The 67183-nt window shown below is 47.0% G+C and overlaps 1 protein-coding gene across 3 annotated transcripts; it reads right to left on the bottom strand.

Moving 5' to 3' along the window:
- Window positions 1-33869: 33869 nt before the first annotated feature.
- Window positions 33870-55393, bottom strand: PRPS1 (phosphoribosyl pyrophosphate synthetase 1). Of its 3 annotated transcripts, XM_002922593.4 has the most exons (7): window positions 55119-55393; window positions 43750-43933; window positions 42526-42624; window positions 41338-41462; window positions 38262-38435; window positions 35944-36103; window positions 33870-34981 (listed from the first exon to the last, which is right to left on the bottom strand). In XM_002922593.4, exons 1-7 carry the CDS (start codon window positions 55238-55240, stop codon window positions 34889-34891), a joined length of 957 nt encoding a protein of 318 aa, XP_002922639.1. In that variant the 5' UTR covers window positions 55241-55393; the 3' UTR covers window positions 33870-34888. The 3 variants fall into 3 exon arrangements, with proteins under 3 accessions (XP_002922639.1, XP_019658676.1, XP_034505130.1); XM_019803117.2 differs by lacking the exon at window positions 43750-43933 and having other exon boundaries at window positions 55119-55303; XM_034649239.1 differs by lacking the exons at window positions 41338-41462; window positions 42526-42624; window positions 43750-43933 and having other exon boundaries at window positions 55119-55303.
- Window positions 55394-67183: the final 11790 nt, after the last annotated feature.

Genomic DNA, 67183 nt, shown 5'->3' with positions numbered 1-67183 from the left:
TGCTTGCTTACCGGAGGCCCTGGGAGGATCGGAGTTCTTTAGATTTTCCAAAAGCCCCTGACAAATGCCCTCACCCCCAGCTCGCCCTGGGAAACAGAACCACAGCCTCCGGCCAGGGACCTGGGGAGGGGCGGGGGAGGAAAGGCTGGGCTTCAGAAACCCAGAACTCAGGTTGGGGTGGGGGGCAGGGCCAGGCAGGCCGGGCAGGGCCAGGTAAGCCAAGATTCCAGGGGGTGGGGGGTTGGAGCCGAGCCGGGGTCAGATGCCTCAGGCGAACCCAGGCTGGTAACAGGAAAGGGGAAAGTGGCCGGGGTGTGAGACTGTTGGTTCTCAGGTTTGGCTGCAAAGTAGAATCCCCTGGGGAGCCTCAAAAACCCTGCTACCCAGGGCCTCATCCCAGATTCCTGTTATCAGAATCCGGGGGGGGGGGGGATCCAGGCATGGGTAGTTTTTAAAACTCCCCAGGTGGTTCCAGGGTGCAGAAGAGGTTGCGAACCAGCGGTTGCATGGGTGGCAAAAAACGGGTCCCGGGGCCAGCAAGAGTGGTGCGAACCCGGGTGCTTGTTAGAAATGCAGAATCTCCAGCCCCACCTCAGCCCTAGGGAATCGGCATCTGCATTTTTAAAGGAACCGCCTTCTGAAGATAGAATTCCCAGACCACAGAATTCCCCGTTGTGAAGCGTGCAATTCAGTGGTTTTTACGATCTTGCGCAGCTACCACTCTGTCTACCCGGTTTCATTTCCATCACCCCCAAAAGAAACCCCATGCCCATTAGCAGTATGAGTCTGCATTCCCCCCTCCCTCCAGCCCTGGGCAGCCGCTACTTTCTGTCTCCCTGGATTTGCCCATTCTGGATATTAGCATCTGCGTTTGAACAGATTGCTTCAGCACGTAACAGTTTGAGAAGCGCCAGTGTGAGAGACCTTCCTAGAGAAGCAGCCCTCGCGCCCCTCCCACACTTGTTGTCATGCAGACATGTGGGTCCCGAGTTGCTAGACTTTTCTGCTTTTTCAAGAAACGCCAGAACTCTGGATTTTTTATGTGAAACCTTCCACTTTTAAAAAGGTTGGCAGCTAATTCAGAATTTTGGGAAACGCTGTTGGGGCCAAGCAAATCCTGCCTGAGGGCTGGATTCAGCCTGTCAGCTGCCACTTTTGCCACTTCTGATGGTCACCAGGTTCTTACCCACCCCCACCCAAATCCTTCCTACTCCAGCCACAGTCCATTTCTCCTCGTTTCTCTTTCCATGGAACAACCTTTTAGCAGCCGCCTTATAAAATCTTCTCACATATTATTCTTGCCTTTCTCCAAACTGACAACTACACATTTATTGAGGACCTACTATGTTGTTTGGTGCTTTACACTTTTTGGAATTATTTAAATCTTCATAAGTCTTTTTCCCCCTTTTTAAAGTAGGCTTCATGCCCAGCACAGAGCCCAATGCGGGGCTTGAACTCACGACCCTGAGAGCAAAACCCGCGCTAAGATCAAGAGTTGGCCACCTAGCTGACGAAGCCACCAAGGTGCCCCCTTCCTGACAGTCTTTATGGCAGATATTATTATCCCAGTATTAAAGACCAGGAAACTGGAGCTCAGAGCGGTTACGTCGCTTTCCTGATGCTGCTTGGTCACTCGGGGTCCAGCTGCTGGACTTTTGTGCCTGAGCCCTGCCCACCTCCTCATGCTGCTTCTACTTTCCCGATATTGGCCCCAGTTTTTCATCTCTTTCTTCCTCTTCTGAACCTTCTCCCTTCACCACCGATTCTGGGTACAGCTCTCTGAGGACGACTAGATTAAAGAGAGCACAGTCTCAGCGAGCCTGGGCCCACGGTCTGCTGGGGAGTGTCTCCCTTGCAAACACTCAGGCTTGTTTCCCCCTAAGTACACTCATTCTTGTCAAATTTGTGCCCTGATCTTTGGTTTGGAAAGTGTGGCCAACATAAGTGAGCCGTGCTCTATTTTGAGGCTGATTCATATTCAACTTGTGGTCAACTCCCTTCTTCGCTTGGTGTTTTCCTTGTTTATTTGTGTTGAGCTAAATTATGTTGTTAGGTTTTGTCACTAACAACCCCCTTGCACTTGTCGCCGCTGAAGTTCATCCTGGTTTCACAGGACCTTCTTCCTCCAACCTGTCGGACTGGAAGTCCTTCCCCGCCTGCTGTGGGTTTGGCCCCCTCCCAGTCTTTCACTTTCAAGTCACTTCAGGCTTCAGGGAACTGTCCCTACCTTCCCCAAATGTCCCATCTGCCTCACTCACTTCACTGTCCTGGAAATCCTAGGTAGGCCTCCTGAGGTATGGTGCAGGTAGGTGGGGGGAGGCAGAAACCATCCCCCAAAATTGGTTGTGGTTGGGGGAGGAGGGTTAGCTGTGGCCCAGGCATCCCCTCACGGTGGCCTTAGGCCAGAAGCTCTATCCTGTGCAAGCTCCAGACCTAATCTGGCACCAGGACTGGGGGGTGGTGGTGGTCAGGGGTCCAGGGACCTCCCTTCAGATCAGAGAGATCCTCATCCTGGGAGCCCCTCTGGCAAGAGTCATTCCTGACCCCTTGGGACATCCCATTGTCTTGAGTGCAATGGAACCCCAGGCCGGTTGCTAGGCACAGGGCGCACTCAAACAATGTAGTGTGACAGTTCCCCAGTCCGCCCCAGGGGCCTCCCCAGGCCACAAGGGTGTGGTTTGCAGTCTGGGTACATTCTGTACCCTCAATCTGGGGGCGGGTTTGTGGTTCGTGGTGTTGCAAAGCACGGCCCCGCCCAGGCCTTTCCTCTCCAGCTACAAAAACAAAGCTTAGACACCAAGAGGGGAGGAATTGAAACAGAGGCTGGTACTGTATAGCTGGTCCCCCGAACACTCCTGCCGACCTGTCCCCTTCCCCTTCCCTGAAGGCGTCCCACTCGTGGAAGGCCAACCACTGGTTCCTTGCTTCTCTCCCCATATGCCTCACTGCATGGCTGCCTGAGCCACTGAACACCCTCATGGGGGGCGGCGGGGTGCATGACAGAGCTCTCTGGGGCCTGGCTGCCACCGTCTTCCCCAGAGACCCCAAAGCGTGGCTTTCCTTTCTCTGGCAGGGCTCCGTGGCTCCACATTCCTCTGACCGCTGAGGGTCCTGGGTCTTTGGTATGAACATTATTATTATTGTTGTTATTATTATTATTACTATAATTATTAGCTAGCACCACTCACAGGCCCATGGGGTCCTGGGTGCTTTCACCTTGCTCTGTGTAATGACTCCTCACAGCCCCTCTGTGAGAGAATAGAAGCTGCTAGCTCTTTTCCACTCACTGCGGGCGGGCACCGTTGCAAACGCACACACATCGCATTTAATCCCCACGACCCTGGTAAGCTAAGTCCCCGTGCTATTGACAATCACATTTTAAAGGCAAGGGAACCGAGGCCCAGAGAGGTCCAATACTGTGCCAAAGGGTAGAATCGGGATTTGAACCCATCCCGTGGCACTCGGAGCCCAAGATCCTTCAGCGGGCCTGGGCTGCCTCCTTTCCCCCCAGGACAATTCTGAGGACTGGCCAGGCAGCGCTTTTTACAAGACTCTTCACTGGAGAATCAACTAGCTCGGGCCTCAGAGGGGAGGGAGCGTTCCCTGGAGAAGCTGGGAGAGGCAGGTGTGACCTTTGCTTGGTTGCAGGGATTCCCCAGGACTCCCTGGGAGTCAGGCCACACCCAGCTGCTGTTTCTGTGGGCGGTGTCAGCTCCGGAGTGGGGGGGTGGGTGAGAGAGAGAGAGAGGGAGAGAGAGAGAGAGAGAGAGAGAGTGTGTGTGTGTGTGTGTGTGTGTGTGTGCAGGCGCTCACCCGCAGATGGGAGTGGGGGTGGGGCGGGGCTGGGGGGGATGGAGGTGACTCTAGAAACTCGCCCTCCCAGAGCTCTCTGGCACCCTCTTCAGGCGATGCGCGCTCACTGCCGCTCCTCTCCGAGGGAGCAGTTTCTGCCCCCCAGGCTCTCTGTTCAGGGATCTCAAAACCCACCAGTCTTCCCTGTGGGCTGCAAGCTCTGTGGACCCGGCCGCTGCTGAGTCTGTTTTCACTTCATTTTATTTATTTATTTATTTATTTATTTATTTATTTATTTATTTATCTATTTACCATTTTAACCGTTTTGAAGCGTACAGTTCACTGGCGGGAAGTACATCCACATCGTTGTACAACCATTGGCACTGTCCAGCTCTAGAACTTTTCCTTCATCCCAAACTGAGACTCTGTTCCCAGTAAACAGGGACTCCCTATTCCTTCCTCCCCGCAGCCCCTGGTAAGCACTATGCTACTTTCTGTCTCTAGGAATTTGACTCTTCTCGGTGCCTCGCGTGAATGGAATCTTACAGAATCTGTCCTTTTGTCTCTGGCTTCTTTCACTCAGCGTGATGTCGTCAGAGTTCATCCATGTTGTGGCATGTGTCAGAGTTCCATTCTATTTTTAAAATCTTTTAATTTTTTAATTTAAATTCAAGTAGCCAACACGGAACACATCATTAGTTTTTGGTGTAGTGTTCCATGATTCATTAGCTGCGTGTGACACCCAGTGCTCCTCACACCCCGTGTGCAGTTACCCCATCCCCCCACCCCTCAGTTTGCTTCCCGGAGTGAAGAGTCTCTCGTGGTTTGTCTCCCTCTCTAATTTCTTCTCAGGTTTCCATTCGTTTTAAGGCTGAATGAAACGCCACTATATGTGTACACCGCATTTTGTTTATCCATTCATCCTTTGAGAGACATTCGGATTTCCACCTTTCGGCCATTGTGAATAATGCGGCCAACGTGGGTGCTCGAGAATCTGTCTCAGCGCAGGGGTCAGCACCTCATGGAAAAGTTGCTCACTTGCCCCCACTCTGTTGCCAACGGCCCACAGCACCAACTCTGGCTCGGGACCACAGCTGCAGTTGCCTTGGTACAACCATTGGGGGACAGTGTCCTGCAGTGGTTAAAGGCGTGGGCTCTGAAACAAGACTGAATCCTGGCTCGCTCCTGTGTAACCTCAGGCAAGCTACTTGGCCTCACCATGCCTCAGTTTCTCCACCTGCAAAACGGGAGCAGGGATGGTAGTATCCATCTCAGGAGATTATGGGGAACTAAATGACACCATGTACAGAGATGCCTGGGTGGCTCAGTCGGTTAACCATCTGACTCTTGATTTTGGCTCAGGTCATGATCTCAGAGTCATGGCATCGAGCCCCGCGTCGGGTTCCGCACTCAGCGCAGAGTCTGCTTGTCCCTCTCCCTCTGCTCCTCCCCCTGCCCATGTTCTTTCTTTCTCTCTCAGATAAATAAATAAAATCCTTTAAAAAAAATAAATGATACCATATACAGAAAATCATCAGTACAATCCCTGGACACAGTAAATGCTAAATAAATAGGAGCTGTTATTTTTAAGTCCCCTTTCTCCCGCTCATGACCTTTTTGTAAACAACACAAAACAGAACAAAACATCCAGGAGCTTGGTGGGAGCCACCTCGGTCTGTGCTCCAGGGAGGGTTGCTGTTGAATTTATAGACCCCTCTCCACCCATCCCCCAGCCCTTTCCTTGTGTTGATAGTCCGCTCTGGCTGGCGCCCCTCCGCTGGTGTGAAATGCTTTTGTGAAGTTAGTGTAAACAATATAGAGACTATAGAAATTGTTCTCCTCCCTCCCGCAGCCCAGCACATTGGAGCCATTGTGCGCTGGATAACCTGGAGGTCTTGTGGGGCTCCCACTCAGGCCAGATACGGCTCAGGAAAGCTGCCAACTGCAGCTGGCTTTCAGAGACCTCTTTCCCCCCTCCGGAACCTGTGACAGAGGGGACACGTTGTTTACGGCTTCCAGGCTAGGAGAGAAGAAACTAAACTGCTGGGCTCCGTTTATTTCGTGCTTATCAGTAAAGATAGCCCTATCTAGTTAGTCCTGTTGGTTAAAGCGACATATTAATAGGGTCTATTAATAGAGTCCGAACCATCACTTCAGGCTCCCCGGCCATTCTCCAAACATTGATTGGGCACCTGTGACAAACCAGGCGCTGTGGCATCCAGAGATAAGCAGAGTAAGATCCCTGCCCTTGGGGCACCCAGGTCAGGAGCACGCAGCTGCAACTCTCGGACTGCTCTGCTCGGAGAGAGTTTGAAGAAAGGCCCCCTAAGGCCTCCTGGAGGAGTCAGGCCAGACTTCACAGAGCCACTGCTGACATTCCCGTTGCCTGTTGAAAAAGAAGTTTGTCAGACTGAGAGGCATGGCAGGGAAGCTAGCACATTCCCCCGGGGGACATGACACCCTTGCGTTAGGGCCGAAACTGTTGTGGGTGCCGAAGGCCATGCCGCTGGTGGGCTGTGGCCACAGCACAGCCGCTGGTGGGCTGTGGCCACAGCACAGAGAGCAAGGTCAGGCGGTCAGACCTGAGATGGGGTGGGGGGGGGAGCAGGGCCCAGAGCTTGGAGAGGTACTTAATGTTGGTGTTTGCTCCGTGTTGTAAGAGTGTGGACTTTATCCTGCAGGTTTTCCAACTGCGTTTCCTGGAGTACTCAAGTTCCACAGAGCGGCCTCCATGGGGCTAACCTGGTGGCTGCTACGGGGTGAGAAGGGGGGAGGGTGGGAGGAAGGTGGGAGGGGGACGCCGGTCGGTCAGAGTGGTAGGAGCTGCAGCCTCTCCAGCTAGAGTCGCTCCACATTGACTCGTGGTAAAAAGGTTGGTTTGTTGGTTTCGAAAGTGATTTTTAAAGCGCCACTTATTTATTTATTTAAAAAAAACTTTTTTAGAGGGACGCCTTGGTGTCTCAGTCGGTTAAGCCTCTGCCTTCAGCTCAGGTCATGATCTCAGGGTCCTGAGATCAAGTCCCACGCTGGGCTCCTTGCTCAGCGGGGAGCCTGCTTCTCCCTCTGTCTGCCGCTCCCCCTGCTTGTGCTCTCTCTCTCTGACAAATAGATAAAATAAAAATAGGTTTTTAAGAGATTGAGGGAGGAGGGAGGGGCAAAGGGAGAGAGAGTATCTTAAGCAGACTCCACACCCCACGCAGAGCCTGATGCGTGGCTTGATCGCACACCCCTGAGATCATGACCTGAGCCGAAACGAAGAGTCAGACACTTAGCCAACTGAGCCACCCAGGTGCCCCAAAGTGCCACTGTTTTTTTAAAAAAATACCACCTACACACAAGTTTGAAAACTACTGTTGTGGACAATGGGCAGATGTCAAAAGATTTGGAGTAGGGGAGTTGATATATTTGATTTAGCATATATATATATTTGATATACTATATATATTTATCACATATATAATCCCCGAGCCCTCCAATATTGTGAGATCACAAAGATGAGAAGGACCATGCAAAGCAGACCTAGAAGGAGAAGCCAGTGCGGTAGGAAAAACCAAGAAAGTGTGCAGGGGTCCCAAAAAAGATGTGAGAAAACTTACTTCAAGGAGTGAGTGATCAAGGAAACAACCGGTGTTGAGAGGCCTAGTAGGTGGAGGACGGACAATTGACCACTGGAGTTGGCAACTCGGAGGGAGCCAGGGACCTAGACAAGAACAATTTTGGTGAGTCGCTGGTGGGCCTCACAGCCAGCTGGGCCAGGGGCCACCCTCTCCCAACAGCACGCCAGCAGCAGCTGTAGCTGGGCCTTGCAGCCAGCCAGGCCAAGGGCCGTTGCTGCCCACTGGTACACTTAAAGCAATTACAGCCCCGCCACCAAACAATAGTCGATACAACCCACAGAGGGGACACCCCTGCAGCAGCTGCCTCTGGCGGCCAGGGGAATATTGTGCTTCTGGATCTCAAAAGGACATCTCCTACCTCTAAGGCTACCCCCTTCAAGACTAGGAGACCCCGCTGAACTACCTAATACATAGAAACAAACACAGAGAGTCAGGCAAAATGAGAAGACAGCTGAATATGTTCCAAATGAAATAACAAGACAAAATTTCGGGAAACGAACTAAACGAAAGAGAGGTAAGCAATCTACCTGATTGAGAGTTCAAAGTAATGGTCGTAAAGATGATTAGTGAACTCAGGAGAAGAATGGGTGAACACAGTGAGAACTCCAACCAAGAAAGTAGCAATCAGAGCTAAAGAATGCAATGACAGAAATGGAAAACAAAAACCACACTAGAGGAAATAAATAGCAGATTAGATGATACAGATGAGCGGATCAGCAATCTGGAAGACAGGGTGATGGAGATCACCCAAACTGAACAACAAACAGAAAAAAGAATGTTTACATGAGGATAGTTTAAGGGACCTCTGGGACAACATCAAGCATATTAGCATTTGCATTATAAGGGTCCCAGAAGGAGAAGAGACAGAGAAAGGGTGCAGAAAACTGATTTGAAGAAATAACTTCTGAAAACTTCCCTAACCAGGAGAAGAAAACACACATCCAGGTCCAGGAATCACAAAGTCCCAAACAAGACAAACCCAAAGAGATCCACAGAAAAACATAATTAAAATGTCAAAAATTAAAGATAAAGAGAGAATCTTAAAAGCCATGAGAGAAGAGTAATTGGTTACACATGCGGGAACCCCATAAGACTTTCAGCAGATTTCTCAGCAGAAATTTTGCAGGCCAGAAGAAAGTAGCATGATGTACACAAAATGTCGAAAGGAAAAACTTACTGCCAAGGATACTCTTATCTGGCAAGGTAATCATTCACAATTGAAGGGGCGATAAAGAGTTTCCCAGACAGGCAAAAGCTAAAGGACTTCATCACCACTAAATCAGCTTTGTAAGAAATATTAAAGGGACTTCTTTAACTAGAAAAGAAAAGGCCAAAACCAGAAATAGGAAAATATATCAAAGAGAAAAAATCCCATTGGTAAAGGCAAATATATAGTAAAGGCAGTAGATCAGCCACTTATAAAGCTAATCTGAAGGCTAGAAGACAAAAGTTGTAAAATCAATGATCTCCACAATAATTTGTTAAGGGATACAGACACACACACACACACACACACACACACAGATGTAAAAATATGACATCAAAAACATAAAATGTAGGGAAGGGGAGGAAAAGTGGTAGTGCTTTTAGAATATGTTCAAACCTAGGGGTGCCTGGGTGGCTCAGGCAGCTAAGTGTCTGCCTTTGGCTCAGGTCACAATCTCAGGGTCTCGGAAAGGAGATCCTAGGCAGGCTCCCTGCTTGGCAGGCTCCCTGCTCAGCAGGGAGTCTGCTTCTCCCTCTGCCCCTCCCCCTACTCAAGCTCTCTCTTGTGCTCACTCTGTCTCTCTCAAATAAAAATAAATAAAATCTTTTTTTTTTTAAAAAGTGTTCAAATTTAAGTGACCACCAACTTTAAATAGACTGCTATACATATAGGTTGTTACACATGAACTTCATGATAACCACACGGCAACGACCTATAATAGAGACACAAAAAATAAGGGGAAAGGGATCCACGCATAATACTAAAGAAAGTCATCAACTTGCAAGGGAAGAGAGCAGGAAAAGAACTACAAGAACCACCAGAAAACGATTAACAAAAAGGCAATAATTATTTAAAATGTAAATGGACTAACTGCTCCAATCAAAAGACATAGGGTAGCTGACCGGATTAAAACAAACAAACAAACACAAACGAACAAACAAACAAGATCCATTTATATGCTGCTTGCAAGAGGTTCACTTCAAATCTAAGACTCGCACAAACTGAAAGTGGAGGGTTGGAAAAAGATACTCATGCAAATGGCCTCAGATAGCTGGAGTAGCGATACTTATATCCTACCAAAATGACTTTAAATCACCAGTGGTAACAAGAGACGAAGAAGGGCATTACATAGTGATAAAGGGATCAATCCAACAAGAAGATAGAACACTTGCAGATACGTATGCACCCCACATAAGAGCACGTAAATATATAAGGCAAATATTAACAGACACAAAGGGAGAAATGGACAGTAATATGATAACAGTAGGGGACTTGAATACCAGCACTTACAACAATAGATAGATCATCCAGACAGGAAATGAATAAGGAAACATTCCCTTAAACAATACATTAGACCAGGTGGAATTCATAGGTATATACAGAATATTTCATTTAAAAACAGCAGAGTATGTATTATTTCACTCATATGTGGACTTTAAGAAACAAAACTGACGAACAAAGAAAAAAGGAGACAAACTAAGAAACAGACAACTCTAGAGAACAAACTGATGGTCACCAGAGGGGAGGTAGGTGGGGGCATGGGTGAAATAGGTAATGGGGATTACAGAGTATGCATTTTTTTAAAGATTGTATTTATTTGACACAGAGACAGAGCACAAGCAGATTGAGCGACAGAGGGAAAGGGAGAAGCAGGCACCCTGCTGAGCAAGGAGCTTGACGTGGGGCTTGATCCCGGGACCCTAGGATTGTGACCTGAGCTGAAGGCAGATGCTTCACCGGCTGAGCCAGCCAGGCACCCCAGAGAGTACACTTATGATGAGCACTGAGTAAAGGATAGAACTTTTTTTTTTTTTTTTTTTTTTTTTTTTTTTTTTTTTTTTTTATTTTTTTTATTTTTACTTATGTGACAGAGAGACAGCCAGCGAGAGAGGGAACACAGCAGGGGAGAGGGAGAGGAAGAAGCAGGCTCCTAGCCGAGGAGCCCGACGTGGGACTCGATCCCGGAACGCCGGGATCACGCCCTGAGCCGAAGGCGGTCGCTTTAACGACTGCGCCACCCAGGCGCCCCAAGGATAGAACTTTTGAATTGTATATGGTACACCTGAAACTAATATAACACTGTATGTTAATTACAAGATTTTTTTTTAAAAAACTTATTTAATTTTAAAGCAGCAGAGTACACATTCTTCTCAAGAGTACATGGAACATTCTCCAGGATAAAGCACATGTTAGGCAACCAAACAAGTCTCAATAAATTTAGGAAGACTGAAATCATATCAAGCATCTTTTCTTACCACAACACTATGAAACTAGAAATTAATTACAAGAAAAAAAACGGAAAAAACACAAAATGTGGAGACTAAACAACATGCTTCTTTTATTTTTTAAGATTTTATTTATTTATTTGACAGAGAGACAGCCAGCGAGAGAGGGAACACAAGCAGTGGGAGTGGGAGAGGAAGAAGCAGGCTCCCAGCAGAGCAGGGAGCCCAATGCGGGCTCGATCCCAGTCACGCCCTGGGCCGAAGGCAGACGCCTAACGACTGAGCCACCCAGGAGCCCCTAAACAACATGCTTCTAAATAACCAATAGGTCAATGAAGAAACTAAAGAGGAAATAAAGGGCACCTGGATGGCTCAGTCGGTGAAGTGTCTGCCTTTGGCTCAGGTCATGATCTCAGCGTCCTGGGATCAAGCCCCACATCGGGCTCCCTGCTCAGTGGGGAGCCTTCTTCTCCCTCTCCAGTTCCCCCTGCTTGTGCTCTCTCCTGTCAAATAAATAAATAAAACCTTTAAAAAATAAAGAGAAAATAAAGAAATTAGCTTGAGACAAATGAAAATGAAAACACAACATTCCAAAATCTTTATAAGACACAGCAAAAGCAGTTCTAAAAGCGTAGTTTACAGCAATACACACTCACCTCAGGAAATAAGAAAAATCTCAAATAAACAATCTAACCTTACATCTAAAGGAACTAGAAAAAGAAAAAATAAAACCCAAAGTTAGTAGGAGAAAGGAAATAATAAAAATCAGATAGGAAATAAATGAAAGAGAGGAAAAAATAGAAAAGTCCAATAAAACTAAGAGCTGGTTCTTTGAAAAGATAAATGAAATTGATAAACAGACTCATCATGAGAAAAAAAGAGAGAGGGCCCAAATAAATTAATCAGAAATGAAAGAGAAGTTACAACCAATTGCACAGAAAGGCAAAGGAACAGAACAAAATTCCATGATCAATGGCTTCACAGGCAAATTCTACCAAAAATTTAAAGAAGAGTTAATACCTGTCCTTCTCAAACTATGGCAAAAAATTTAATGGGAAGGAATGCTTGTAAACTAATTCTATAAGGCCAGCATTACCCTGATACTTAAACCAGACATAAGAAAGAAAGAAAGAAAGAAAGAAAGAAAGAAAGAAAGAAAGAAAGAAAGAAAGGGAGGGAGGGAAGAAAGAAGGAAGGAAGGAAGGAAGGAAGGAAGGAAGGAAGGAAGGAAGGAAGGAAAATTATAGGTCAGTATACATGATGAACATAGATGTAAAAATCTTCAACAAGGTGTTAGCAAACTGTGTTTAACAATACAATAAAAGGATCATTCACAACACTCAAGGGGGATTTATTCCAGGGATGCAAAGTTGGTTTAATACTCACACATCAATCAACATGATACACCATATTAGCAAAACAACAGATAAAAATCATGATCCTCTCCATAGATGCAGAAAAAGCATTTGGGTGGCACAGTTGGTGAAGCGTCTGACTCTTGGTTTGGGTTCAGGTCATGATCTTGGGGTGTGGAATGGAGTCCTGCATCAGGCTCCCTGCTCAGAGGGGAGTCTGCTGAGAATCTCTCTTTCCTTCTCCCTCTACCCCTCTCCCCATTCACTCTCTCCCTCTCTCAAATAAATAAATAAACCTTAAAAAAAAGCATTTGACAAACTCCAACATCGATTCATTATAACAACTCTCAACAAAGCGGGTATACAGGGAACATAGCGCAATATAATAAAGATCTGGTATGACAAGCCCACAGCTAGCATCACATTGATGACAAAAAGCCCAAAGCTTTTTTTCTACAATTAGGAACAAGACAAAGATGCCCACCCTTGCCATTTTTATTCAACACAGTATTGGAAGTCCTAGCCATAGCAAGTAGGCAAGGAAAAGAAATAAAAGGCATCCAGATTGGTAAAGAACAAGTCCAACTTTCACTATTTGCAGGTGATATGACACTATATATAGCAAACCTAAAGATTCCACCAAAAAACTATTAGACCTGATAAATGAATTCAGTAAGTTTGCAGGATACAAAATCAACATACAGAAATCTCTTGCATTCCTATACTCTAATAATGAAGCAGCAGAAAGAGAAATTAAGAAAACAATCCCATTTACAATTGCTCAAAAAGAATAAAATACCTAGGAATAAATTTAACCAAGAAGGTAAAAGACCTGTCTTCTGAAAACTGTGACATGTTGATGAAAAAATTGAAGGTGACAAAATAAATGGGACGATAGAACATGCTCGTGGATTGGAAGAATGAATACGTTAAAATGCCCATACTGCTCAAAGTAATCTACAGATTCAGTGCAACCCCTATCAAAATACCAATGACATTCTTTCCAGGACTAGAACAAATCATCCTAAAACTTGTATGAAACCACAAAAACCCTGAATAGGCAAAACAAGTTTGAGGAAAAAAAAAAAAGCTGGAGGTATCATGCTTTCAGATTTCAAACTATACTACAAAGCTATAGTGATCAAAACAGTATGGTACTGGCATAAAAATAGATACATAGCTCAATGGAACAGAGTAGAAAGCCCAGAAATAAACCCACACGTAGTCGATTAATCTATGACAAAAGGGGCAAGAATATACAATGGGGAAAATAGTGAATAAATAAATACTGTTGGGAAAACTGGACAGCTACACACAAAAGAATGAAACTGGACCACTTTCTTACACCATACATAAAAATAAACTCAAAATAGATTAAAGACCTAAATGTGAGACCTGAAACCATAAAAATCATAGAAGAAAACAAAGGCCATAAGCTCTTTGATGTTGGTTTATTTTTTGAATCTGTCTCCTCATGCAAGGACAAGACAAGCAAAAATAAATAAATGAGACTAAATTGAACTAAAAGCTTTTGCAGGGCACCTGGGCAGCTCAGTCAGCGCAGCCTCTGACTTCGGCTCAGGTCATGATCTCAGGGTCCTGGGATTGAGCTCTGTATCTGTCTCCAAGCTTAGTGGGGAGCCTGCTTCTGCCTCTCCCTCTGCCCCCCCATGTTCTCTGCCTCTCTCTCAAATAAGTAAATAAAATCTTTTAAAAAATAAAACATAAAAAGGTTTGCATTGTGAAGAAAACCATCAATAGAACGAAAAGCAACATACTGAATGGGAGAATATATTTGCAAATAATATACTTGATAAGGGGTTAACATCCAAAATATATAAAGAGCTCCTACAACTCAATATAAAAAAAACCAAAAAACAAAGTCCTATTAAAAAATGGACAGAGTGGGGTGCCTGGGTGGCTCAGTGGGTTAAGCATCTGCCTTTGGCTCAGGTCATGATCTTGGGGTCCTGAAATTGAGTCCTGCATCGGGCTCCTTGCTCGGCAGGGAGCCTATTTCTCCTTCAGCTTGCTGTTCCCCGTACTTGTGCTCTCTCTCTCTCTCTCTCTGACAATAAATCAATAAAATTCTTTAAAAAAAGATTTAAAAAACTTAAAAAAGATGGACAGGACTTGAATAGATGCTTTTCCAAAGAAGACATTGGACGGCCAACAGACACATGAAAAGATGCTCAGCATCACTCATCATCAGGGAAATGCCAAACAAGATATCGGGATATCACCTCACACATCAAAATGTATATTATGAAAAAGACAAGAAATCACAAGCGTTAGCAAGGATGTGGAGACAAGACAACCCTTATCCAGTGTTGGCGGGAATGTAAATTGGTGCAGCTATTACAGAAAATAATATGAAGCTTCCTCCAAAAATTAAAAGTAGAACTACCATAAGATTCAACAATTCCACTTTAGGTATTTATCTCAAGAAAACAAAAACACGAATTTGGAAAGATAGGTGCATTCCTATGTTGAACACAGCAATATTTACAATAGCCAAGATGTGGAAGCAACCTAAATGTCCTTTGACAGATAAAAAGATAAAGAGGATGCAGTAAATAAATACAATGGAATATTACTCGGCCATAAAAAATGAAATCTTGCTGTCTGCAACAACATGAATAGACCTAGAGGGTATTCTGCTAAGTGAAATAAACCAGGCAGAGAAAGGCAAATACGATATGATATCACTTATATGTGGATCTAAAAAACAAAAGAAATTGAACAAACAAAACATATATAGATACAGAGAACAAACTGGAGGTTGCCAGAGAAGAGGAGGGTAGCGGGAAAGACGAAATCATCTCAGAGGTGAAGGGGATTAAGAGATACAGTCTTCCAGTTACAAAATAAGTAAGACCAGGGAATGTAATGTACAGCATGGGGAATGTAGTCAATAACGTTTTAACAACTTTGTATAATGACAGATGGTAACTAGACTTATTGTGTGGTGGCCATTTTATAATGTGTATAAATAGTGAATCACTGTATCCTATACCTGGAACTAAAATTGTATGTCAGTTTTTCTTCAATTTTGAAAAAAGTTAAAAAAAAAAAAAGAACGGTTTTGGTGAAGAGGTGAGAATGGAAGCTAGATGGGAATGAGTTCAGGAATGAATGGATTCAAAAAACTCGAGTGGATGGAAAGTGAGACATCAAAACCGTGTGCGCAGACATTGCTTTCGAGAGTTGTGTTTTGTTTTAGAGAGGAAGGTGGAAATGAGTTCAGTCTGATGCAGGTTGAATCTGAGGTCCCTTTAAAACATCCAGACTAGAGTGTCCAGTTAGGACAGGGATGTACGGGCCTGGAGAGCAGGAGAAAAGTCTGGCTGTATATATAGATTTGTTTGTCAACTACTCCACAGGTAATTACGGAAGCTCTAGGGACTGATGAAATCTATGGGAAGACCTCTCGAAGCCCAAGGCGGTGAGGGAATTAGGAGCCCTACTACAGTGAAGGAAAGACTAGGTGGGCCCTAACTGTTGACACTGTAGCATCTGGAGACTGCATGAACAAAGCAAGGTACAAAATTAACCACTCAAATTTCAAAAGGAAATGTACAGGAGCGCCTGGGTGGCTCAGTTGGTACAAAATTAACCACTCAAATTTCAAAAGGAAATGTACAGGAGCGCCTGGGGTGGCTCAGTTGGTTAGGTGTCTGCCTTCAGTGCAGGGCATGATCTCCAGATCCTGGGATGGAGCCCAGCATCAGGCTTCTTGCTCGGGGCGGGGGCCTGCTTCTCCCTCTCCCTTTGCTGCTCCCCCTGCTTGTGTTCTCCCTCTTTCTCTCTCTCAAATAAATAAATAAAATCTTAAAAAAGAGCAATTAAAAAAAAGGAAATGTACATGATCACACCATTCATGCAAAATTAAAAAACAGACATCCATACTACATACTGTGTATGGATATGCACCATATAGTAAAAGCACAGAGACATAAATCGAACACACTGTAACCAACCACCAACTTTAGAAGGATGGCGGCCAATGGGGAGTGTTTGCTGTTTCTGCGATGTTTAAATTTTTTCAAAGGATCTAAGGTAAAAATGACAGAAAGTGAACATTTGTTAACTCTGAGTCGTGGCTACATTCATTATAATGGTGTTCATTATAATGGTCCCAACTTCACTGGGTTTTTACGAAGAATGAGCTCATTCATTGAACGTGTTTTGAATAGGACTGGCTCCAGCCTGCACTCAAGAATGAAGTTTTAGAATCAGTTATTGTCTCTGTATGTTTTAATGGTCTCTGACTTTTAAAAAAACATATTTAAGAAAAATAACCACTCCGTGGGAAAGAGCACCTATGAACTTCTGAGCACTGTCCGCTCTGATGGGAATATCATTGTGCGGATCGGGAGCACAGTGGGCAGCTTCCATTACGGACCAGACCACCCACCAGCCGCAGTGCTGCCCTGTGAAAGGGACAGTCCCGCAGATGCCGCCAATGGAAAATCAACCAGCTAAGCAGCGGACCTATCAGAGCTTCCAGCCGGCTTTCCCTTGAACATCTTACTGTGTTAAATTTACATTCAGGCTACCAGAGTCTACAGGGGCATCTCTGCCAGCTTAGAAGATTGGTAGTTGCAGGACCCTCCCTTCTATGGCGGAGGACTAGAAACGTCTTATTACAGAGCCCAGTCCCGGCAGATCTGCAGCAGCAAGGGATGAACACATCCCCCAGCAGGAGCAGAACCGGCCGTCTGCTAGGATCACTGGGAAATGCCCGGGGCGGGAGAAAGTGGCTTAGAGGCCATGAAGAGAGGTCAGGGGCATGTAACCAAGAACTGGCAAAGCTGGAAGGGCCCTTAAATATCCTCTAATCTTTCTTCTTTTTTAAAAATAAATTTTATTTATTTGAGAGAGAGCACCTGCGAGAGCATGAGCAGGGGGAGAGGCAGAGGGAGAGTGAAAAGCAGGCTCCCTGCTGAGCAGGGAGCCTGATTGGGGACTCGATCCCAGGACCCTGGGATCATGACTTTAGCCGAAGGAGGATGCTTCACTGACTGAGCCACTCAGGCGCCCCTAAGATCCTCTAATCTTTCTATCTTTAGGGATTAGAAAACAGGGTCCAGAGAGGGGACAGGACTGGTCCAACATGGACCAGCCACTCGAGTAGCAGGTCTGGGAACAGAACTTGGAGCTCCTAAGTTTCCTGTAGGGTCTTCATGCTGTTTGCCAGAAATCACTCTGCCTTCTTGGCCCTTCAAACACTTCACCTGGGAATCAGGGTTAGCTGGGGTGCAGCTCCCTTCGAAAAGAATTCAGCTCTTTTATGGAACCCTCTCTTGGTGCCGAGAGGGAACGTGAGCCTGGGATGGCCCTGTTCTTACAGCACATAATACCGACACTACCAAACGGCAGGCCCCGGGCGGGAACCTTGGATAGGCGGAGAATGGTTCTAATGTGTGGCCAGGCACCAGAGTCTTCAGTTCTAGAATGATTAAATCAAGCATCGAAAGGCTGCCCACAATGCATACAAAGGTGAGGACGGTGGCAAGGGGTGTGGATGGGGGCAATGACAAGCAAGGAAGCCCCCCCCCACCAAGGCCCAAGAACAATGGATGCCCGTTGGGATAGAAGGTTGGGGGGTGGGGAGAGCCACTGCTAAGCATACCCGAGGGGAGCTCTGCGAAGCTGCTGGAAGGATATGATGGGGGATAAGGGAGGGGTAGATGGTGACCACTGGAAAGAGTGAGTAAAGCCAGGTGGTTATTTAATTATTCCAACTTCACCTTTTCTCTGAAAAGATATTCAGTCCGCTTACAAGGACACACAAGGTAAGTCAGGGCAGCATAAATTAAAGCTAGCAAAACAAGGGCGGGCAGAAAGAGGAGCCAAGAATAAGGGTAGAAATGCATACCATAAAAGCCTCTGCTCCCGCGAAGGGTGGGCCCCAAAGTTGGCTCTAAGCTTTCTAGCAGCCAACAGGAAAGGGGAAACCTTGTCGTTACACAATTCACAATGTCCAGGAGATAAAAACAAACTCATTGCTCAGAAGGGCAACTGTTCTTAGTACTAAGATCAGACAGGAATTCCTCCCCGGGGGTCCTCAGAGAGGATGCTGTGGGATACAATGAACGACATCCTTGACGACATCCTTACAATAGCGGTAGCAACGAGTTTCAAAGGGCTGTTTTTCATAAGGACCCTCAGGATCAACCGCCTGGATCCCACTGCAGCCAGGCAATTAGGAGCTAAAAATAGCGTTGGAAGGTGCAAAACAGTACATCTAGTATTTTCACGCTGGTGGGAAAAAAGAGGGTTATATATAGGCATGCATATGCATAGAACTCTTCTGGAAGGATACATTGGTAACAGCGGTTTCCTCTAGGGAGAGGAAGTGGAGGACTGTGGCCTGGGATAGGAGAGAGATTTCCTTTTCATCGGAATACCATTTTGTACCGCCCGGATTTGTGTTAACCATGTCTTATCTTTTCAATAAAATTCGAGTTACTGAATTTTAGGTCCCATTTTAGTTGCTGAAGTAATAATGACATTCAGCGTCCAGGGGGCCAGCTGGGTTTTATCTCGGAGCTACAGCCAGGCTGAGGATGTCTGAAAGTTCTCGTTGTTTCAGGAAAGGAGGAAAGTAACATTTTTGGAGCAACTCCTGGGTGCGAAGGGCTTTTGTTTCCATGAGTTTATTTAATCCACACAATAATCCTGGGAGAGAAATCTACCTCATGGACAGTCAACTCCGTTTTCTCGGAGGGGATGCATGAGTTAAACTGTTTATTTTTCTTCCTGCTATTGATTTGTAGGAGAAATAAAAAACTTGGAAGAAAACGGTGGCTAAGGGGAATTTCAGATAGCTGTTGCATGGGACATACCCTTTCAAATTAGTCCTTGTTTATCTGAAATTCAAAGTGAGCTGCGCATCCAGAATGTTTTTTAACTTTTAAAAAATTGAGATATAATTGGCATCTCACATTCTAGTAGTTTCGAGGGGACAACATAATGATTCAATACGCGTGTTTATACTGCAAAACGATCACCACAATAAGTCTAGTTAATATCAATCTGGTATATGTCACCATGTTTCAAAAAATTTAGAAGATTTTTAAAATTTATGATTATTAGTTTCACAGATTTTATTTTTGCGGCATCTGGGTGGCTCAGTTGGTTAAGTGTCTGCCTTCAGCTCGGGTCGTGTTCCCAGGGTCCTGGTATGGAGCCCCACATCAGGCTCCCTGCTCAGTGGGGAGCCTACTTCTCCTTCTCCCTCTGCTGCTCCCCCTGCTTATGCTTGCTTGCTCTCTCTCTCAAATAAGTAAAATCTTTAAAAACAAACAAAAGTAAACAAAGATTTTATTTTAAAGTGATCTCCACACCCAACGTGGGGCTCGAAGTCACAGCACCGAGATCAAGAGTCCCATGTTCCACTGAAAGAGCCGGCCAGGCACTCCCTAGATGATTTTTTAAATTAAATCGATTTGACATATAATTTTCATGTTTTTTAAATCCACTATGCCAATCTAAGGCTTTTAATTGGTGTATTTAGACCATATACATCAAATGTTATTGTTTGCTAGCTATCCTGGAGATCAAGACCACCATTTTATTGTTGGTTTCCTCTTTGTTCCATTTTTGTTTCTTTTCCCTAACTGCCTGTGTGTTGCTTTCACCACTTTTAGAATTCTATTTTAATTACTGGCATATGTCAGAGGTATTGTGGGTTCGATTCCAGACCACCGCAAATAAAGCAACTATCACAGTAAAGTGAGTCAAATGATTTTTTTTGGTTTCCCTGTGCATATAAAAGTTATGTTTACACTATACTGTAGTCTATTAAGTGTGGGATAGCATTACGTCTAAAAAAGAGTACGCACCTTAATTTAAAAATACTTTATTGCTAAAAAGTTTAACCACCTTTCAGTGAGTCATCATCACTGATTTCAAATCATCATAACGAATAATAACAATGGAAAAGTCTGAAATATTGCAAGAATTACCAAAATGCGACACACAGACATGAAATGACCAGATGCTGTTGGGAAAATGGCATCAATAGACTTGCTTCACATAGAGTCTCCACAAACCTTCAACACCCCCAACTGGGGACCCTGGGGGGCTCAGTGGGTTAAGTGTGGGCCTTCAGCTCAGGTCCTGGTCCTAAGGTCCTAGGATGGAGCCTCACATCAGGGTCTTTGCTCGGCAGGGAGTCTGCTGCTTCTCCCTTTGCCCCCCCCCCACTCATTCTCTCTCTCAAATAAATAAAATCTTTTTAAAACAATCCGAAAGGCACAATGAAGCAAGGTATGCCTGTGTCTGTAGTGCTTTGGGCTGCATCCCTTTGTATAACTTTTTTAGCGACTGCTCTAGGCTTGATATAAAATATACACAATTGATCACAGGCTACTGATGTCTACGTCTTACCATTTTGAGTGAAACATACTTTATGTCCTTTTAACCTCCCGCATTCATAATTGTCTTTTATCCTACCCATTAATTTTTTCTAGCTTTACTAAAGTATAATCAACCAGCATATAATTGTCTTAAATATTCCACATACGCTGAGAACCACGACAGGATTATAAGTTTTGCTTCAACCATCAAACCTGATTTAGAAAACTCAGGAGGGGAAGGATTTCTATTGTATTTACTCGTAGTTTGGCTTACTGTGGTGTTCTTTTGTGATGTTCCAAGAGTCGATTCCTTCAATTCCTTTCTGCTTAGAGAATTGCCCTGAGCCACTTTTTCAGAGTAGGCCTGATGATGACACGCTGTTCTTCCCTTTCCTTCATCTAAAGAATGCCTTGATTTCTCCCCTTTGTTCCCGAAGGGTATTTTCATTGGATTCTGGGTGGATAATTTTCTGTCCGCACTTCCTTCTGGCAACATGGTTTCTGCTGACAAATCTGCTGTCATTTGAATTTTTATCATTTCTCTCTCCCTACTTCTGGGATTTTTTTTCTTTGTCTTTGGGTCTTCGCAGTGTGACCATGATGTGTTTCAGCGCGGATTACATTTGGATCTATCCTGCTCTTCAGTCTGTTGCTGTATGGGGTTTGTTGTTGTTGTTGTTTTGTTTTGTTGCTTAATTTAGGAAGTTTTCAGCCATTATTTCTTCTAGTACCTTTTAGGCTGCATCCTCTTTCTCCTCTCCTTCTAGAACTCTGAGGTCATGAATGTTAGATTTCTTTGGTTAGAGCCATACGAGTCCCCAAGTTTCGTTCTTTTTCCTTTCCCCCCATTTTCTCTTTGGTATTCAGCATGAGTCACCTCTGTTGTTCGCTCTTCAAGTTCACTCACTGATACTTTCCTCTGGCCCCTCCATTCTGCTGTTGAACCTAGCCGTTGGGTTTGTTTGTTTGTTTGTTGTACTTTTCAGTTCTAAAATCTTCAATTGTCCTTTTATATCTCTATTTCTTTGCTGAGACTGTCCATTATTTTTTTTACTAGTTTCAGGCATGTTTGTATTTGCTCATTGAAGCATTTTTATGATGGCTGCTTTAAAATCTTTGTCAGATGATTCTAACATCTCTGTCATCTTGGGGTTGGCATCTATTGATTGCCTTTTCTCAGTGAGCCTGCGATCCTCCTGGTTCTTGGACATGTGGGGTGTTACCAGACTCTGGATCTTGTTTAAAGCTCCTATGTCAGCCAGCTTCCTCAGACACCACGCCGGGGAGAGAAGAGAGACGTGGTCTCATAATGAGCCAGGTGAAATGGAAGTTCAGGGCTCGCGTTCAGGCTCCAGTAACACCCAGAGGCTGAACAGGAGTGAGTGTTTCGGATCCCCAGATGGCGCATCTCTGAGGGGCAGGAGAACCCCCACTGACAGTAGGGGGTGAGGGGCCTTGTTTTTTTTTTTTTTTAAAGATTTTATTTATTTATTCGACAGAGATAGAGACAGCCAGCGAGAGAGGGAACACAAGCAGGGGGAGTGGGAGAGGAAGAAGCAGGCTCATAGCGGAGGAGCCTGATGTGGGGCTCGATCCCACAACGCTGGGATCACGCCCTGAGCCGAAGGCAGACGCTTAACCGCCGTGCCACCCAGGTGCCCCAGAGGGGCCTTGTTATGACCTGGTGGTGAAAGCCCTGGGGAGCCCATGCTAGGCCTTTTCTGAAACTGCCCTGGTGGGAGGTTGGGGACACCTCCTTACAGCCTAGTGAGGGTGGGAATCTTGGCTTCCCACTGGGCCTTTTCGGGCTTGGGGCAGGTAGAGCTGGTTTTCTTTGCAGTATCCGGTTGCCCTAGAGCAGTCATTGTAAGTTTTGTGTCTCGTTCTGCTGTCTCTTTCCTGTTCCTTCGGCCTAGAGAGAGCCAGATTTTGTTAGGGTTTCTTTTGTCCGAGCCCCTTGGCGTTTCTGCATTGCTGGTGTCTCCAGTGCTCAGTCCAGGATATGCAAGGCAAAAAGAAAATCCAGAAGACTGACCACCATGCTGTTGCTCGGGTTATGAGAACCCTAGCTACTCTGCCTTCCTCCCTTCATCTTTCAGACTCTTACTTTTTTAAGATTTTTATTTATTTATTTGAGAAAGAGAGAGACAGAGCACGAGCGGGAAGGGGGTGGGCTGGGTGGGGTGCAGAGGGCAAGAGACAAGCAGACTGCCCATGGAGCAGGGAGCCTGACTTGCGGCGGGGGGTGAGGGGGAGAGGCTTGATCCCAGGACCCCCGAGATCATGACCTGAGAGGAAAGCAGACACTTAACCGACTGAGCCACACTAGGCACCCCCAGAGTCTTATTTTTTAAACTATATAATGATCTGTATTTGACATTGTGTTTTTATTTTCGAAAGCTGGCAACCCTACCCAGGATCCCTATTACTAGTTGAATCAGTGAAGACAATGTGGGAATTTTGCATGCATTTTCAACTACAAGGAGTGGAACAATAAGGTTTTCTCAGTCCCTATTAACTCATAAAATTCTTTTTTTTGAGAGAGAGAATTCAGCTGAACAGCCAATTTCCTTGCACATTTCTGTTAATCAAAGTTTTACTGTGCTTCTAGAACCTTGGCAAACTTCCCTCCCCATTTATTTGTCATGACATTGAATTCGTGCTAATGAGGCCCTCTGCTGTCTGCAGAGAGAAGGGCAACGCCATAAATCTGGAGGCTGTAGCAAATTTCTCTTCAGTGGAACAAGGTGCATCAGGAGTTCACAAATTACATTCAATTATTAGCGTAGCCGATCCCCAAACTTTGGGAAGCCAGAACGCCCTAGCTCTGTTTAACTTCAGCATACTCTTTCTTTCTCTCCTCACAGAGATGTGTAGTGGCATGGTTTAAAAATGAAGGTGATGTCAAACTACATTTTGGACATTTAGTGACAAGCTCTCCCATTAACAGCCAAGTTGGGGGAATGAGAGCCACCTTGGGGCTTCACCAAGGCAGGCCTGGGCATGGGAGCCCGTACTATCTGCCAGAGAGAGGAAAGGACTCACAGAGGCCAAGCTAGGACATGGGGTTGTGCTAGCCCGGGAACTTCCAGAGCTTTTACTCTGCCAGACTAAGAGGCAAGTAGATCAGTGCTAGAGCTAGGGAGGCAGACAGGCCTCAACCTAGGGAAATAGGCTGGCTTTCCTTCCCCATTGCTTTCTACTGCATCCAGGCCTTTACGGACAGAGTCCTGAGTAGGGCCATGAAGAGAGGCAGTGGGAGTTGACGTTGTTCCTCAGCAGGGGAAGGAAGTTTGTCAAAAGGGAGCATGTTACATATTTTCAGGAGGCGCCCTCCCCCAGAATGACAGCATAACACAGATACTCTCCCCCTGAAACTTTTCCCTCCCTCCCTCCCTCCCTCCAACCCATGGGAACAGAGTTAGAGTTGGTACTGACTCCTTGTTGCTCCCTGCGGGGAGGAAGGAGGCGAACGCATGCCTGCTGGATGCCAGGAACCGTACCAGGTGCTTGACAGAATTTGTATCACTACTCACAATAGCCCCACTGCTAATAATGGTAATACTGCCTTTGACGGAGGGCTGCGTTATGCTTCAAGTACTGTTTTAAGCACTTCCCATGAGTCGTTTCATTTCATCCTCACACCACCGCCACAAGGTCTGTACTATTACTGCCCCTTTCTTGACCACACAGCTGAGGAGTGGTGGAGTTGGGATTTGAACTTAGGTTGGTTTGACTTCGAAGCCCACGCTCTTAGTCACTACACTCAACTTTTGGTAAATAATGGAACTCTGATTTGAATCCAGGTCTATGAAGAACTTTCAAACCCACGGGTCTAGGCAAGGAAGTCAGATTGCTACAAGCTGTGTGCCCAAACCCACAGGCCTACACGCAAGAGGGCTTGTGACATGCGCGTGCGCGCCCACACAAACACACACACACGTGCGCATACGCATGCACTGGAGAGAACTCAAGGCAGTCAGAGCACACCTCAAGCTATTGATGCCCTTCGGATAGGCCAGCCAGGCAAGAGCCACAGAGGTAGCGGCTACTCTGGTGTGGACAGTAGTGGCTGTAGTGGCTGAGAGCAGTCAAGAGGGTGCTGGTCAGGTTCTGTTTTCTTTTCTTTTTTTTAAAAGATTTTATTTATTTATTTTAGAGAGAGTGGGGGGAAGGGCGGAGGGAGAGGGAGAATCTCAAGCAGACTCCCCACTGAGTGTGGAGCCCCACGCGGGGCTCCATCCCATGCCCCGGAGATCGTGATCTGAGCCGAAACCAAGAGTCAGATGCTCAACCAACCCAGCCACCCAGGCGCCTCATGTTCTGTTTTTTGATCTGGGTGCTAGGTATGTTCAGTTTGTGAAAATTCAGTGAGCTATAAACTTGTGAATCGCCAACTTCCCTATACATTATACGACAAACACTTTTGATTTCTTCAAAGACATACGACGTTCTGGGAAGATCAAATAGACATACTTCTTCTATTCCTTCTGGTAGTACAACTGAAAGCTCTGGACATTAGATGTGAAACAAACATAGAAGACTCAGAGGTGGAGAGAAGGCAGAGCAGCTAGGGGTTTCTGACTCAAGGAACAACACGGTTGTGAGTTCCCGGGGTTTTCTTTTTGCCTCACATATTCCAGACTTGGAGCTGAAGAAGCCAACGACCCGACCGGGAAACGCCAGTGGGTGGAGGCAGAAGAACCCCAGCAAAAGGCATCTCTCTCTGGGAACAGGGCAGCCTAAGAAAACAGAAAGCTCTCGGTATTCATCTCTCTTCTGTAGCAAAACAGCACAGGAAAAACCATGCCCCCCCCCCCAGCCAAGGCCAAGTGGGGAGCAGAGACTTCGACCTCAGGCTGTAATGAGCACCCCAAGCCCTTGCCTGCACCCCTGCCAAGGGGTGTCAGAGAAGGCTGAGAGGCGGGACTTTGATCTGGTTGAGTGATAATGAGGGTCCCCTCTCCAGCGGTATCAGTAGAGACCATGTGGGGCGCCTGGACTTCCATCCCCACTAGGCAGTGATAACTACCCTTCCTGGCTGGGTAGTGTCAGATCTGGTGGAGACAAAGATTTTTGCCATCACCTAGCAGTAGCGAGACCACATTCCTCCAACCTTGTGGTGTCAGTGGAGACTGTGTGGGGAGCAGTGACAAGGAACTCCCACCCCTCCCGGCGAGGAGGTATCAGGTATCCCAAGCCTGGCAGAAGCTGGAACTCCCAGTCCCACCCTAACTAACAAGGAGGCTCCCCACTTGGTTGCCAACAGACGCTGAGTGGGACCTGTACCTCAGCCCCCAGCTGTCAGTCCTGAGGGAATGCCGATTTCCCCTTCTAGGACTGAAACAGTGTCAGAAAGAGCCAGCTAAAACAGAGAGCTTTGGAGACTTGATTGGACACTCCAGCAGAGGATAGAAAGACGGCAAATAAGCACGTGAAAAGATGTTCAACACCATTAGCCACTAGGGAGATGAAAATGAAAACCACAATGAGACATCACTGCACACCTATCAGAGTAGCTAAAATAATAAAAAAAATTAGTGACAACACTGAATGCTGGTGAGGATGCAGAGAAACTCTTGTTGAAAACCGATCTTTGTGCTCTGGAGCCAAAATAGAACACAAAGACAGAGTTTGGGGATAAAGAGGAATAATAGGGGTTCATCGGTGGCTGGGCATCCGACTCTTAATTTTGGCTGGGGTGCTGATCTCAGGGTCGTGAGATCGAGCCCCAAGTCAGGCTCCCTGCCCAGCGTGGAGCCTGCTTAGAGTCTCTCTCTCTCCCTCTGCCCCTCCACCCCCATTTGCTCACTTGCTCTCTCTCTCTCTCAAAAAACAAAATAAATAAATAAATAGATTAAGAACAGCAATAGTTTTATTACTTTGCCAGGCAAAGGAGGCTGCAGCAGGCTAATGCTTTCCAAACTGCAGACCTGCCCAGGAAGGAAAAGGCTGAGGGGTTTTATAGGAAAATACACAATCTGGGTGGTTTTGATAGGAATCTGGTACATGCTGTGAGCCACGTTTGATCATGTCTTCAAGGTAGTCTCATGACTAGCCTAGCACAGGTGCCGGCCATCCCAGTCTCGTTACAAAGTATACACTGAGGTCAGTGAGATGTCAATATCAATGCAGAGTTCCTGGAACAAAGGATTCTACAGAAAAACAAGTGGAGGGGAAAGGGAGGCTTCAGGAATGAGGAAGAGAAAAATGTGTTCAGCTCCAAGTCAAGCCTTGCTGACGCGTTTACTCTGTCCATCTTAATTCCCATCCATCTTTATGTTTCTGTAGCAGTTTGAAAACTGGATCACTCATACATTGCTGGTAGGAATGCAAAATGGTACGACCACTCTGGAAACCAGTTTGGGAGTGTCTTAAAAACAAAACAAAACCTTAACATGCAGCTAGCATGCAACTCAGCGACTGCGTTTCTGGGCCTTTAGCCCAGAGAAGTGAAAACTTAGGTTCACACAGCACCCTATACATGAATGTCAACAGTGGTTTTATTCTCAATAGCCAGAACCAAGAAACACAAATGTCCTTCACTGGGTAAATGGTTAAACTGGTACATGTATACCATGGGATTCTACTGGCAAGAAAAAGGAACAAACTATTGAGACAACTTGGATGAACCACCAGAGAATTAGGCTGAGTTTAAAGAGAAAGCCAAAAGGTTACATGTTGTAGGATTCTATTTATACAACATTCTTGAAATAACAAGATCTTGGAAATGGAGCACAGGTTAGTTAATTGCCAGGGGTTAATGAGAGGGGCTGGGGTGGGAAGGAAGTGGCTGTCCTTATTCAAGGCAGTGGAGGGCTCCTTGTGGTGATGGTGCTGTTTATATCTTGTTCGTGTCAATGAATCAATTCCAGTTGTATATTACACTACCGTTCTGTAAGATGTTACACTGGGAGAAACTGGGTGAAGGGGATATGGGATCTCTATTATTTTTTACAACTGCATGTGAATCTGTAATTATCTCAAAATAGATATTTTAATTAAAAAAAAAAAGGCATAGGGACTCTCTGTTCAGCATGGACGCAAGGATCTGGAGGCCCCCCCCCCCCACCGCCACCACTTTCCGTGAGTCTCCCATTGCTATTCCCTATCCGGGTTGCAGAGGTAGCCTTCCGAGTCTGGCCTTGGACTTGTTAAACTGTTGTCATACACCTTCCTTAGTTAACCTGCTGCTGCTGCTCTTGCTTCACTCAGGCGAACCTCCTCAATACACTGAAATCATCATTGTGATGAGGAGACAGATTCTGAGTTAAGGCTTTTCACACCCATTTCGCAAATTGTCTGTAATGCTGCCATGAACTGCCTACAATTTTCAAAAGACCCCCATCTCTTTCTGTCAGAACTTTCTGGCGGCTTCTATTTATTTTCCTCCTGTAGATAACCTATAACCCAGATTTTTATCTTGTGTGTTTTAAAACCCTTTTTACCTTTCTCCGGTGTAGCCCACCTTTCCTCGGGTTCCATGACTTCCCCCACATCTCCTTGTCCTTTGGGTTCGAACACCCAGAATACTCAAGGCTGGCGTAGACTGCAGCCCCTCTGCTTCAGGGCTATGGGAGAGGGCATTTGGGCAAAAGCATACAGACGGCCACCTGTCCGCTGGCTACAGCAGCTGCCTGTTGAGTCCTCCTGGTGAGGTGACCCCGGCGGGGTCCCTTGGACTGAGCAGTTCCTCAACCAGACTTTAGCCTCATCCCCCATACTCCACAGTACTGGTGTCCGCCGGGCACTCGGGCCAGAAAAACAGAAGTTGTCCTGGACTCCTCCTTCTCCCTCAATCCCGACGTCAAAACGTCACCAGGTTCTGTGGCATTTTCCTCCCTGATCCACGGTAAATACGTCTTCTCTCGCCCCGGCTGCCGTCATCCCCTACCCGGGGACAACTGCACGGCTTCCTCCCCCACCTCCCTCTTTCCCTCTCGGCCCCCACCCAGTCTGTTCCGCCCCCCACCCAGTCTGTTCCGCACATCACTGCCTCTTTAACTGAGTGACCCTGATCCACTCGGCACCCTGCTTAAGTCCCTCGGTGGCTCCTCTTCGCCCGCAGGATAAAGTTCAAACACCACAGTATGTCTACATGAGCAGGGTTTCTGTATGATAGGCTTACATTGTCATCCAAAGCAGGGCGCTTGAGAGCAGAAGGTGGCGCCGTCGAATACACTGGGACAACAGGCGTGTGGTCATTCTACTTCGAAGGTCCTTCATGATCTGCTGTCACCAGTCCCATCCCTCACCACAGCTCCCCATCCTACTTCAAACACACACACACACACACACACACACACAGGTGCACGTGTGCGTGCACGCACAGACACACACGCGCGCACTGTTCTTTAGGGTACCCGTGGAAGCACATGCTATTCTGTCTGCCTGAAGGATTCTTCTCCCCATTCCCACTTTGGTGAATTTCTAATCAACTGCTTCCAGAGTCAAAATAATTTTCTCCAGGAGGCCTTCCTGACTCCCAACACTGGCCGAGGTGTCCCCCTCCTGTGCTCCCACTGCATCTTGCTCTTCCCTCAGCATAGTCCTCATCACGCCCAATTGTAATGCCCTGTTTTCCTCTCTAGACCAGAGCGCCCCGGGAAAGGGGGGACCCTGTCGGATGCGTTTCTGTGTCCCTAGCATCTGGCACAGCGCTTGGTTTGTGAAAAGACACTGAGCTGCGCACTTACACTTTGCGCACCTTCCTGTCTGCGGAATGAATGGGAATCGGGCACCGTGTTGTCCGCCTGGCTGCTGGGGAGACTGAGGGGAAGAGGGGACCTGGAGGACCAGCAGGCGCTCAGGCTCCCGCTCATGCCTCTGGAGCCCCGAGCTACTTCCCTCCCTCCATCCTCTGCTTGGCTCCCCCTAGTGGCAGCTGGGCAGCAGCGACGGGTCCTGTGGGCCAGGTGGCAGACGCAGGAAAGGGAAGAGAGGGAAGTGTCCTCAGCCAGGCTTCAGCTCCTCCTGGGAGTTGCTCATTGTGTTCCTCCCCTGCCTCGCTGCAGCCCCTCCTACACCACAGAGTCCCCATCCACGGGGTCACCAGAGGCCCTACCCCAAGAACTTTGAGGGCGAGGACTGAAGTTGGGTAGCGTGGCTCCAGGCTAACTTCCATGCTGGAGGTAGAAAAACCGCTGTTCCGTGTATTGCCCTTGCAAAATGGATTGGTCAAGCCTGGCTGCCCTCTTTTGTCTTATATTCAAACCCTGGATCAGAGCCATGAGATGGGAATGAGCTCAGGGCAACACTATGAAGCGACAAGACCCAGCTGCGGCATGAGTGGTTGTGCTGAGTGTGGCAGTGAGGACTTGGAAAATCGAAGAACAGAGCCAGCTGAAAACACAAAGCAGGGTGGAGGGGAATGGGATGAAGGCCTGGTGCCCCGCTGCACGGTCTGATTTTGCCGCAAAATGAGCTTTCCCCTCCCCCATTTGCAACTTTATAGCTGGGAGCTGAGCTACTGGAGGAATACCTTAGGGAAAAGAACTCGGGGGAAGGGAAAGATGGGAGAAGGGCCTCACTCTGGTGGCTTAGGGCATGGGTAGGGACAGTAGCCTGTCACCGAGGGGCATCCAATAGGCCAGCAACAAAGAGGATCACATTCCCATGGACTTGATCAAGCTGGAGCAAGGAGCCAGCCAGGTTTCTGAGTCTCAGGGGGGCTGGTGAGGTGGCCAAGTGCTGTGGTGGAAAAAGCTACCCCGCTCCTCTGTCTCTCCTTCCCCTTCACTCTGCAAGCATAAAAAACCCCAAGGGAACATCCTCAAAAAAGGACAAGTGGGCCTAAGCTTCGTGGCCAGAGTACTTAGGAACCTCGGAGGCTAAGGGCATGCAGGCAAGCGGGTGGGAGAGCCAGGCAGAGAGGGGAATGGAAGAGGGTGGTCAGGAAGAAGTGTCTTCCTTCTTGGAGCCCTTGGGGCTGAGACACAAGCGATCTCGGGAAGGGTGGGGCGGCAGGAATCAGTCCAGCCACCGCAAGCCCTTTCGCAGAGAGGGGAATGGAAGAGGGTGGTCAGGAAGAAGTGTCTTCCTTCTTGGAGCCCTTGGGGCTGAGACACAAGCGATCTCGGGAAGGGTGGGGCGGCAGGAATCAGTCCAGCCACCGCAAGCCCTTTCGCAGAGAGGGGAATGGAAGAGGGTGGTCAGGAAGAAGTGTCTTCCTTCTTGGAGCCCTTGGGGCTGAGACACAAGCGATCTCGGGAAGGGTGGGGCGGCAGGAATCAGTCCAGCCACCGCAAGCCCTTTCGCAGAGAGGGGAATGGAAGAGGGTGGTCAGGAAGAAGTGTCTTCCTTCTTGGAGCCCTTGGGGCTGAGACACAAGCGATCTCGGGAAGGGTGGGGCGGCAGGAATCAGTCCAGCCACCGCAAGCCCTTTCGCAGAGAGGGGAATGGAAGAGGGTGGTCAGGAAGAAGTGTCTTCCTTCTTGGAGCCCTTGGGGCTGAGACACAAGCGATCTCGGGAAGGGTGGGGCGGCAGGAATCAGTCCAGCCACCGCAAGCCCTTTCGCAGAGAGGGGAATGGAAGAGGGTGGTCAGGAAGAAGTGTCTTCCTTCTTGGAGCCCTTGGGGCTGAGACACAAGCGATCTCGGGAAGGGTGGGGCGGCAGGAATCAGTCCAGCCACCGCAAGCCCTTTCCCTCTGCAATCTTCAGAGCCATGGAGAAGAGAACTAGACAATCGTGGCCACGGGTCTTCCGGGTCTGGATATGCCTGTCGCTATCTTAGCTCCCCTACAGTTGTCCCACGAATACCTAGACTTTGCAAAGGGGACTTAGAAGAACTGCTTTATATTAGATTCTGTGGAACACTGAACTTTATCTCAGGATTTGGAGCAGAATTTCCTTTACTCTTAAACAGGGAGTCTCAGACTAGTAGAAAAAGGATCTGCAATAAAGTAGGAGGGGGGAGTCCTGAGGGGTTGATTCTTGCCTTTAAACCATGACCTGACACTGTGACAGGAGCCACCTGTTCCAAGCAGCTGTGGGGTAGGCGGTGGGGCGGGGGGGCNTAGAAGAACTGCTTTATATTAGATTCTGTGGAACACTGAACTTTATCTCAGGATTTGGAGCAGAATTTCCTTTACTCTTAAACAGGGAGTCTCAGACTAGTAGAAAAAGGATCTGCAATAAAGTAGGAGGGGGGAGTCCTGAGGGGTTGATTCTTGCCTTTAAACCATGACCTGACACTGTGACAGGAGCCACCTGTTCGCGGGGGGGCGGGGGAGAGGTACCCCCGTGTGCTCTTTTGGATAATCGCTTGCAAAAGGCTGAGCCTGTAAGAACAGCCTTCCGGGAGAGCCAGCAGTTGGCAAAAAGGCCGCAAATGACTAACAGGCACAAGGTCAATCCTTGGCCTGAAAATGAGGTGTGAATTAACTTCCAGTATGTTCCTGCCCCATGGTTGTATTAATTCTAATCCTCCCTTCTCCCATTTGCAGCTATTGAGGGCAGTATAGAGGACTCTGGTGACCTCAGTTATCATGTGATGGGCGGGGGGTGGGGCGGGTTTTGGCATCCCTAGGATGCATCTGGCTGGAGGCCAGAGGTGCAGACTGAAAGGTAGGAGGCTGGCTCCCCCTTCCAACCGAATGTAATGGCTATTTTCACCAATAGGGCATTTACTCCCTCAGTGGTCTTTGGTTTGTGCAAGGGTTGGGGGGGGCAGCACTGGGCACCAGCAGTGCAGAACCATCTCCCTTCATCCTCACTTCCAGAGTTCTTTGTGGGAGGAGATGCCTCCAATAACCAGATTCCTTTCCAGAAGCCTCTTCCCCTCCCCCACAACCAAGAGCTAGGAAGAGATGGTAGGAGGCAAGACTGCTAAGAGGGGCAAATCTTTTTTTAACTGCAGGCTTTTTCCATGATCCTAATAACCCTCAGGTAGGGCTACATGCTATTAACGGTCCAATTAAATAAACTCTTTAGCAGAAAACGCTTCTATTCCCAGTCTGGCAGGGAGACCAGCAGCCCCAATTTGAGATGAATCTTTTATAAAGGCATTAGCTTGGGGACTTGGTGAGGTTGGCGTTGTTCCAAGGAATCACTCCTCTGGATAAGAGGGTGGAAGGTGAGGGACGTGGAGTAGAAGCTGGGGATGCCTCCCGCTCAGAGGCCGTCATCTGGCCATTCCGGGAGCAGGCCCACTCTGGCTTCAGTGCTTCCCTCTCCCACCCCGCCAGGTCTGTTCCCACTGCTGTTCCGTAGTCGAGAATCACCTGCCTTCCAGGGCACGTGGGGCTCTTCCACTAGAGGCAAAAAAAGAGGTGCTTATGGCACTTCCTGGGTGTCACAGGGAACTGAATACTAACCCTCCCCCAGGCAGAGGGGCCAGAGGTGGGGACCAAGTGGGCCTTTCCTGAATGACCTTACCACCTCATTCTAGGAACTGGATTACCCAAGGGGGCCCACAGTAGAGCCAAAATGTTGGGACACAGCAAGCCCTGACCCACTGATCCAGTACCTCAGCAAACTGCATGGTCGGCAGGTTAAGGCACGGTCTCATGTCAGGGGCTCCTGGAGTAAAGACCGGATGAGGTGAAAGAGGGCTAGCGGCTCAGGGGCACACACTTCAGAGCCCACCTCAGTCCCTTTTGAATCACCACCCCCCCTTTCTTTTTTTCCCCAAAAGACTCACCGTAAAGTTGATATCCCAATATTCAACATAAAGCCCAACCCAGGCAAACAAAAGCAGAACCAGGCTTCAAAGAGAAAGAGGCGCTCTGCGCAAAGCTTCAGAAGCATGTGGCTTCTCCCGAAGTAAAAGAACACTCTTATTTAACGAGGCTCAAAAAAAAAAAAAACACCAAAAAACAAAAAAAAAACAAAACCACCCAAAAACCCCACCGAATGTTTTGGAATGCGTTATAATTCATTCTTCAATTGTACACATTTATCTTCCCCGGTTTTTAATTAGAAGGCCTGAAATTAAATGCCACACGTGTTTCTACTACTGATGGAGGGAATTTTGCATGGCAAAATTGGTTCCCAATGAATAAATTATAGAAACTCTGCTCTTCCTATGAGAAAGTACTGAATTTCTAGCCCCGGGGATAAGAACCAGAGATCCAGCGGCCTGACACGTGCTGTAACCCAGGGATAAGGCACAGAATCCCACCGTATCTAGTTCTCAGTAAACACCAGACTTCTTAAGTTCTTACCGTGGAATAAAACTGCGGCCAAGGTCTTCTGTTGGCTTAACAGTGCAGCTAACGGTCCGGAGACATGGAAGAGCTATCACTGGGCAGCAAGACACCTAGACCAAACCTCGAGCAGAAAGATCAGTACAGACACGATACAGACCCACAGTCACACACAGACACTTTATTATAGTTTCCTCTACGAGAGACAGTAATATCAGTCTTTTTAACAGAAATTGCAGGTCACTGGAGAGGCCAAAGAGATGGAAGTAAGATGAAATATTTAAATTAATCAAAAGGCACTACAACCCCACCTAAAACCTACTACCATGGTGGTAGCGGGCTAAGGAAGATTACACTATGGCAAAAATAATCCCGTGTCAGTGTTAGAGATTACGTAGCAGGAAGCGACTTTGCTTTCCAGAAGACTGTGGTACGAGGAACATTTGCACCCCGGAGGACATCTGGTCAGGGGAAGGGCAAGATGGCTGAAGGTCAAGCCAAATGGAAAGGAATGGGGACAAAGGAGAATCCAAGAGACACAACCCCCAAGCAGGGGGTGAAGGATCAGGCTTTTTCCTCCCAAAAAGCATTCACTGCCCCATGTGCTGCCTCCCCCCCAGGCACCCCCGCCCCCTCCAGAGAGCTGCTCCCACTGAGTGCCCCTCCGATGGCTCCAGCTTATACAGGACTCAGCGGCCTGAGCTGGGCTGGGGCTGCCTAGGGATCTTGCTGTCATTTTGAAGAGACTTTTGAGAGCCTGTCACAGGTTGGGGGTGGAAGGGGAACTGGGGTGGCTTTGTTGCCAGTAGTTCTGAACCAAGGAAACCCTGAAGTATTCACATGCAAAGTAGTCTGTGCTCTCCCCGGGGCACATTCAAACACCCCTACACCCTCCAAAGCCTGAAATCTTGCAGCCCATGGCTCAGCAGTAGTTAAAGCTGCAGGGCTCGCAGCATCAAGCCGGAGTGAGACAACGCGGTGGGGGGTGGGTGGATCCCGGCAGCTCATCTCAATCCGTCTTTCTCTACATTTAGGAGAAATGCTACCCGATGAGGATGAGGGGTGTAGAAAGCTTCACCGGAGCAAGCTGGGCCTTCTGCGGAATTTGTCATCAAACACCAAGGGAAAACAAGGGGGTGGGGTTCACTTTATTTGTAAAAAGCCTCAGCAGTTACTCTATTATAGAGGGACGTGGCTGAACAGGTAGGAGACGGATTCCCCATTGTGAGTTCTCCTGATGGCTTCTGCCAGGATCATGGAGATGTCGATCACCTGAGGGCGCCGAGAGAAGCATCTGGTTAGCAGCACACAGATGATTGACCCGTTTGCTGACGCTGCTGAGCAGCCTAACGACGGGCCTTACCCTGAAAGCTATTGCACTGGGCTGTGTCCTGCCCCCCCATGAGCCGCACCCAGCTATCTTCTGCATAGTATTTTTAACATCAGTGCTTGGGAAAGGGCCAAAGTGCTCGAGGAGGAACACCCCTGACTCAGACTCACCAACGTGGTGGTGCGCTGACACTTACAGATTCTCAGCAGTGAAATCAAGGGAGTGCTCAAGCTGAAAATACAAATCCTTAAGGACACTGGTGCTCCAAGTCTCCATATGAATCTCAGAAAGCTAAGGGATGGCTGTACACATTTTTAATGAAGCAAGGCCTCGTTCTTTTAGCGCAACAGCCCTAGAACTTGAGTGTCTAATTACTTGGGGGGAATTAAAGGAGTGGTCCCAGGACCTCCTGGTTCTGTAGGTCTCGGATGGAACAAAGGGATCTGCATTTGAACAAGAACCCTCGGTAATTAACTTCGGCTCTTTCCAGAGCTTGCACTGACAGACACTGACATTCTGAGGCGTGTACCCCTAGTTTAAAGGTTTCCCATCGTGTCTGCAGGGGCCAGCAGTTAAGAGTGACACACACACACACACACACACACACACGCAGTGTATGTAAAGCGTGGGTTTGCAGATCTGAGCGTGTATCACCATCACTGGGAGTCTGCTGAAATGTTGCAGTCCTGATGCTCCGTCCTCCAGAGCTTTGCCTTGCAATCTGAATTTTTACACGTGACTTTTTTATTTGTTTGTTTTACTTTTGGGTCACAGATCCTGATGACAGACTAAGCCCTTAAGAGCAAGGAGGACATCTTCAGAATCCAGACCCCTAACTCGACATAGGCAACCACCTCCTGAAAATCCTTCGCAGAGTCTCCTTTTCCAAGAATCCCCTCCTCACCTGTATTTTGGAGCAATGCTTCATCTTATCCTCCTGAGGTATGGTATTGGTAACTACCACTGCTTCGAAGCACGCATTGTTAATGCGAGAAATGGCCGGGCCAGAAAAGATCCCATGAGTCAAGATTGCGTAGACTCTGGTGGCTCCAGCTGACAGAAGTCTAGAGGAAAAAGCAGGGTTGCTTTGGATTACTCTCAGTTGTCACTAGAGGACCTGAGTTAGGGGGGAGGAGTGTATCAGTCAGCCTGGGTGCCTTAAAAACTAGATCTTGCTTTCTCAGTTCTGGAGGCTGGGAACCCCAAGATCAAGGTGGTGACAAGGCAGCTGTCGTCCTGACGCCTCTTCTCTTGGCTTGTTGGCAGCTGCCATCTCACTGTGCACTCACATGACCTCTGTGTGCACCTATGCATGGGGAAACCAGCTCTCGGGTGTCTCCTCTTAGAAGGGCACTATTCCCATTTTGAGGGTCCCCCCCGCCACCAGGACCTCATCTAAACCTAGTTACCTTCCCCAAAGACCCCATCTCCAAATATCATCACTGGAAGGTTAAGACTTCCAACGTATGAACTTTAGGGGGAGACGATTCAGTTCACGGCAAGGAGAAATAACTGGACTATGAACTTACCTGAACAGGTTTGGATTAACGTAGTAAGACTGGCACAGACTGCTATGCTCAACAAAATCCATTGCCTTTTTTTCCTGGGCACACAGCTGGACTACATTTCCCAGCCTCCCTTGCAATGTTAGGAGTGGCCATGTGACTTAGTTCTAGTTATCAGAATGTGGGCAGATGCAATGTATACCACTGGCTGGGCTTAGAAGAATCTTCCATGGGTGATTCTCCACGCTCTTGTTTTCCCTTTCTGGTTGGCCAAACTGGAAATGTCTTCCAAGATTAGGAAGACTTATGTTAAAGATGCAACACTGTAAAACCGAAAGAGGATACCTGCACTGGAGTAAGCTAGGAACAAGAAACCATCATGGTAACGAACTGACATTTCAGGGAGTTGACCTGTTAAAGCAATCAGGGTTACCTTAATCATACAAGGATGAAATGAGTTTTATCAATATATGTTCCAGGATCCCAATCAGGTATCACTCAGCCCACAAATACTTTCTTAGCCCCTATTATATGCCAGGCTCTGTATATGGCACAGACACGCTGAAGTTAAGAAAAGATTTGGAGAAACAAGGCTCTCCACAGTGGTGTGGATTATAAGCAATGGGGAGCCACTTAAGGAGGAGTAATGGGCTCTTGCCTTAGTTTTAGACAGATTAGCAAGTGGGGAGGCTATGAGAGAGATGGACTGGGGAGGTAAGAGACTGGTGACTAGAACAGAGCCAACAGAGTGAAGGCACAGTTTAGAACAGTACAGGCAAGGGGCGCCTGGTTGTCAGTGGTTTAAGCGTCTGCCTTCAGCTCAGGTCATGATCCCAGGGTCCTGGGATCGAGCCCCACGTCGGGCTCCCTGCTCAGCGGGGAGTATACTTCACCCTCTCCCTCTGCCTGCTGCTTCCCTTGCTTGTGCTCTCTCTCAAATAAATAAAATCTTAAAAAAGAAAATCATAAGGAAAATACATTTATAGTACCGTACTGTACTTATCCAAAAAAAAAAAAAATGCGTCTAAGTGGATTCACACAATTGAAATCCATGTGAAGGGCCAATTTCTGTCTTTTTAGGCCCATACATTTCTACTTCGTTTTCAAAAAATATCAAAAGTCGAGTAAGAATGGTAAAAACATTTTGAAAACACTAATCGATTAGTGGCATTAGGTACATTGGCAGTGTCGTGCGACTGTCACCACTGTGTTTTCAAAATGTTTTTACCATTCTTACTCGACTTTTGATATTTTTTGAAAACGAAGTAGAAATGTATGGGCCTAAAAAGACAGAAATTGGCCCTTCACATGGATTTCAATTGTGTGAATCCACTTAGACGCATTTTTTTTTTTTGGATAAGTACAGTACGGTACTATAAATGTATTTTCCTTATGATTTTCTTTTTTAAGATTTTATTTATTTGAGAGAGAGCACAAGCAAGGAAAGCAGCAGGCAGAGGGAGAGGGTGAAGTATACTCACCAATTTTATGCTCTATATGGTTTAGCATAATGAAACTCAGGAGATCCGGGGAAAAAAAGGAAAATATTCATCAATGTATGCATCATGCAATTCAAACCTCAGGTAATAAAAACTCCCAAAGCTAGATACCATCCCCCTCAACTCACTTCCACAAGAATCTGCAGGCACAAGGCACTGAGACAGCAGCCAGCTATTGGTTCCCCTTCTAACCACCGGCCCCACCTCTCTGCACTCACTTGTCGGCCGCGTGGCAGATTGTGCCACAGGTGTCAGCCATGTCATCCACCAGGATGGCCACCCGGTCCTTCACGTCTCCCACCAACACCATGCGGTCTACTTCGTTGGCCTTCTTCCGTTCCTTGTGAATCAGAGCGAAGTCCACATTCAACCGGTCTGCAATGGAGGTCACTCTGCAAAACAGGGTGTTCGCAGTTAAACCTAAGGATGAAAGACAGGGACTAAACAACGGGCTTGTTTTCCGGTGGGGAAGTGGGGTGGGGGGAACACTCTTTGAAACCAAACTGTTCCCAGGGCTGGAAGAAAACAGCTCTCATTGACTGACTTCTCAGAGGCCAATGGCACAAAGTGGGTTTTATAGACTAATGCCTCCATATCCTGAGAGCAGTTTATGAGCATATCAGTCAGACTTCGATTATAATTAATTCTGGTTTATAGCGAGCAGGGGATAGCCAGATGCCTCACCAGTCCCAGGAAGCAGTAGGATGCGAAGGCACGTTCATTTAATAGATTGGCAGCAGAAGGGGAGAGAGAGAAGACGTCATTAACTAAGGCCGCAAGTGCACAGATTGGCCCAATTTGACATGCGGATGTTGTGAGACGTGAACCTGAACCTGGCGGGGGAGGAGTCAGAATGCCTGTGCTCTCACCACACTCCCCTCAGTGCTCCACCAACTGTCAATGTCAACTGTACCTGGACACCAAGCTTGGAAGTTCCTTTTAGGAGCGCTAGAAAGAAAGTTACACCAATTAACCAGGAAAACCGGACATCTGGCCACACAGCCCGAAGTACCACCGAGTCAAAACACCAGTCTCATTTTGCTATTACACAATAATACAAACCGCACTAGAAGGTGGGACGGGAAGACTGATCTCTGATGACCAAGTTCCATGTAATTCACTCAACCAGAAATCGATTCAGTGTAAATGGCAGCGTGCTGCTCAGCGTAAGTGATGTGCAGCTCCCGCTCCGCTGAGCCATCCTCCCTGTGCGTGAAGCAGCCTGTGCTTTGGGTCTTGTTTTTTTAAATGCAGCATTGACCCAACCAGAGCATCACGTCCGGTTTCTGCTGTGACTGTGGTCAAGTGACTGGGGTTGTGCTGGATAGGGGAGAACGTATGACCCTGTCATAGCGAACACAGAACATCCGAACCACAACCGGGACAGCATATGTACCCTGACCTAGGTGAACCACACCCTGGGCTCTCCATGACTACGGCAGGGGCAGAGGACATCAAGAATAACCCATCTGCTTGGAACGTTTACTTATCCAAGACAATTACATGATCCAATTAGCTCAGGCGTTCCCCACCGTCCAGACTCGATGGCCAACTAACTCAATGACCGACAAAGCAGAAGAAGGGCTGGGAAAAGTCACTCCCTATCACCTTGAGCGGAGAACTCTGTGCAAGTCACCAGCACACAGGGATCTCCACCTACTCCAAAAACCTTGCCAAGACAGAAGTGACAGCCACTCACTCTGAAAATACTCCACTGCTGGGAGACAATGAACAACATACACACAAAACAGTACGGTAGCCGTAAGTCACCTACTGAAGGCAGTTTTCCTGTACCCAGCTTTGCAAAGAAACGCTTGTTTATTTCAAACACGACTATTTTTTAAGTCCCACAGCAAGATGGGAAAACACTGGCTAACAAGTTAAGACAAGTTTGACAACTACCATTAGGGGGATGCTTTTTAGGCTTGGTCGCTTTTACAGATGATAATTAGTGATTCCGTGGGACTCACAAAGTCATACATCTGGCTGGATAACGGAACCCAAGCTCTCAGCTTAGCCGTTCTGTTGAAGTTACTGAAATAATGAGGTTGTTGAGAAGCAGTCATTGAAGGTTTGAATGGCCTTTAGAAAGATATGAATTAGCTTTTCCTAATCATCTGTGTTTTGTAGCCTCTTAGTTCTATTTCCACAACAAGAAGAACATGTGTCATCCTTCTGAATGCATTACTAATGAGTGATCCACTGAGGAAATCAAGAGCTCTTAGTCCGCACCACACGAGCTGTAAAGCACCGAAACTGGCAATCCTTGGCAATCGGGTTTGTTTAAAATGTTAAGGTCTTCATTTTAAATAAAGTTACTCCACTTTATCTTCCTTTCTGATTAACGTCTTAATGCCAGAATGAAAACGGTCTAACCACCAGCATTAGGAGGCACGGAAAAGAGCCTTACTTGTCCTCTACTAGCACGTAGTTCGAAAGCATGTGCCATTCATTAGAAATCCAAATTTCCCATCGTTCCCGGATCGCTTCACAGCTGTGTGGCTAGCTCTGCGGGGCCAAGTGACTCATGGGCTTCAGCAAGCCTACAGTACCGTAACTACTTAAGGACCCCTTCGTGCCGTCCTGCCTGTCGGGCAGTGACTCAGGCCAGTAAAACAGGGTTAGTAAAACTATGTCCAGCCCGTGTCCCAGCTCCACTCATTCTGAAGTAGAGCTGACCCTTGAAAGACATGGCTTTGAACTGTGCAGGTCCAGTTACGAGCGGATTTTTCTTGATGCAGTACCGTACTGTAAATGTGTTTTCTCATTTTCTTTTCTCTAGCTTGCTTTCTTGCCTACAGTATATAAAATACACATAAGATACAACATGGTTAATTGACTGTTTATGTTATTGGGAATGCTTCCAGTTAACAGCTGGCTACCAGTAGTTAAGTTTTGGTATGGTCAAAAGTTCTAGGTGGATTTTTGACTGCACGGAGGGGGGGTGGTGGTGCTCCAACCCCCATGTTGTTCAAGGGTCAACCGTACTTAAAAATGGACACCTGCTAGAAAAATATCACTTTCTGGGGCACCTGGGGGGCTCAGTCGGTTAAGCATCTGTCTTCGGCTCAGGTCACAATCCGAGGGTCCTGGGATCGAGGCCCGGGTACGGCTCTCTGCTCAGCGGGGAGCCTGTTTCTCCCTCTCCCCGACCCCGCCTGTGCTCTGTCTCACTATCTCTATCTCTCAAATAAATAAATAAGATCTTAAAAAAAAGAAAAATATCACTTTCTGACACAACTGTCTGAAAGATTTCCCCCATACTTTGAGAATAATACGCATTCCTGGCCATACCTCTTCGCTCCACCAGCATCGGGTGAGACAATAGTACAGTTCCTCCACTCAGAGATGTTCTCTCTTATCCACTTCAGGACAGCTGGCTCTGCATACAAATTGTCCACTGGGATATCAAAAAAGCCCTGTAGAAAGAAGCTGAGTCACTTTCGCTTTGTTTTTCTACACTTCCATTTATAAATGACCAATACAAACAGGTTAATAACTTGCCCGAAGAATACCTGCCTGTAACATTCAGACTGATTAGAAGGCATGCCTGGTGGAACAGACTCAAAATGGCTTCCCCAAACCTGGGTGGCACAGGATAGTCCAGCCAAGAGGGGCAAAGCCTGCCCTCAGCTAACCCACAACTGACTGCAGGAACATGAGTGAGCCCTTGGGAAGAACGGTCACGTTCAGCCAATACCAGAACCACCCAGTCAATGTGCGGACCCGTGAGGCATATTGCCTTATGCCACCGAATGTTGGGCTGGTTTGTTAGGGAGCAATAGCTAACCGCTAAACCAGTTAGAGATGTTTTGATACATAAACCCAGTGGAATGTATTTATAATAAATGGTCACAGAGAATAACTCTAATACTAGCTACAGATTAGTTGTGTTTCTCAACAAATCTGTCCCTCTTCTATAAAATGGGCAGAATCACCTACCCCTGGTACCTCACTGGATTGCCACAAGCCTCCAATGAGGATTTGAAAGCCCCTTTAAATAGTACAGAATATAAAGTAGTATTCTGCTCCCCTATCTCTGGGTTTTTGCTAGAAAGTAGGTTCCGATAGCTGTGGCTCTCAATTTAATGATGACAGTAACAGTTCCTATTTATTGAGCACCTGTCCTGGGCCACGCATTCTACCATAAATTTCGCACTCACAAAAACAATGCAGCATGTGTTCAGGAGTTAAATAACCTGCCCAAAGTTACAAAGCTGCTGAGGGTCAGAGCCAGTATTCAAACCAGGTCTGAACCCAAGCCTATGCTCTTCTCAGAATTTCAGACTGCCTCCCTTATCCAACCACCCCAAAGACTAAGATCAGGAACTATGCTTAAGGTGAGGGTGCTTACAGTGGTGTCAATGTCTAGCTACTCTGAGCTGTACTTGGGGCAAGTTTCTGCTTCTCTGGAGTCTCCAGCATTAACAGCTCTCTCCTCCCCCACCCCTTTCTAATGCCCAATATTTAGCTTCCAGATACCTGAATCTGAGAAGCATGCAGGTCCATGGTGATAATATGATCCGCGCCTGCTACAGAGAGCATATTTGCCACCAGCTTGGCTGAGATTGGAGCCCGGCTCTAAATGGAGACAGAGGAAAGAAGAACAAAAAACCAAAAAGCCATTTTGAGAAACAATTCATTTGCTCGAGAAGCATTCCTTTATTGTGCACCTGCTATGTTTAAGGCACCGTGCTGCCAGGAAATACACAGAAAGCGCCATGGCCGTTGACTTCATGAGTAGATCACAATCTAGTGCAAATATTAAGTGGAATACCACTCCTCCAAATCAGGATACAGCTTTCAGAAAGGAAAAATACAAAAAAAAAAGAAAGAAAGAAAGAAAGAAAAATACCTTCCTACCTTTTCTTTTCCTAACTTAATGTATGTATTTTCAGCCTATCGAGTGTTGCCAACGCTCAATTTAAACTAGGCAGACTTAAATTTTTTTTTTCTCAAGGATTATTAAAATCTCTTTTAACACATACTCCCTGTATGACATCTAACATGTCAAAATTTAAAGATCACAGAATGGAAACTGTAGTTTATTTTGTAAATTATACCACTCACCCACTCATCTGGAGGTCAACTTTCCAGCAACTTCAACCTCCTTAAATCACAGGCCAATACACCTTGCCCTTTACACTCTGTAGGAACACTAGACTCTCTCACAATAAAAATATCTGGCCTTCGCCCAGACATTGTATGCAAAATCTGATTATTACAACACTCCTGCAAAGTTTTATGTATATTACCTTAGCCTCTAATATACCAGATAAACGAGGTGAGATGCGTATGTGTATAATGAGACTAAGCATTCATGCAACCAACTTCAAGACTTATGAAGAGGTCACAGCTGGAACCCCAAGAGGGTCCCAGAGGATCCACCATAGTTTGAAAAATATTCTACTCCACAGTAGCTGGTACTTAGTCCTACGGACACAATTAAAAAGTCACACTGTGCTAACTGAAAGTCATATATGTATGACTGGAATAAATACAGACTACAAATGTGTTGATTTATAAAAAACAACCCCACGTCAATTGTTTTTGAACACTGGGTGATACCTACGAGAATGTGATTTAAAAAAAAAAGTTATATACCCTCGAAGTATGGGTCTGAGGATTAAGGAATTTATGTGACTCTGGGCAAGTGCTGCTTCTGATTTAAAAAAAAATTTTTTTTAAAGGAGATTCTGCTCCCACCTTATCCTTCTTATCCTGTCGGGCATAAGGGAAGCATGGGATGACTGCAGTAACCCGGCTGGCTGAGGCAATCTTGCAGGCATTAATCATGATCAAAAGCTCCATTAGATTGTCATTGATTTCGCCACAACCACTCTGAACAATGTAGACATCCTCTCCACGTACGCTTTCTCCAATCTCCACACTACAACGAGAAAGGAAGGAAAGCAAAAAAACCAAGAGATTTTATTTAAAAATTTTTTTTTCAAGATTTTATTTATTTATTTGAGAGAGAGGGAGAGAGAGAGCGCGCTAGCATGAGATGGGGGAGGGTCAGAGGAAGAAGCTGACTCCCCGCTCAGTGGGGAGCCCAATACAGGACCGACTCCAGACTCCAGAATCATGACCTGAGCCCAAGCCAGACACTTAACCGACTGAGCCACCCAGGCGCCCCCAAAACAAGAAATTTTAAAGCACAACACTACACTTCTACAGACGGTAAGGTCTAACAAGTCCATCTTCTCTACCGCCGTGCTGTTCATGGGTTATAGCCTAGTGGGGGTCATGTGGACACTGATCCCCTCACTTTGGGAGATCCCCTGGAGGAGCCCCTGTACTGGAAGAACTTTACTGCCTCAGTTTACTCCAGTGTGCCGTACAAATATTAGCTACTTTTACATGTGACATGGCATGAAGATTGGCTAAGGCACTTACAAGTAACTGGAACATAATTTTGGTGAGCTGCCTGTATCTCATTATATACAGGAACAGGACATGTGAATGCAAATTTGATACAAAATCTGTGACTGTCACAATCCACACAGAACAAAAGCAGAAGGATCACGTAAGGAATGAATCACTCCTGTTCTATAATGATTCCTTCTATGGAGCCAGTACATCTACCATATTGGCACTTCACTCAACAAATAGTCCATGTTCGTATGCCAGTCACTGCACTAAGTGCCAGTGACACATGGAGAAGAAAACAGATGTGGTCCTTGCCTCCATTTTATGCTAACTGTATTCTGTCCAATTGGTAAGTCTTGTTTAAAAATATTTCACAGGAAGTTAATTATGGAGTAGGGTTATACTTTACCATAAAATGAAGTTTTAATATCCACGCTTGGATCCTTACCAAGAATAATGTAGGATTAAACAATCATAACCTCTGTTGACACCTCAAAGCAGTATCATTTCCTGAATTAATCCCGGAGGGGAGGCGGGGTTATTTGTGGATGTGTGTACAGTACGTAGTGTGTACTGATCAGGAGTAGGTCACAATGGTCGATAACTCCTACTGATCAAGACTGAAACCTCAAAGCGAGGTAATTCCACTGCCAGAGGCAGCTGATACAGGAGATAATTATGTAATATTTATGCCCTTCCAGTCCAAGTAACAGTTGATTTTAAAAAGAATGGGGTTAGTTTGTATTGTAAAGCAAGAAAAATAAGAGCATATGGTAAAAATCAAGCCAGAAACCTGTGAGAACAGGGAGGCTGAGATTCCTGGTAGCCAGAACAAAGAGGAAAACATATTAGTTTGGTATTCTGGAGATAAACTTTCTTCAGGCACTGAATTCGAGAAGTATTTTATACCAGGGATCCTTACATTAGAAGTGCATTATTTTCTCAATAATCAATTATCAATAAGGGCTGCCTGGGTGGCTCAGTCAGTTAAGCATCTGCCTTTGGCTCAGGTCATGGCTCGGGGTCGGTCCTGGGATGGAGCCCTCATATCGGGCTCCCTGCTCAGTGGGGAGCCTGCTTCTCCCTCTGCCTCTGCCTCTCCCTCCTGCTCATGCTAGCTCTATCTCAAATAAATAAATAAATAAATAACCTTTAAAAAGGCAAAAAAAAAAATCAGTGTTAATAATCTCAGTTCCTATATTGACAAAAGTAGAAAATGGGCAAAATAAACCCAAAGTAAGCAAAAGAAAATAACCGTAAGAGCAGAAGTCAGTGAAACCGAAAACAGGAAAACAACGGCGAGAAACCAATGAAACCCAAAGCTGGCTCTTGGGGGAAGGGGAATTAAAAAACTGGTAAGCATCAGGGCACCTGGCTCGCTCAGTCGGAGAAGCATGCTGCTCTTGATCTTGGGGTCCTGGGTTTGAGTGAGCCCCATGCTGGGTGTAGAAATTACTTAAATGAATAAGCTTGAAAAATATTTGAAAAAAACTCATAAGCCTCTAGGAAGACTAACCAGAAAACAGCTTCACTGGAGAGCTCTACCAAACATTTGGAGAATGAACATGAATTGTGCACCATCTTTTCCAGAACACAGACGAGGCGGGAATATGTTCCAACACATTTTACATTTTACAAGGCCAGTATCAGCAAGACACCCAAACTAGACAAAGGCAAGCTAAGGAAACTACGTGGAGGGAGAAGAAGTGTGGGTGTGGTGACAACAGGAAGGAGCCTTGTGGTGACAGGATGGTTCTGTATCATGACTGCATCTAGGGCCATATCGTGCCTCTTTTTTTTTTAAGATTTTATTTATTTATTTGACAGAGAGAGAGACAGCCAGCAGAGAGGGAACACAAGCAGGGGGAGTGGGACAGGAAGAAGCAGGCTCCCAGCGGAGGAGCCCGATGTGGGGCTCGATCCCGTAACGCCGGGATCACGCCCTGAGCCGAAGGCAGACGCTTAACCGCTGTGCCACCCAGGCACCCCCATATCGTGCCTCTTGCACTATACTACAGTTGTGCAAGAAAACTACAGTTTGGAAGAACTCTGGTTGGGAGCGCTGGGAAACGGGTACACAGGATTTCTCAGTATCATTTCTTACAATCACATGTGAATCTACAACTGCCTCGAAATGTGGTTTTAACAAAAAAAAAAAAGGCATTATTATACTTTGTGTGGACTTGGGTAAACCACTACGGTGGCCCTCTGTGAAAGCGGAGGTCATGAAAGTGTGGCCAGAAACAAAAATGTTTCTGTATGAAGTCAGAGCCTCGTCCAGTTGGATTACGTTCTGAGAAACTATGTCATACGGTGAGGGAATCTGGGAAAACTCTGGGTTTTTTGATTTGAGAAATAGCTCATCTCCAAATATTTTCTCCCTAGGTTACTATGCATCAGTCACACGGTCTGTCTGCCTCTACATTCCCTGAATCCGTCCTTCCTCCCATCACAGCCTTGCACTTCGTCCCACGACCTGGAATGCTCTTCCTGTGACTAGCTCATTTATTTCTCAGGTCTTCAAGCAAAATATCTCCTTTATCTTAATTTTAAAAAAAGTGCCTTCCCTGAGGACCAAAAGATTAAAAGTGACTTAAAAAAATCAACCAGGGCGCCTGGATGGCTCAGTCAGTTAAGTGTCAGGGGTCCTGGGATCAAGCCCCATGTCCTTGGGCTCCCTGCTCAGTGGGGAGTTGGCTTCTCCCTCTCCCTCTTCCTGGATGTTCACGCTCTCGCTCTCTCTCAAATGAATAAATAAAAAAATCTTTAAAAAAAAATCAACCAATTGCACCAAATGGGCTTCATTTGCATACCAGTTCAAGCAAACGACCCCCCCATATTTATGAGACAGGGAAATTTGGAACACTAGCTGGGTATTTGATATTGAAACTGCTGTTAATTTTTTTAGGCAAGAAAATGGTATCATGGTTACTGAAATACATATGGGTGATATGATATAATATCTAGGTTTGCTTCAAAATAATTGTGGGGGTGTGTGTGGAAGGGGGAATTGATAGATCAAACAAGATTAAGCCAATAATTGACAAGTGCTGGCCTGAGTGGGTGACGGGTACACTAGGGGAGACCATTATACTCTTCCCTCTACTTCTGTTTCAAATGTTCCACAATAAAGTGATGCTCCCCAGTTACTACCTTCACAACACTCAACATTAACTTGTTATCACTTTATTTTTTTATCCACTTGTTTATGGGCCGTCTCTTCCCTGAGAATGTAAGCTCCATGAAGCAGGGGACCAGATCTGTCATGCTCTTCTGTATGCCCAGCCAGCCAGGGCCAGTGTGACACAAGAGCGAATGAATAAAGACCCCCTCAGGATTAGGCTGCCTCTTGGGACCCACTCAGTGGGAATGCGAACCTTCCGCAGGCATGCTATTAAAAGAAGGGTCAGAAGACTGGCTTCTATCATCCCTCACAAAGAAACTCACTTCGCACTAGAGGCAAGTGGGTCCAACATGTTTCGCTAAAAGATTTTGAGAAATCTGCTCATACCCTTTTCACAGATAACTCAGCTAACACAGTTTTCATTTTGGGTAGAGCTACAACCTGTTGGGCCCACCAGAATGGGGATGGCTACAAAGAATTTTACGGTAGGATCCTGAAATCTTGATACAGAGGCAACCTAATGAACAATATAGCAATTTTGTGGACCCTAGTTTAGCTTAACAGACATCTATTTTAAGATCTTATTTGAGAAGGGGCGCCTGGGTGGTGCAGTCGTTAAGCGTCTGCCTTCGGCTCGGGGCATGGTCCCAGTGTTCTGGGATCGAGCCCCACATTAGGCTCCTCTGCTGGGAGCCTGCTTCTTCCTCTCCCACTCCCCCTGCTTGTGTTCCCTCTCTTGCTGGCTGTCTCTGTCTGTCAAATAAATAAATAAATGTTAAAAAAAAAAAGATCTTATTTGAGAGAAAGAGAGAATGGGGGGGAGGAGCAGAGGGAGAAGCAAACTCCCCGATGAGCAGGGAGCCCGATGTGGAGCTCTATCCCTGGACCCCATATCATGACCTGAGCCCAAGGCAGATGCTTCACCAACTGACCAACCCAGCTGCCCCATGAACTGACACCTATTAGTCACCAAGATCAGCCTTAAAAAGCAATGGACTCTGTGGGCAACGTTTTAACCATGCCAACGCCAAAATTTCTTCAAAATTCAAATAGACAAGCAGGAGGGAGCCAGGGAGGCCTTTCTGGGAGAGCAACTTCCATGTTTTCCAAAGTGCAGGTCCTAGAATGGCACTGTCCGATCTGGGAGTCACTGAACTTGTGTGGTTACCAAGTGCTTGAAATGCGACAAGTGTGTCTGAGGAACTGAACTGAAATGTGCTAGAAGCATAAAAAACACACTCTTTTGTGAGGGTGGTATAAATAAAAGGAAAAACATATCTCAAATTTACTGTCACTTATGTGTTAAAACTATATTTTTGGATATGCTGGGATCAATAAAATATAATATTAAAAAATTAAAAATCACAAGCAGACAAGGCTGAGTAACACCTCCCGGAGGAGACTGTGTTCTGCGAAGTACTTACTGGGGCAGGCCCAAGTAAGAGGCAGTGGTGTTTAAAGGGACTTCTCAGATCTCCTTTACTCACATTGCCCACCCTTTGAGAAGTTCCAGGCTACAAGAGCCCCTTCTATGTTTTACGGTGCACAACTCCGGGGTCTTGACCAGGTACTTTGAATATCTGAGCAACTTCAGGGGCGCCTGGGTGGCACAGCGGTTAAGCGTCTGCCTTCGGCTCAGGGCGTGATCCCGGCGTTATGGGATTCGAGCCCCACATCAGGCTCCTCCGCTATGAGCCTGCTTCTTCCTCTCCCACTCCCCCTGCTTGTGCTCCCTCTCTCGCTGGCTGTCTCTATCTCTGTCAAATAAATAAATAAAAAATCTTTAAAAAAAAAATGAATATCTGAGCAACTTCAAAACTCAAGAAAATTTTAATCCTGCCCCCAGGTATAGGGTGAGAGCCCCATACCTCATCACCTCCTTGACTAAGATCTCCATTTCCCAGGGGGAAAACCGAAGTCAGGCACACAGATTTCCAATAAAGTCAACAGTATCCTCTACATCTCATATGGGAGGCCTGTGGCTCTTATTTCAGTCAAGAACACGGAATATCATCTGTGGTCCAGATGTCACTCAACCACAACCAGGTTGTTTGATTACGAGCTAGGGAACAACAGTTTAACAACTGATCAAAGATAGCATTAAGAGAAGGGCTCATTCTCTATTTCAAAGCTTTCTTATTTTCAAGTAACACCAGAAAGCAACATCCTTAGACCATGACGGCTTATCTCTCTTTACAAATGCCTTGACTACCAGAGTCAATATAAAAAATACCCACAAGGGGCGCCTGGGTGGCTCAGTTGGTTAAGCCTCCGACTTGACTTCAGCTCCAGTCACGATCTTGGGGCCCTGGGATCGAGCCCGTGTTGGGGGTCCATGCTTAGCAGGAAGTCTGCTTGAGATTCTCTCCCCCTCTGCCACCCCTCCCTCCCCACTGGCTCTCTTGCACACATTCTCTCTCTCTGAAAATAAAAACTACATAATCCACTGCATATGCCTTTATCCCTTTGGCTGCCAGGAAGCCAAGGGATACAGTTAAATTAACACTGGACTTAAGTAATCACTTTATGCCAAATTCTTGGCACGATTATGATAGTCCTCTGTTCTAGAGGGCTTCCGATCCATCTATTTAATGAACCTTTTCTACGTGTGACTATCATGAAACACACTTCAAATCCTTTCTTGAAAGCAGATAAGGTATTAATTATAAAATTAAATTATCACTGCCAACAAACATCAGGGACCATTTGCTGAAAACAATACCTTAGTAGAGGTGATTCTTTTAAAAATTACATTCTAAAATCATAGAAGGTTTGAAAAATAATTTTTATAAAAACACCAGCTCACCAACCTGCACAACTGCTGGTAACATTTTTGTGTTATTGTATCACCTGATGATAGTCACCCAGCAGTTCAGCCACTTCCCAAAGCCAAATTTATGACTAAAACTTACCCTCAAGCACAGAAAGGTGTTATGACCAGGCATGCATCTAACAACTTGAAATTTTTCTTTATTAAATTATATTTAAAATAAAGTGGTGCAGGGGCGCCTGGGAGGCTCCGTCGGTTGAGCATCCAACTCTTGGTTTCAGCTCAGGTCAGGATCTCATGGGTTGTGGGATGGAGTCCTGCATCAGGGCTCTGCACTCCGTGGGGAGTCTGCTTGAAGAATTTTCTCCCTCTGCACCTCTCCCCACTCTTGCACTCTTGTGCACCCACTCTCCAATCAATCAATCAAAATAAAGTGGTACAAGTAAACTAGGACATTGCCTTATTTTACTGTGCATAACTGACCTCACTAATTAAGATCAATCCTTCCCTCCAGTAGTATTATAGTGTACAGACTTTCATAAAGCCTAAAAATCCTGCAAACTACACTCAGATTATACAGCTTGGTCAAGAAACGGTTCAAGGAATCCTTAAAAAATCTTAATATTTTTCTTATGGTTTCCTCTAAGTCAAAGAGATGGTAAATCAGGCAGTGATTGATGGCAGAACAGCTGTGCCTAAAACCTGTTTGCTCTTAATGCAATCAATCAGGTGGAAAAACCTGGTTTAACAATTTAAAGGGTAACACTCCATGTTCTCTCCCTCTAGCTAACGGCGTGTTCTTCAAGTGGCTTTGGGCCAATGGTTCTCCCAATCTTCTAGCGAGGCCAGAATGGCTATGTCCAGCCAATGAGAAAACTAGCTTCTCCTTTACCTTTCCTTTAGCAGCAGGCGTAAGGGCATCCAACTAGCAGGGAAGGCTACACAGAAGGAAATGAAGCAAAATCTAGAAGGCAGGTAGTATTCTTAAGAAAATCTCAAGAATTTAGATGGAGACATTGGCATGTGCAAAATGTAAGGGATTAACTAACCAGGGGATATGGTTCTTTGGAAAATCCTAGGCAACCAAAGTTAGTCTTCCCCCTCTCAGCCTATCCGGAGTAATGAAGTAAACCAAAGGTACTTACGCTACTGAAGAGAATAAAAATAATAAAAAAAAACTTTTGAATATACTAAAGCTTAAAAAGCCAGATGAGATACTGTATCAGCAAAAATTTAAACAGTAATACCTAGCGTTGGGCAAATTACTTAACCTCTGAATCTTAGTTCATCCATAAAATGGGGATAGTAACTTCTCAGCAGTGTTGAGGGAATTAAAAATGGATAAAGTACTTAACATAGGAACTAGCACAGCTTAAGCACTCATTATACATTAATCGCTATTAGTATTATTATTGCTGATGAGGGCAGAAATTGGGTCAACTCTTTTAGAGAGTAATTTGCCAACAAGTTACCAAATGCCTGAAAAAAGGTGTATACCCCTTCACCTAGTAATTCTCCTTCTAGGGATTTGTCCTAAGGAAATTGTCAGAAATGGACAAAGATTTATGTTCAAAGGTTTTCAAATAAAAGCATTAGTGAAAAATGGGAAATATCTACTAGCAGGGACTTGATTATCTAAAATAATGGTAAAACTGTAAGACAAGACTATACAGCTACTTAAAACCATGTAGACTAAATATTAAGGAGAGATATTATTCAAAATATATTGCTAAGGATGAAAGCTATCACACCTCACATTTTTTTTTAAAGATTTTATTTATTTATTCGACAGAGATAGAGACAGCCAGCAAGAGAGGGAACACAAGCAGGGGGAGTGGGAGAGGAAGAAGCAGGCTCATAGCGAAGAGCCTGATGTGGGGCTCGATCCCAGGACTCCGGGATCACGCTCTGAGCCAAAGGCAGACGCTTAACCGCTGTGCCACCCAGGCGCCCCAACACCTCACATTTTTAAAAGATTTTATTTATTTATCTGAGAAACAGAGAATGAGGGAGAGAGAATCTGAAGCAGACTCCGCACTGAGCAGAGCCTGATGCAGGGCTCGAGTACACAACGGTGAGACCATGACCTGAGCCAAAAACCAAGAGTCGGACAGTGAACCGACTGAGCCACGCAGGCACCCCAAACACCTTACATTTTTGAAAAAAGTATTTAAACACACACAAACATCTGGAAGGTCAGAAATTAAAACATGAACAGTTGATCATGGGTGCTAGGATTATTTGGGGTGTCTTTTTTCCCCTTGTCCTTTTCTGTATTTTCCACATTTTCTGCAATATCATCACTACCACTTCTTACCAACATTCACTGTGCATTTACTGTGTGGGACAGTGTTTTCCTTTCCTCCTATCTCATTTCATCTTCACAGTAATTCCATGAGCAGATATCACTTTACAGATGATATTACTGGGGCAAAGAAAAGCAAAGATTTCAAATGCAGGTTCTGATTCCAGAGCATGAACTTCTGATCTCTCTTACCTATCTGTGTGTGTGTGTGTGTGTGTGTGTGTGTGAGATACGCCCACCTACATGGACGTATGTATGTTTCCTAAATAACCGGACAGCAATGGATGATTTTGACTCGAGAAGAAAAGCCACTATGCTCAAGAGAGCACCAACCCCTGAGATTCTGCCAAGTTGTACAGACAGCAAAACTCTATCATTTGAGTTGCGCTCTGCCGTTCCCCCTCTGATGACCCCAGAGTACCCACTGAGAGTCTCTGTCCATGTCCTTTAGAGCCCAAGAGTCACGCAGGGCAGTAGTTACCACTTCTACAGTGCAGAAGAGCCAAAGGTGAGGGGGGGAGCAGAGATGGGGAAGCTCCATAGGTAACATACTCCATTATGTTCTATGAAGATTTCAGACCATCCAAGGAACCAAAAAGCTAATGATTAAGCCTGAAACAGAGAAACCAAACCAGTCAGCAATTTCCCATGTTGGGCTTAATCTTAACCAGGGTTTCCAAGCATGCTATTGTCCAGCTGTTTAAAAATGAAACCAGCCTGCTCACCGAAGTAGACTGGGATTGCTGATGAATTCAGATCAGTCAGAATACTAAATTGTTCTCGCCCTCCCTGTCTTCCAGTATAGCTTCAGGTTCTAGGGTATTTCATTAGGCAGAGGGTGAAGGGTTAGCACAAAGAAAAAGGTCTTTGTATTTTTCCTAGAAGTGTAGGAGAAGGATTTAACAGCCACAGTTCTCTAAGGGGGCCAGAAAAAACCCTCTAAATGAAAATCATTCTTGGCCCCTACCTACACTGCCACTGGCCAAGTCTGATCCTGTAGTCTTATTATTATGGTGTCATAATGGTGTGGTCACAGCCAAAGACAGCAGCTTGGCCAGCCTCTTCTGACTAAGCTATTGCCTGGTTACAGACGGTGTCTGTGTTTGCACTTTGGTTTGCATCACAACCAGAGGCACAATAATCAAGTATCCAGAAGGAAGCTGTCCACTACACATGAATGCTTTTATCAGCAGGTCTAGGAAGGATAGGGGAGTTACACTTTGGTAGTAAGTTTAAAGAAAGAAAAAAGGAAAGGCATCTAGGAAAACAAGTTGAAAGTAACCTTAACTAATTCAACTGATCACTAGGTTTGGTGTAAACTTTCTCCTTAACAGATGACTGCATCTGTGAGATTGTGGGCACTGTCCTGATTTGATCAACAGGGCAAAGAAACACAAAGTATGAATATCAGAACCAGAAGATTCTACATTCAGGTGGAAGGATCAGGTGAGTTTATCTCTAAGATGACCCCAACAAGGTGCAGGAGGAAGTTGGAAGTGGGGGGAGGGAGCAAGTTTAATTAGCAAGGCAATGAAAAAAATTCGAGCTGCAATGCACTATGCAATTCCGGTCTTCCACTCCATTATCGTTCCTCCATTATCTTAACACTCAGGGATAATAAAACTGTTTCCTAAATTCCCCACGTGGGCTAAGAAAAGTGGACAAGTTGAGGATAGACTCTGCTAACTGAAAAACAGGTTTCTGTGTTATCTGTACTAGTAGCTGCACTGGGGAAGGTCACGGATTCCAGAACTAAGGTTCCCTCAAATTTCGTGGATGGCTCAAGCTGAGATGCTGGCAATCAGGATGCATAGTTGATGCATCACTTTATTTGAGCAGCTAGATTTAACTTCAGTACGGCTCCACTTCTCAAGATGTGATGCTAAAGATGTGAAAAACCAACGCTTGCCAAGCCAACGGAAGCCCTTAGTAATAATTTTGGCGCCCTCAGTACATAATGTCAATTTTCCTCACTGCAAAACCCGACCGACACCATTTCGAATTGAAAGGCTGCTTCTTAGAATCTCGGAGAAACACCAGGAGGGCTCAGTACGCAGTAAGGTTCTCCCAAGCAAGCTGGTCCAAGAGTTAAAGTGAACCCAGTCCTGGCTGGATGGCTCAACAGCGAAGCGACAAAGCCACGTGTCCCCTAGGCTGAGGCTAAGCGTCTCTCCCTTTCCGTCGCTCTAGGCAGCCGCTATTTCAGCCTTGGGTCCTCCAGCCCTTGCCTTCAAACCCAGTAGCTTCGCCTCCTGCTCCATCTTGACTCCACCCCACCGCACGGTGAGAATGAACGTGACCCTCCCGCGAGAGGTAACATAACGGAAACAACCCGCGGGGCACGCACGCCAGAGCTGCCCCCTCCCCTTCCCCCGCCCCCCCACCGGTCGCACAGAACTCACGCGGCAGCCCCATCCCCCTACCCTCTGTCGCCCAAGCGTCGCCCGCGTCGCCCCCGCCGCCCCGGCAGGTGAGGCCGGTCGGGGTCTCAAGTTCGCCCTTACCAGGTCTCTTGATTGCTGAATTTCTTAGTCACCACCTTGCCTAGCTCCAGGCCCAGGCGGTCAGCAATTTTCTGGGATAAGTCCTGGTGGGAGCTGCCGCTGAAGATTTTAATATTCGGCATCTTGGCTCACTACCCTAGGTACTCTCCGCTCAGCGATCACGGCGGCTGCCGAGACGGGACCCGAAGTCGGCCAAGAGACTCAGTGCTAACCGCTTCGCGTTGCTACTCCGCCATCTTACATTTCCGCCCGGCGCGCGGCTCTAAATTGCCCAGCGCCGGGGAGGCGGGGTCAGCGGGGCGGTCCACACCGCGCAGCCCCGATTAGCTGAGCGAGAGCGAGGGGCGGGTTTCTCGCTGCCGCTCCGCCGGCCTCCAGCGGTGTCAGGTATTGGCTGGAGGCCATGAAAAGGGCGAGGCTAAGGCATCGCCCCGCCCCCTGCAGCTCAGCGGTCGGGTAGGGCGGGCTCGAGAGCGCCAGGCGAACCGCGCTTGACTGGGGGGGTGGAGGGATGTTGGTGACGCGTCGTGACAGCTCTTTCCCGCAAGCGGGAAATCAGACAACACTTTTTTTCCCCCTTCGGCACCAGAAAGTAAGCCTGGCTGTGGTTTACAGTTCCTTTTAAGAAAATCTGTTTATCGGGATTGCAGCCAGTTTGTCAGGTTGAAGGGGAGATTTCTGAACAGGAGTTTGCATGTTTCTGAACGTGATTTTTATCTCTTTATAAGGGCAGGGCCGATTTAAAGCGCGTTGACATCCCCGAGAGACAGCCGTGGCACCGGTGCATCCAAAGGGCGTGTATGCCCTCTGCAACTGTGCAGCGTTGCCTTTGCCGGGAAGACTAGCCTCAAGGGGAAAGTGACTGAGGGCGCGTCACCTCCATCATCATCCGGAGCCCTGGCAAGAGAGAGTTGTGTTTTGTTTTGGACGATGGGACCAAGTGTGTTCAAACAAGTGAAGGAGTGTGCATTTTCCAGAACACCCTGGCAATTAAGATCTAATTTATCTAACCCTTGGAAAGGAGAAAAAATATAGTGTACGTATGGGACTTCAAATAAAGAGCCCTGAAGGAATCAGAAAACCTACATTTTGGTCTTCTGCCTCATGTGAGCCTCAGCGTCATGTCTGCATGTTGCCAATGTGGCCTTTTACACCATGTTCTATTAATTTTTTTATCATGATACATGGGCTAATGGGACCAAAGAGAGCCTTCATCCCTATACCACATTTTCATTCAGAATATTCCAAGCACAGGTTAGAAGAGAAAAAATCATACAATTTTAGAATCATACAATTTTAGTTATGAGCACCATAACTACAAGCTGTAAAAATAGAAGGGACTCCAGAAATCATCTAGTCTCCTAGCTTCATCTTACATATGGTAAAACTAAGACCCAGAGATGGGAAGGGATTTGTCCAAGTGGCAAAGGCAGAAAATGCCCAAAGCAGGATCCATGTTTCTCTCATTGCCATGTTCAGCAGTGTCCATGGAGGACCTCTCCTTCTGACCTTTTGTCATACTTTTACGAGTTCAGAAATTTAATGTAGGCCCCGGGGTCTAGGGGTACTTGGAGAAGGAAGCAAACAGCAAGGCAGAATATCAGTAGTCCTCCATCATAGTTCATTCATCAAATATTTACTGAGTGCTTTATTGCATGCAAAGCAGTATGGGGGCGCCTCGGTGGCTCAGTCAGTTAAGTGTCTTGGTTTCTTGGTTTCGGCTCATGTCATAATCTCATGGACCCTGGGATCCAGCCGCTGGTTAGGACTCTGTGCTCAGCAGGGAGTCAGCTTAAAGATTCTCTCCTTCAGCCCCTCCCCCACTCCCACTCTCGCTCCCTCTCTGTCTCTCTAAAATAAACAAATCTTAATGCTGGGCGTTGAGGGGACTAGAAAATATTTGTGCCCAAGGAAGTCGTTCATTCAAAAAATATTTGTTGAATACTTTTAATGTACCGGGCCCTGTTCTGGGGACTGAGAATATGCCGGTAAACAGTCAAACACCCCTGCTCTCTTGGAGGTTCCATTCTCAAACAAGAAATGTGTAAACAAAGACAATATATAATATGTCAAATGGTGGTAAGTGCTATAGAGGAAAATGAGGCAAGGAAGTGGGATAATGTGCCAGGATGGTAGTAGGGGAGAGGGAGTTTTAAGTGGGGTAGTCCGAGAAAGCCAACCTGGGAAGGTAACAGTTGAACAAAGACCTGAAGGAGATAAAGGAAGGAGCCATGTTGATATCCGGGACAAGCAGAAGGAACAGCAGGTGCAAAGACCCCAAGGCAGGAGAGTGTCTAACTTGTTTGCAGAATAGTACAATGGTCTTTGCGTGTGGTGCGGAGTGAGTGTTGGGGTGGTGGGGGTGGAGCACACCTGTAGGAGAAAATAAGGAAAATAAGGTCCGTGAGCAATTGGTGGGAGGCTGCCGATCATGGACCTTGCAGGACCTTGTAGGCCATTTTAAGGATTTCTGCTTTTACTCAGTAAAAGTTGTTGTTTTAATCAAAACATGACATGATCTGACTTCCCTTTTAAAAGGATCATCTCGGGGATGCCTGGGTGGCTCAGTCGGTTAAGTGTCTGCCTTTGGCTCTGGTCATGATCTCAGGTTCCTGAGATCGAGCCCCTCATCAGGCTCCCCACTGGGAGCCTGCTTCTCCCTCTCTCTCTGCCCCTCCCCCTGCTCATGTGCTCTCTATCTCAAATAAATGAATAATCTTAAAAAGATCATCTCAGCTGAGAATAGAGTGCAGGGGGCACAATAGGAAGCAGGGAGACCAATAAGGGGTTGGCTTCTTAGTAGAGAAAATGAGACACTTAAAAGCCACAGAACGATTTAATACACTACCACAGAGAAGCCTCTGCTTCATCATCAGAGAGATGATTTCTCTCTGACATCCCGTGCTGGCCGGACTAGGCCAGTGGGACAGTTCTGCTTCATGCAAGCCACAATTCTAGCTCATGAGAAGGAAGAAAGAGGTCCAGGGAAGGGCTCTCCTTTGAAGCAAGTCTGGTGGAATTTGTCCATTTCACTTTCCATCATATCCCTTTGGCAAGAACTCTGTCACGTGGCAAGAGCTTAGTTGCAAGTCACACCTAGCTGCAAGCAAGACTAGGAAACATCTCAGGAGGTGGCCCCGTGCCCAGGCAGAAGCAGAAAATGGATTTTGGAGGTACAACTAGACATTGGCCACGAGATCCAAAGAAAGTGATACACAGACTCAGTGGTAAAAGGCATCACCTCTGCAAGGCACATCCTGGGAGGTGGTTTTGGAGGTCAAAGTACATCAGTTAGGCTGAAGAATGGGTAGGGTTTTGACAGGCAATGATTGGGACGAGGTGGGTCTCCCCAGGCCTGAAGCTAAGGTGAGGAAGTAGAGAGGGGTTTTAGGGAAAGGGAAGTAGTCTGCTTTGGCTGGAGTGTCTGGTACTATGTTGAGACTATTCTGCAAGCGATGGAAAGCCATCTTTCTGGAGTCAGGGAGTGACATGATCATAATTGTGATTTGGGCAAATTTATCCGCAGAGGATGAATACTAGGGAAGAGATTGGAGGCAGGCAAACCAGGTTGGGAGGGTAAGTTAGTTATGTCCTTAACTGGGCCATTAGTTATAGGGTTTAACAAGAGGGTTGGGTGGAATGTGGTTTGTGAATCTCAACTTTTGGAGATAACGGACCCCTTTAAGAATTCTAGGAACATCTCTCCAGATAAATGTTCATGGAACCCTGGACTCATCAGATTAAAGCTCAGGGCCACTGGGAGAATTTTGTGAACACCCTCCTCATTGGAAGGGCTCCATCCCTTTCAAGAGATTTTCTCATTTTAATGAAGGATAGTGGGAAGAAAGGCAGGCAGGGACAAGAGGCCCCCAGCCCTAAGAGGAAACCACCTTTAAAAGGATTTTACACCCCCCTGGGAGGAGCCCTCCACCCTTTCCCACGTGATAGGTAGATGCCAAAAGCCTGATTCAATGACTGTGCCTGGAGGGTTAATCAGATTAAAACAGCTCGCCAACAAGCCCATAAAACCCCCCAGACCTAGAAACTCCCATGGCAACCCTCTTGGGTCCCCTCCCTCTTCCAGAACTTTGTACTATCTCTCAATAAACTTTGCTTTCCTGCCCACCACCCTTCATCTGGTCTACCTCTTCATTCTTCGAAGCGGTGTGACCAGGAGCTGTGGGCACCCACGGAGAGAAAAGAAATCCTGCAGCAATTTCTGTCTCCTGTGTTCTGATTTTTTTCCTCTGGAGACTAGTGTGACCTGTCCTCAGTGTTCATATTCTTCAGTGATGGCAGGTGGGCGTCTCGCGTGTAAGCACAGCAGAAGGCTTTCTGAGGCTTCCGCAAAGCGCATCACATCTGGAGAGAATTCCCCATGTGCTGGCGCCCCACTGAGCTCACCAGCTGTTAGCAGCTGGCCCTTCCACTGGGCCCTGAGCTTCTGGACTCATGTTCTGTGTCTTTGGCAAGCATGCAATCTCTTTGAGGGCAGAGACCATGTATCTCCCACAGCCCCTAGCACAGACCCCTGGAGTGGGCACATTTTAAACACCTACAGATTTGAAATAAAGATCTGGATAGACACTGAAGATTAATGAGGAGGTGAATATTTGTGGCTTTTCAAAAAAGATTCCACGTAGGAGTCCTTTGAGAGCACAAAGGACATATACGTAAATCATGGTTTTTATTAACGGAAGTCTCTCTTAAATCTAGTCCTGTTCTGGAAGCTTTATCTCACAAAGCCAAGTTTGCCGTTTTGCCTAAGTTAGGATCTGGCCGGACCCTTTAGATGCATTTCTCTTAGGGCTCGCAGAAGTTGGTTTCCTGTGAATGTAGGCTTGATTGTACAAGGTCAGTACCCCCAGGAAGCTAGAATCATCTAGAGATTTAAGAGATGGGACACTTCAGCACCCCCTGGGCAGAATAGCGCTGGATAAAAAACCCGCAGGCGCACGTGGGCTCTGTGGTTTGCTCTGGCGTTTGACTTTTATGAGCTTTGGCGTTCTCCCAGTTTAATTACTGATTTGGGGAATGTTTGGGTGATGCTGGAAGTACTTGCCTTTGTTTTAAAAATGCTTAAATGAAAGAATGTAGAAAAATGTGCCTTTTAAAAGCTAATAGGGCCTCCAGTTCAACCCACTCATTTTACTTAGCGAGAAACCGGATACCCAGAGAGAAGAAGTCAATGCCCAAGGTCACACAGCTAGTTCTTGGAAGAGCTTTGAGTAGAACCAAAGTCTTCTAGCTCCTGGTGTACGGCTCTTGCAAGCAGCTCTGTTACAGAGCCAAGCGAACGTCGTGGACTTGGGGCTGCAGAAACTGCAGGTCAGATCTGTCTTTTCTAATGCTCAGCAGGGGGGAAATCTGTCCACTTTCTACTCGGTTCTTTGAATTTTTTTTCAGGTCCCTGGGGGGCATTGTAGGAATATTCCTGCTGTGCCAGGTTAGGAAAGGGGCAAGAATGTTTGTCCTTGCTCTCACTTTCTCTACTGATTCCTCTGTCCTTGGTGGCCCAGAGTCCTGCCATTGTCGTCCAACACTGTTTTGCCTATAAATCATACTAGGAAGCAGGAATTACAGCTACTCCCAAGAAACTACAAACCACCTTGCCCATACTGCACATTTAGCCTCAAACGTAGATGAGGCAGGGAGGGGCAGCCGGGCTCCTTAGTTTATAAGTGGGCAGGCTGAGGGACCAAGCGATTGGGGTTCTGGAGAAGTCAAAGAGAACATGTTATCTCAGTGGCTTGGCCACTCCCCACAGTCATAATCCCATAATGGAGAGAAGGGATTTCCAACAGCCATGTTACCAAGGTCACACAGCGCATGCCTACCAATTAAAACATCGGATTCATCACATCCTTGTTGGATATGACTATATCTAACATTGCAGGAAGCCCTTAAGGCACAACACAAATTGCTTTATTTGTTAACCAGATGGCTTAAACCTGAACATATGCTCATAATACCAGTTTTTGCTGGGGGAGACGAGGAAGAGGAAAAGGTCATTTTGACGGGAGGGCAGGCCTAGTGGGTCGTCACCGTGTAGACCACTGAGAAACCAGAGGAACGCATGAGGACCCAGGATATCCTGGCGAGAAAGGGGTAGGGAGAGCCACCAGGGAGTGGGAAGCAAGACCACCTTGGCCTCCTAGGCCATTTTGCCATGATCCTGGGAGCTGAACCGTCCCCCTCCCCTGCAAGTCTTTGAAATTCATTTCTCCGGGTGCCCTTGGCACAATGCCATTGGCTGGCACACTGCGAGGGTGGCAGTGGGACCCACAGGAACTAAACACTGGGCATAGCAGCTGGAACTTGCAGCTGTCCCTGGGACGCCGGCTAAGGCTTTGGAGTTGAAAGCCCTCTCCTATGAGCTAAGCCTAAACTTGGACGAAAAATTAGAAGTTTGAGCCTCCTTCAATTATAGCTGCTTCTAGCGAGGAGAATGAAGGGAGGACAGGAGGATGTCCGAGAAATGAGCCAGGGCACTAGCCAAAGGCCAAGAAGAGCCTCGGGCCTGCCTGAACGCGTTCACCACAGGACAAGGGTTCTCCACAGAGGGGCCCCATGTCAAAAGAAAGGCCCAAGGGGGACGGGTGTCCTGCATACCCCTTTTGAGGGGAACTGACCGGCAGATGGCTTTGACCGAGGATGACGGGGATTTGAGGGCAGCAGGCCCCTGGGTGTCTAGCCCCATGCTCTTGGTGCAAGCTTGATTAGTTTCTGGACCACTTGCAAAGGGGGCCAGTTCCATTGGCACTTGCTAAACTCCTACAGCTCAGACACGGGATTTTTATAGCTGCTTTTCAGCACCACCTCATTAGTCCTCCGAGCCGCGGAGAGAGGCCGAAGACCCAGTCATCTTCATTTTAGAGAAGAGGCACAAAGATGTAAAATGACTTGTACCCCCATCATATGGCAAGTCAGTGACTGTGCCGAAAATAGCACTGAGCCCTTTATTCTGGGGAACCGCTCAACTTAGCCTACACGGCCTCCCTGCTTCACTTGCTCATTGCAGGTGCAAAAATCTCCGGCTTGGAGGGAATCTGGCTCCCCTGTCTATTCTGGGGGCCAACCCTCTGCTCAAGCGTGTAACAAGCAACATGGGAAGCAGGGGACGGGAGGGAGGGAGGCTGACCCCACTTCTTCCTGGCACTGTCACGCCAGGCGTCTTATCCCTGAAGAAGTGCCTAGCCCCCTCCTGTGTGCCCAGATTCACAGACATAGGCCGGTCCTCAATGTCCTCCTACCTTTGGGGCCCATGCCAGCAGTTAGGTCACCTGATGGGCCTTGAGTGTGTCCAGTATTTCCACCAAAGTATGTCTAGTAGTAGAGGATAGTGAATGCTGGGTAGGTGAGCATGCGGATGAGGCCAAAATTATCAGACAGGAGGCTCAAGTGTCTCTGAAATGGTATGTATTCTTTTTTTAAAAAATATTTTATTTATTTATTTATTTATTTATTTATTTATTTGAGAGCGAGAGAAAGCATGAATGCGGGGTGGGGGGAAGGGAGAAGGAGAAACAGACTCCATGCTGAGCAGAGAGCCCAATGCGGGGCTTGATCCCAGGACCCCGACATCATGACCTGAGCCGAAGGCAGATGCTTCACCGACTGAGCCACCCAGGCGTCCCCGAAATGATACATATTCTTTACAAAGGCATACAACTCATGCATTCCTCGCCATGATATTTTTACATAAAAATATTTAATATATCATTCACACGATATTTTCCCCTTAAATCTTCGAGAAAAATGCAAATGCATAAGGATTATGAACTCAGATCCAGTTTGAGGAGCATGGGGGGGCGGTGTTCCATCGTTTTGATGGTGGCTTTTTGGACAACTGCTCTACCCAAAAATTTCTTTTTTTTAAAAGATTTTATTTATTTATTGGTCAGAGAGAGAGAGAGAGAGAGAGAAAGCCCAAGCAGGCAAAGTGGCAAGCAGAGGGAGAGGGAGAAGCAGACTCCCCACGAAGCAGGAAGCCTGATGTGGGACCTGAGCCGAAGACAGACGTTTAACCGACTGAGCCACTCAGGTGCCCCTACCCACAAATTTCTATGCACAAATACCACTCCACCCCCAGGTTCCGAGAGGCATGTGGCACTGGGGCAGCCTGCTGAAGAGAGGTGAGGGGGGCAGGTGGGCTTGCAGTACCCCACACCTCACACCCCGATGTTACCGGTGACCTGTTGGTTACCCACTTGCTGCCTGGATCCGAGAGCACCATCTTCTGATGAGTGTGGCTGCACCTGTGCCTCTGTTTCCGGGGGAACTGCCTCAGAGGTGGGGCCGGCCTGAGTCCTGGAGGGTAGCCCTGGAAAGCCTGGGTAGGTTTGAACCCTGACTGGCTTACCACTTACCAGCTGTGTGACCTTGGGCTAGTGATTGAACCTCTCTAGGCCTCAGTTTTCTCCTCTGAGAGATGAATATTTTGTTTTTAGATTTTTATTTGACAGAGAGAGAGAGAGAGCCCAAGCGGGGGGGGGGCGCGGAGAGGGAGAAGCAGGCTCCCTGCTGAGCAGGGAGCCCAATGTGGGGCTCAATCCCAGAACCCTGGGATCAGGACCTGAGCCAAAGGCAGACGCCCAACCAACTGAGCCACCCAGGTGCCCCTGAGAAAGAAATATGATCATAGTTTCTTTCTCTTAAGCTTTAAATATATATATATTTTTAAGTAAGCTCTTTGCTGACTGTGGGGCTTGAACTCATGACCCTGAGATCAGAGTCGCACACTCTACCCACTGAGCCAGCCAGCCACCACCTCATAGTCTCTCTCTCAAAGGGTTGCTAGGAGAATTAAATGAGATCATGCATGTAAAGTACTTTGCACAGTGCCTGGCATATGGCAAGGGATCACACAGTTGTTTCTGCATATTGAAGGGCAGGGATCAACTTCTCTGTGTTGTGGAAGGCTCTCAGCATAGTACAGACTCGTATTCCTTTTAGCTGAAGCTGTGAAAATAAGAACGAGGAGTCAACACTCAGAGGCAAAGACAGACATCACAGACAGGAGGGCTGGGGAGCTAAAAGGGAGCTCATTCCTAAGTGGTGGGTCCAGAACCTACAACAGGAAATGTCCGTGAGGGCACCAGAGCATGCCCCGGTGATACTGGGAGTGTGGGAAGCACCCAAGGGCTCGGTGGCCTGGGTGAGAAGTTGCTAGAAGCACTGAAGTGGATCAAGCACTTCTGTCCCTGTGAGAAGGCAGGCCTCTGTAATTCTCCTCACAGTGGCTTCCAGCAGCTCAGGTCATTGGAACTAAGAGACCCTCCTGGAATTCAGACCATTTTTCCAGGGACCAGGACTGAACCCTCAGAGGTTATTTCCTCCGGCTCCATGGAGGACCTCCTCCTTGCTCACACACACCCACAGTCTGGCTTCTGGCCCGCAGGATGGGGAATGGGATGCGGTTCTCCCTCTCATCCTAGCAGCTGTTGGGAGGTATTCGATCCCAAGATATGCATCGATGCCCCTTCCCAGTGTGGGCAGCTGGTCCTCCCTTGCCCCTCTGGCCGGAAGAGATCTGGCTGAGGCAGTCCTTTCAATTCATTTCTGATGAAATTGCCTATTACCCACAGTGCCTTGACAACAGCTTGACAAAAATGTGACTCTGCCAGCACCACGGGCATCCTGGGTCCATTCCAACAGTACGAACCCGTTTTCCTCTAATTGGCCGAAGTCAGAAAGTGGGAGTCGGGTTCTGGGGACTCAGGTCTGGTCAGGGGTGGCTGAAGAGCCTCGGCTTCGGCCTCCAGCTCAAGCCAAAGATGGCCAGGTAGATACTTGGTGGGAAGATGACCTCCCCCAGTGCTTCGAGATACCACACGGTGGTCCTGGGTCCACAGAAAAGGAGACCATCAGCCACCCCAGGACAGCTTCCAAAGCTTTGGGAAAGCAGTGTGAAAGTCCGCTGAGTTAATGGGACACCGGACGATGGACCTGACTTCACACTGTTTGCCAGAGGAGGCCAGGCTGCTTGGCCTCATTCAACTGCACTGCCCTGGGTTAGCCATTCCCAGGGGAGGGAGGGCCCTTCGCACGAGGTACAGAAGTCTGGGAGGGCTCTCTCATGACAGTCATCTCATCCAACACTCATTCATTCCTCAAATATTTATTGTAGACCTACTACATGCAGGGTCCTGTGTGGATGGGTACCTGGGGTCTAGAACCGAGTAAGAAGTCTTTCTGACCAGAGGGAGCTACCCACATAGTGTAGGACTAGAGGGGCCCTAAATTCCTGGACTGTCCAGTTAGGTTCTTTTAAGTGGTAACAGGTCTCACTTTACATTGGCACTGCCTTCCAATGAGTCCCAACCTTTGGTTGTGGGACAGTATCTCTGGTGGGCGGCCCTCAGAAGAGCTCTGCGACGGGGGTTGGGCCTCCCGCGTGCAGAGGGGGGCTCTGACTATGCTGTTTCTGGCTCCTCTGTGCCCTGCTCTCAAACCACTCTAGCCAGGACCTCTGCAGACAGGAGAAGAGAATCTGTGTCCAGTCCTTGGGAGGAAGCGATGAATCAGGGCCCCGCTACATGGTTGTCTCCTTTGCCTACCAGGTCAACAAGGCTGCGGGGGGTGGGAGGGGTTGGGGAACTGGATGGAGCTGAAATCATCACATGCCCACAGGTGCCCATGTGTCACCCGGACGATGATTTTCTTTCTAATTCATCACAGGCGGGTGTGTGGCAGGGAGAACATTTATCTAGTTGGCATGAGGGTGCCTCATATGCTGGTGGGGACCTGTGATTACCAGAAGAAAAGAGGAGAACAGGAGAAGCAGAATCATTTCTCTCCATTAGATACAAACTCTCTGAAAAGCCAGAGAGGTCAGCCCTGCTTAGGGTCCTGCTGCTCCTATTGTTTTGAAACAACCCCCTCCCCCAAAATCACCAGAGGGCTTTGCAGGGGATTTGCACCAGCCAAACTATACTCTGAGGCAACTGGGCACTTTTCAGAGGAAGAAGCCCCATTTCCCAGTTTTGCCCAGAGAGCTGTCCCCTACCTGTCTGTCCCCCACTTCCTGGGCCATCTGGTGTACTATGCATGGGGTGAGTTGTGTTTCTGCAACCCAACCCCTACCCCCTGCTCCCTTCAGCTCTGAGGTCACAGCCAAGCTCAAGAGAAAGGAGTAGACCATATTCAATCCCTGTGACCGTGACCCACAGGAGGCTTCTAAGAGGAGCAAAGAGGAGGCAGCACGAGCAGGGTCCTAAGCTCTCGTCACTCACTGGGGCCCAGGTAGATGGGAGTAGAAGCTAGGGAGAGCACTCAGGGATGAGGGGTGGGGGTCTGCCACCAACCAGCGATTCAAGGACACAAGGACACCCACAAAGAGGCACTGCAAAGACTTATTGGGATAGTAAGATGAATAGATTTAATCATTCTTGTTTGAAAAACAAGACATAAATTAGTATATATATATAATTTATATATTTCATGTAGTATATATACTATATACAGACATTAGAAAATGTGTCCTCTCCGTGAGGCTGAGGGAGAGGTGAAGGATGGCCATGGAATGACTCGGGTGGGGGGGCTGAGTGGTGAAGGTGCAGGATCAAGAAGCTGGGAGAAGAGGAAGACCACGACAGCCCTGGGGCTTGCGGTGGTCGCGGGGAAAAGGGTTCCCCACTGGCTGCATCTCTGGCCCATGAAACAACTTGGTCCTAAGGGAGGAGAAGCAAGGAAAAGGGGGCTAGTTTCTGCAGAAGGGGCTCCCCTGATCCTCGCTGGGAGAAATCACCACTCGGGGAGGGGAGGGGTGGGGGAGGGGACTTTATTGCGCTGGGGGAGGGTACCAAGGATGGGCGGGGGTTAAGCACAGTGTACATCTTTATAAAACTCATGTAAGAATGAGAGATTTCACACGGACCTCTCACGTAATGGTGAAAGAGAGGCAGACACAGGGCGTGAGCATGTGGCAAACGGCGGGGGGGAGGTATGGAGAGGTGGACAAGAAGCAATCTATACAGAAGAAACATTGGCTTTCTTTGCTCCCTACAGTGGGACAGCTGGCAGGGACTCCGTGTCTTCACTCCCAGGAAGGTCGTGGGGGACGG

The sequence above is a fragment of the Ailuropoda melanoleuca genome, chromosome X (genome assembly GCF_002007445.2).
Source record: "Ailuropoda melanoleuca isolate Jingjing chromosome X, ASM200744v2, whole genome shotgun sequence".
Taxonomy (NCBI): Eukaryota; Metazoa; Chordata; class Mammalia; order Carnivora; family Ursidae; genus Ailuropoda; species Ailuropoda melanoleuca.
Note: the sequence above shows the minus strand (reverse complement) of the source record. Positions and strands in the feature narration are given on the sequence as shown.

Bases quoted from the DNA above. Each gene is read 5' to 3' on its own strand.
- PRPS1 (XM_002922593.4), bottom strand. From the start codon at position 55,240: ATGCCGAATATTAAAATCTTCAGCGGCAGCTCCCACCAGGACTTATCC. The intron at 43,934-55,118 runs GTAAGGGCGAAC...TTCTCGTTGTAG, and splicing joins TTCAGCAATCAAGAGACCTG to TGTGGAGATTGGAGAAAGCG. The intron at 34,982-35,943 runs GTGAGGAGGGGA...CGGCGCCCTCAG, and splicing joins AGCATTGCTCCAAAATACAG to GTGATCGACATCTCCATGAT.